Below are 72,089 nucleotides of genomic sequence, written 5' to 3'. Positions count from 1 at the left end.
CAAGTAATTTTATATCTCTTGTCTCCGTCTTTGAATTGGTTATTCCACAGCCTGGAATGCACTCTCATCTCCACCTTAGAGAATACCTTTCTTCTTCAAATTTCACTTCAGATGCTCCCTTCTATTTGAGGCCATTCCTAATCTCTCTCCTTCCCACACTGCTGGCTTTGCCAACAGCTTCCTACAGAAATAACTTGTATTTAACTACTTTTATGTATATGAATTTTTTTTCATATTTACTCTCTATATGTTTTTGTTTTACTGACTGCCTCCTTCCCACACCCCCATCTTTGTAATGAAAATTCCATGAGAGTAAGGATTGTTTCATTCTTTGCATTTGTAATCCTAGTGCTGACCAGAGTCTGGCAGATAGAATGTGGTTAATAAGTGCTTATGTGTTGTTAAAAGCAATATTAAAAAATAATATAGAGATGAAGTAGTAGGCTGCAGAGCCTGTGACTTAAGGATGTACAAGCCGTTTTAAACTTGTCATTTGATTGGTCATAAGGTATTATCACCTTTTCAGCTCCCTCAAGATAAGACGACCCAAAATTTCATCACCATGAAGCTTGAGTCCACTTTTGACACTTAACATGTCTGCAAATCCAACAATTAGATCGCCCATTTGATTGGAGAGCTGGAAAGGGGATCAGTAAACTCTACCAAAAGCCTTTTTTTATAGAGAACTCAAAATTTTCCAAATAACTTTCCACTTTCCTTCAGTAATTATGCTTGGTTTCTGCTCCAAAGAGCCTTATGCCCCCATGCTACGTATCCTACTCCTTCCCTCTGCATCCCATGCTTTATAGAAGACTGCACCCTAGCAGTAAACATTGGCATCTAATAGACTATGTGATTGTAAGGAGAAGAGACAGGTAAGATGTGAGAGTGACAAAGGCAATGTTTGATGCAGAGTGGTGGACTGACCATAGACTTATCCTTCCAAGCTAAAAGTTCACATTCATCAAAAGTACCACCCCCAAGACAAAATGACTACCAGAAGAATTAATGTCAGCAAATTAGAACTCTTCTCTGAGCATGAACAGTTTGTTGCTGACTTGGAGGGAAAGTAGAGCCAACCCACAATTGGCAATAGTGGTGCAGAAAAGTAGTGGGCAGTTTTCAGAGATTTGGTGTACAGCACTGCATTTGTTCATGTGAGTCAGAACACTCACAAACACTGAGACTGGTTTGATGAAAATAATGGGGAAATTCAGAAACTGCTAAATGAAAAGTGAGAACTCCACGGTATTTACCAGCAGGATAGTTCATCCACCTCTAAGAAGGCAGCATTCAATTCCATCAAAATCAAAGTACAAGCAAAGCTGAGAGAGATGTAGCATTCCTGGCTCAGTAGGAAGGCAGATAATTTCAGTTTTATGTTGATAGTAGCAATCCAAAGCTCTTTTATGATTCCGTGAAAGCTATTTATGGACCAAAACCCTATGGGGCATCACTGCTACTCAGTGCTGATGAAGTCACATTGATCAGTGATAAGGACATGATCCTAGAGAGATGGGCTGAACACTTGCATAGCGTTCTCAACAAACCATCATCAATCAATGCTGAGGCCACTGACTTTTTATCACAGGTTGAAGTCTATCCCTCCTTAACTGGACTTTCAACTGAAGAAGAGGTTTTGAGGGCCATTAACCTCCTTTCATGTGCCAAAGCAGCTGGTGCTGATTCTATTTCAGCTGAGATTTACAAGATTGGTGGACCATTGCTCATTCAAAAGCTGACTGAAATTTTCCAGATTATATGGCAAGAGGAGGTTATACCCCAGGAGTTAAAGGATGCCTCCACTGTCCCTCTCTATAAGGATAATTCTGCAACAATCACAGAAGGATCTTTCTCTTAGTCATTGCTGGCAAAATTGTTGCTAGAATCCTCCTTAATATCCTGATCCTTCACCTGGAAGATGGTCATATAACTCAGAGCCAGTGTGACTTCCTACAGGGCTGAGGAACAGTCTATATGGTCTTTGCTGTCCCACAACTCCAGGAGAAATGCCAGGAGCAGAATAGAGATCTGTACACAACGTTTGTGGATCTGACCAAGGCCTACTAGTCCTGAGGGCTTTGGGAAAATTCTGTCAAAATTTTCTTGCCCCGAGAAGTTCATCAATACTATACATCAATTTCATTATGGGATGTTTGCCCAGGTTCTGGATAATGGACAATGCTCTCGTGCCTTAACAGTCACCAGTGAAGTGAAACAGGGCTGTGTGCTTGTTCCCATGCCTTTTAGCATGATATTTTCAGCCATGTTGACAAATGCTTTCAATGAGGATGAACACGGCATTAAGGTCAACTACCATACTTAAATACTTGGCAAGTTCTTCCATTTGAAAAGACTACAAAACAGGACCAAAGTGGAAGGAGTGTTGGTGCATGATTTTCTGTTTGCAGATGATTGTGCACTCACAAGTGCTCCATCAGCCACCACCACAACATCCATACATGGAACCATTGGTTACAGCCAATGGAGAACTTTAGAATGCTGTGGATAAATTCACTTACCTTGGTAGTGTACTTTCCAGGGATGCACACAATGACAATGAGGTTGATGCACACATTGCCAGAGCTAGTGTTTGGGAGCCTCCAAAGAAAACTTGGGAGAGAAGAGGTATGATATTGACTACTAAACTGACAGTCTACAGAGCTGTTGTGCTGAACTCATTGTTATATGCTTGTGAAACATGGACACTCTACCAGCGCCATGCCAGGAAACTGAATCGCTTCCACTGGAACTGTCTTAGTAAGATTCTGAGGATCACCTTGCAGGATAAAGTACCTTGCTGCCAAGTACTCAAACTACACTTCAGAGAGCACAACTCCAATGGGCTGGTCATGTTGTTCGATTGCAAAATGTATACTTGCCAGAAAGACAATTTCATGGAGAACTTGCATGGGGTAAGTGTTCACATGGTGGCCAGAAGAAACGATACAAGCACACTCTCAAAGTCTCTCTCAAGAACTTTGAATTTTACTGTGCAACGTGGGAGACAGTGGCACAGTACCACTCAGCATGGTGTGCTCACATCAGAAAGGGTGCTGTGCTCTTTGAGCAAAGCAAAATTGAGAGAGGAAAAAGTAAATGTAGGATATGCAAATTTGGGATATCCACTCCAAATATTCACAAGGACTATCTTTGCCCAATCTGCGGTAGAGCATTCTGAACTCATATTGGTCTGAGCAGCCACAGTCAGACACACTGAAACTTCACCTTATCATTGTGATGTCATTTTGATCCTCTTTGAAGACGAAGAACTACAACCAACCAGAAGGCTTATAACTTTCCAGGTAACTCTCTGTTTTCTCTGTGACACTTTTTGACTTCTTTTTCATGGGACATCACTGCCCCCTTGCTAGGTACCTTGCCTTGTGTTCCCCTCCCTCCCATACACCTTTTTTTTTTGGCTGCATTACCTTTATTATTATGTTGTAAATACTAAATACTAACTATTTCACTTTTACCCTGGAACCCCGAGGGTCTTCCCTATCAGTTTGATATTTTTTTTTTATTAAAGGGGCCATCCCTTGAGTAATTATTTAATGAAAAAAACTGAGCAACTACTTAAAGAAAACTACCATTCATTGAATAGGTGTATCTTACTCAAAGTAAATATGTCTTAAAATCTTAGCCTAAAGTGGCCAGGGTCTCAAATTGTATCCTGGGCCATTTCCAGTTGTCCCGATGAATATCTGGCCCCTGGACCCAGATGTTTCTGGAGAAGAAAGTGAGGCTGGTGACCTTGCATAGCTCTCCCTCAGCCAAATCAAAGTCAACTGCAAGTCATGTTATCATCTTGATGTCATGGTCATCTTTGAGAATTAAGGACGAACACAACATCAACATAATATTGCAAAATGCTTGGGGGCAAAAACTGTCTTCCTTTTTATAAAAAAAAATGTACCTCTAGCGCTTAAAACGGTATCTGACACAAAGTTGATGATTAATGTTTATTGAATTATCAGCTCTGTGAAAGAAGAATGTATGTATGTGCAAAATTGGAACTTTGAGAGTTCCAAAATGAAACTACGGCTATTATGTGGTAAATTATTTGACTACCTATCATTATGAAATTTATCATTGCTTTCCTCCATTATTATATTGTAGCTTACCTATAAAACTCTACTTCTAAAATTTATTTGCATCAACACCCTTGAATGAGAAAATATATTGCAGACTAACTTATCAGCAAACTTAGTTTATGAGATTATCTTCTGTATTGCATTGCTCAAGTGAGCTTTTTGCAACCTTTCTCAAAATGTCAACAGCAACTACTCTTCAACTACATTTTAGCAGTGAAAAACAAAGGAATGGAATTCTTGCTGCTCATGTGGCCTCCTCTTCCCTATCATAGTTCTTACATCACCATAATCTTTGGTGATCATGTGAGCAATAGCCTTACAGAATGCATACAACACCCACCTCTGTAGAAATTAAGCCTTTGACCAAAACCAAGATACTGAAGATGATACTTTTACGTACACCTAACAATGCCCTATAAAGGTGAACTGTCAAGTTATTGGAAAATCTTAGCGATAAATGTGATCTAATATAAAATAATGTTGATTCCACTTGTAAAGTGGCTCTCCAGAAACATCAATTTTTTCTCTTCACTTTGAAATAAGGAAAATTTGCTTTTTTAATTAGCAACTCATTTTGTACTTATACTAACATCTCTAGCAGATCAAAACAGATTGGACGATATACACTAACAGTTTCAGTGGCTGCTGAGGGCTATCAGTAATCCAAGTGGACTTCACTTAAGTGTCCATTTTCCCTTTTCCATTTTTTTTATCTGTGTAGATTCAAAGTTTACTCCAGTTGATCATAAACACTTGGATCATATTTCATGCTTTATTTATTCTTTTAAAGTTTGTGTAGGTCATGTGCTCTTAATTCTAATGCCCCTTTTTCTGTCCCCCTTCTTAATAGATGATCCTACAGGCAGGATGGGAACCAGATAAAGACCATTGTTTAATAACAGAAGACCTTCTTTCATGGAGAAAGAAGCTTGGAGGAAACTAAAAATAGGATGAGACTGATTCCATCATCTCGGGATAGAAGTATCTGTAGTGAATGAGGAACCTTGACAATTAAGATTATCATAGCAAACACTTATGAAAACACTAGGAAGGTATTGAGGCAAGGTGTTTAAGAATGTAAACATAGACATTGCAGAATGTTAAAATGTGCTTGTCATTTTTCTAGTATTATTTAAAACAATATATGTAGGAACCCATGATCATGTATGATTAAACTCTGTGTAAATGTGACTCAGCTTCCCGTTTTTAACAGCTGTAATTTATATGCTATGTGTCTTTGATACCCTTATAGTCTTGTGTTCTGCTAACCTTCCCTGAATAAAATAGTACGTAAGCCCTATCTCTGATATTTGCCATAGCCAGATAACCATTCCACACATAAATCTATATTTTTATGCACAGATTTACATGTAAATATCTCTCCATAAAGGAGGCAGTTAGTTGGCTCAGTGGATGCAGCACTTGGGATGGAGTAGGAAAGACCTGGATTTAAATCTGGTTTCAGGAATTTACTAGCTGTGTGATCCCAGGCAAGTCGCCTAACTTTGGTTTGCCTCAATCCACTGGAAAAGGAAATGGTAATCCACTGAAGAATTTTTGCCAAGAAAGACCTCTAGATAGTATTAGTGTGGTATGGACCATGAGGTGGTGAAGAGTCAGACAAGACTAAACACTAATCTTTACATGAAACTCAACTAAACTTACATGAGAACCCTAAGAGCAGTTGACCCTCTAGGGTTCCAGACTGTGAATACTAGTCAGGGGAGTAGAAAAACAAAAAATGGATAATAATGCTTGAATTACTTACATCACATAATTTATGGGCAAAGACTGAAAATGCTAGAGAAATGTGGTAATTATACTATTGTTCCGTAAGAAATGATAAATTGCATTTCATAAAAACCTGAAAGGTTTTACATGAACACATGCTGAGTGAAATGAACATACCAGAACATTGTACATAGTAATAGCAACCAACATTGTGCGATAACCAATGCTGAGCGATACCTCTTATCAACAATGCAATGATCTAAGAGAATTCCAAAAGACTTATGATTGAAAATGCAATTCACATCTAGAGCAAATATATGGAGTGAGAATGCAGATTGAAACATACTCTTTTTTGTTTGTTTTTTCTTTCTCTTGCTTTTTTTTCCATTTTCTTTTGATTCTTCTTTCTCAACACGACTAACGTGGTAAAATGTTTGACATGACTGTACATGTATAGTCTATGTCAAATTGCATGCCTTCTTGGGGAGGAGAAAAATTATTAAAATGAATGTTGCCAAGTTAAAAAATATAATTGGGAAATACTTAACACAATACGTAAAAACCCAATAAAATATGTAAAAAAGAAGCGTGGTTATTATTTCTTTTGTGTGGTCATTAAAATTTATTTTCTTTAGCTTTATGCATTGTTCCAGTAAACTTTAACTTTCTTCAAGCCAGGCACACATGCTACTGCTTCCTTTACTTCTTTTCATATTATATCCATTCCATAATAAAGTCATTCAAAGTCACCCAGTCAGTCAGTGAATTTGGGTATGAGGGGTCAAGCTTTCTATGGCTCACTATTTGCCCACCAGCTTCTACTCTGCTTATCACATCATGTTATAGGAATTGCTTTGTTCTAAAGACAGGGAGATTAAGTAATGAAGTACCTAGGGATCCAGGGTCAAAGTTTGCCTAATGTAACTTTTACTTGGTAAATATTCTCGGGACCATTTGTAAACTGAGCATCATTGGGGGTGAGCTGGGGCTATGGAACCACACAAATCAACTGCTCCTACCAACATGATCTTTGCAATGAGATACATTCCATTTTAGTTTCTTACTCTCTTTGTCTTAGGCCCAGTTGGTGTGTTAGGTTCACCTGTGCAGAACTGAAAAGAACAGAAATACCAAGAACATTTTAGGAAAACTTGTCAAGTACCTCAGCTTTCCTAAAGTATTCTTGGTAATTGTGTGGTTCTGTAAAAGTTCCCTTCTGAGAAGATGTGCACCCTTCCCCTTTTCCTGTGCTCCTTTCACTTCACAATTCAGGGCAAATTATACCAGCAAAACCAACCTTAAATCTTGCTAGTCACAAGAAAAGTGACTTTAGCTGTTCCACAGGGGTGGAGGAGCACACAGTACACAGCACAGTGCATCCCTGCTGCAGCAGGGCTGAAGAGGAAGCCCCAGGCAGTCTGAGACAGTGACTGCACTGCTGAATCTTGAACTTATCAGCCCAGGACAGAAGTCAAGCGGAACCAAGCAAGTGAGAGCAGCAGAGCCCCAGGTTTCTGCAGCAGCTGCTCCTGACGCTATCAGCCAGCAGACTGAATGCCTGTAAGTCACCTACTTGAAATTCCGAGAGCCAAAATGGTGGCGTAATCAGTAAATGCTCTCTCCCCATCCCCTTGTTGACCTTGAAAGAACCATAAAATATTTCCCCAGAAAAATCCGGGATCAATGGGATCAGCAGAAGGGGCAAACAGTTTCTTGGCATTTGAGGCTAGGAAAATCACTAAGGAACATCCCTCTTGCTGTGGTGCCAGGGGACCAGTAAAGGACCAGAGATGTCCCAGACAGCCCCAACTCAGTGAACCAGGAGGAGATCCATAGCCCCAGGGGAGTGGAGCCTTGCAACCACCAACACAAGGACCTTAGGCATGCCTCACCACACAAGGGGAAATGAGAAGACACTAGAGCAGCTGGGATCACCAACCAATGATGTTTTCTTTGCTCTAGCTCAGCTGAGGAGACCTTCCGTGGCCAGACCACCACTTCCCCACACTTAACAAGCTAGTTTCAGGGCAAATCCAGGGAAACACCAAAAGACTTTACTTGGCCTCTGCTTTCTCAAGACAGTCAGTTCAGCACCAGGTTCTTTAGCTTGTAGCTGAAAGAATCAGAGGCCACAACACACAAAGCCCCATCATCATGAGTAAGAAGCAAAGCAGGAAAAAAGACCACACAATCTTTCTATGGGAACAAGGACCAAACCACAAATTTCAAAAGATGTAAGGATTCAGACTGTACTACCATCAGTACTGTCATCAGAAGGGAGTATGAACTGGTGGCAAGCACAAAGAGCACTCTTGGAAGCGGTGAAGAAGGATTTTAAAAGTCAGATTAGAGAAATAAAAAAAAAAAAAAAAAAACTGGCCAGTGATTTTAAAAGTCTGAAAAAAGAATTCACTGAAGAGAACAGCTCCTTAAAAAAGGAAAATTGGACAAATGGAAAAGGAAGTACAAAACTTAACTGGGAAAATTGGACAAATAGAAAAGAAAGTAAAAAACTAAATGGAGAAAATAATTCCTTAAAAGGAATAATTGGACAGATGGAAAAGGAGATGCAAAAGTTAAATGAAGAAAACAACAACAAACACGGATCAATTATCCAGCAAAGTTCAGCATAATATTTCAGGTAATGAGATGGACATTTCATGAAATAAAGTGTCAGACCTTCCTAATAAAAAAGCCAAAAATCAATAGATAATTCAGTCTTCAAATGCAGGTCTTAAGAGAGGTACCAAAAGGGAAACAGTTGAAAAAAACCCCAACACTTGTTACTCAATATGAGCAAACTGGTTACATCCCTATAATGGAAGATGACACTTGTTAATTTTGAGGATTGCATATTTATTATGAAATATAAAATGGATGCAGATAGAGGGACAGAGTTTAAAGTAAATGATGTGATAATAAAAATGTGATTTAATGGTGCAAATGGATTCCAACAGGAGGTGTGAAAAGGAGGAGGAAGAAAATGGTAAATTACATCATAGGAAGAACCATAAAATTATATTGAAGTAGAGGGAAAAAGAAGAGGGAGATGAGCATTGTTTGAGAGGTACTCTCATTTGATTGCTTCAAAGAGGGAACAACCAACTTAATTAAGTATATAAATCTAACTACCTCTAAAAGCAGTAGGAGCAGAAAGGGGAAAGAAAATGGAGGGGAGGCTAAAAGGGAGGGAAGGAGTAGTAAGGGGAAAGGGGAAAAGGGAGGGGGGCTGAAAGAAGGAAGGGAAGACTGCGGGAGGTAGTAGTCAAAAATTAAACTCTATTGTGGAGGGGAAGGGAGAAGAGAGAGTTGAAAGTACAAACATGGAAAAGATGATGAAGGGAAAGACACAGATAATAACCATAACTGTGAATGTGAATGGGATGACCTCTCCCACAAAGAGGAGATGGATAGCAGAATGGATTAAAAACTATAATCCAACAATATGTTGTTTACAAGAAACACATTTGAAACTGGTGGCGTGGGGGCAAAAGTTAAAGGTTCTTGGAGCTGTATTTATTGTACTTCATCTGATGTCAAAAAACAGGGTTAGTAATCCTAATTTCAGACAAGGCTAAGCAAAAGAGATAAGGAAGGTAATTACATCTTGCTAAAAGGCATCACAGACAAAAAAGCAATATCATTACTAAACATATATGTTCCAAGTGGTATAGCATCAACATTATTAGAAGACAAGTTAAGGGAGTTATAGGAAGAAATAGACAGCAAAACTATATTAGTGGGGGACCTCAACCTCCCCTTCTCTGAACTTGATAAGCCTAACATCAAAATAAACAAGAAAGAAGCTAAAGAGGTAAATAAAACTCTGGATAAGGTAGATATGTTAGATCTCTAGAGAAAATTGAATGGGCATAGAAAGGAATATACCTCTTTCTCAGTGGCATATGGCACATGTACAAAAATCGTCCATGCAATAGGGCAAAAAACCCTGACAATCCAGTGCAGAAATGCAGAGATATTCAATGCGTCCTTTTGAGATCATAACACAATAAAAATTATATGTAATCAAAAGCCATGGAAAGATAGATCAAAAATTAATTGGAAACTAAATAATCTAATTCTAAAGAATTTGTTAATCAACAAATCATGGAAACCACCACCAACTTCATTCAAGAAAATGGCAATAATCAGACAACCTATCATACCTTATAGGATACTGCAAAAGTAGTTCCTAGGGGAAGCTTTATGTCTCTGAATGCTTACAAGAATAAAATAGAGAGAGATGTGATCAATGAATTGGGCATGCAGCTGCAAAGCTATTGAAAATAACGTAATCAAAGCAACTGAACACCCCCAAGTAAATATCATATAAAAATGATAACCAAAGAAAAGAATAATAAAATTGAAATTAAGAAACTATGGAACTAATAAATAAAACAAAGGGCTGGTTTTATGAAAAAACTAATAAAATTGATTAACCTTTGGTCAATTTGATTTAAAAAAAGAAAACCAAATGACCAATGTCAGAACTGAAAAGAGCGAACTCACCTCCAATGAGGAGGAAAATAAAACAGTAATTAGAAATTACTTTGCCCAATTTTATGTGCAAAAATTCGATTATCTAAATGAGATGGATGATTATTTTTAAAAAAACCATAAATTGCCCATATTAACTGAATAGGAAGTTGAATACTTAAATAACCCCAACTCAGAAAAATTAATTGAAAAAGCCATCAATGAATTCCCTAGGAAAATATATTCCAGGGCCAGATGGATTAAAGATGAATTATATCAAACATTTAAAGAACAGTTAATTAATTATTGAGCATATCAACAACAAACCTGACAGAAATCACATGATTATCTCAATAGATGCAGAAAAAGCTTTTGACAAAGTACAACACCCGTTTCTATTAAGCACACTGAGATCATAGGAATAAATTTCCATAAAATTATAAGCATATCTGGCTAAAGCCTTCAGCAAGCATTATATGCAATGGGGATAAGTAAGAAGTATTTCCAATAAGATTAAAGATGAAACAAGGATGTTCATTATGACTACGATTATTCAGTATAGTACTAGAAATGTTAACTGTAGCAATATGAGAAGAAAAAAATTGAATGAATTAAAATAGGTAAAGAAGAAACTAAGTTAGAAACTAATTAGAAATTAAGTTATCACTAACTTAAGTTATCACTCTTTGTAGATGATATGATGATATACTTGGAGAATCCCAGAGATTCAATAAAAAATTACTGGAAATAATGAAAACTTTGGCAAAGTTGCAGGTTACAAAATATACCCACACAAACCTTCTGCATTTCTATATGTTGCTAACAAGCCCAGCAGCAAGAGATAGAAAGAGAAATTCCTTTTAAAGCTATGGTAGACACTATAAAATATTTAGAAGGCTATGTGCCAAAACACATCCAGGGACTATATGAACACAATTACAAAACACTTTTCTCACAAATAAAGTCAGATTTAAGTAAGTGGAAAAATATCAGTTGATCCTGGATAGGTAGAACCCACGTAATATAAATGACAATTCTACCTAAATTAATTTGGTTATTCAGTGCCACACCAATCTAACTATCAGAAAGTTATTTTCTAGAGCTACAAAATTAATATCTAAATTCATCTGGAATAACAAAAGGTCCAGAAAATTGGAGGAATTAATGAAAAGAAAAGCTAGGGAAGGTACACTAGCTCTACCAGATCTCAAGTTGTATAACAAAGCAGCAATTATCAACAGAACTTTTTACTGGCTAAGAAATGGAAGGTTAGACCATTGAAATATGTCAGGTCCTCAATACACAGGAGTCAGGGTATATAGCAATCTACTGTTTGGTAAACACAAGAAACTCAAGTTCTGGGATAAGAAGTCACTGTTCAACAAAAATTGCTGGGAAAACTGGATAACAGTGTGGCAGAAACTAGGCATAGAGTAATGCCTGACACCACACACAAGAAAGAAGTCTAAATGGGTACATGATATGAGTATATAGGTTGATACTATAAATAAGTTAGTGGAGCAAGGAATAGTGTTTTTATCAGAGTTATGGAGAAGGGAAGTATTTTTGACTAAACAAGAGATAGAAAGCATTACAAAGTGCAAAATGGATAATTTTGATTATGTTAACCTGAAAAGTTTTTGCACAACCAAAACCAGTGCAACCAAGATTACAAGCGAAACAGAAAACTGGGAAAGAATTTTTGCAACTATTGTTTGTGATAAAGGCCTCATTTCTAAAATATATAGAGAATTGTGTCAAATGTACAAGAATACAAGTCATTCCCTAATTGATTAATAGTGTCAGGGTATGAAGAAGCAGTTCTCAGAGCAAGAAATTAAAGCTATCTATAGTCATATGAAAAAATGCTCTAAATCAATGGAGACTGGAGAGATGGAAATCAAAACAACTCTGAGATACCGCATCATACCTATCAGATTGAGTAATGTGACAAAACAGGAAGATGGCAAATGTTAGAGAAGATGTGGGAGACTTGGAACACTAATTCATTGTTAGTGGAGCTGTGAACTCATCCAAATATTCTGGAGAGCAATTTGGATCAAAGCAATACCAAAATGTGCATATCCTTTAACCCAGCATTACTACTTCTCACACTGTATCCTCAAGAGATCATAAAAATGGGAAAAGTTCCCACATGTACAAAAATATTTATAGCAGCTCTCTTTGTGGTGACCAAAACCTGGAAATCAAGGGGATGCCTATCCATTGGGGAATGACTAAATAAATTGTGGTATATGAATGTAATGGTACGCTATTGTGCTGTAAGAAATGATGAATAGGAAGACTTCAGAGAAGCCTGGAAAGACTTATATGAACTGATACTGAGTGAAAGAAGCAGAAGCAGGAGAAATTTGTATTACAGCAACAACCACAGTGTGAGAGGAATTTTTCTCCTAGACTTAATACTTCATTGCAAAGCAAGGACTTAAATAATTCCCAATGGTCCCTTAAGGCAGAATGCCTTCCATATCCAGGGAAATAATTAAGGAATTCAGTCACAGAATAAAACAGTTCACTCTCTTTTGTATTATATTTTTGTTTGTTTTATGATTTCTCCCATTCATTTTAATTCTTCTATGCAACATGACTAAGGGGAAATATATATTTAATAGAAATATATGTGTAAAATGTATATAAAACTCTATGCCATCTCAGGAAGGGAGTGAGGAGGTAAAGTGGAAGGGGAGCAAGGAGGGGAAAAATCAAAGATACATGGAATTTACTGTAGAACATTGAAAATAAAATAGTAAAATAAACAAAAATTTAAAAGACAGTAAGTTTCAAAAAAAGTGACTTTAACAAGGATTATTTGATGCTGTTTGCAGACAACTCAAGGTCTGATTTTTGATGGTTGTCATTGCTTTCTTTCTTTCAAATAAAACAAAGTTTCTTTGGGAAGAAATTTTTTGACCTGTTTATTTCTGGTTTTCCTTGGAAAAAGGCTTTACTAAAGCAAGAACTAACACTAGGGGCCACCTCCTTCAAAGATAATTGCTCATTTATTAGGGCAAATGTAGGTATTTCTCACTTTGGTTTCTAGGAATCTTTGGGAGAAGAATTTGGCCCTATTTAAAATAAAGGCAATGACATGTTGGTGAGTGTATCTATAATGTGAAATGGAAAGCTGAGACAATAATTTAGGTCATGGAAGATAAAAAGTAAATTCTAAGAGTTAATCCCCAGTAGGGATCGAGGAGAAGCTGGGGCAGTATCTCCCTTCTTTTCTATTGAAATTCCCCATGTACTCTGGATTCTGGTATGAGAATAGGACAAGTTCAGTCTTTTGGGAACTTGACCTCTACCGAGAACATTTAGGTTTCCTTTTCTCACATATTTTGTCTTGTATTCCTATCTCTTGACACTGTCGAGAAAAATGTCAAAAGTTTAGATTTTGGCAAGAGGTTAGTAAAAAGGTTCATTGTGTACAATCTACAGTGAGCACAGTATACCTATATACAAAAGAAATACCAAACACACGTTAAAAGAAAGACTTTAAACAATTTAGGGACAACTTTTTATATAACATTATAACCAATTTTACACTCTCTTAGTCAGGATACATGCCTGTTTGACTTATTTGCTTAACTGTAAGCAAATACACCCCTGGGAACAGACTGCTGGGCAATATACTAAATATCTCTCATCCTCTACTTGTTACCTGTGCCAGGACCATGGTGAGTCAAGAGCATTCATTCTCCTGCCAGTGATGATCTTGAGGACTTCAAAGTACATAGTTTTCGGGAATGAGCCCTTTGATGAAAATTTCTATTTTAGCTCAGATTAACTATTCCTAACCTTGTGACCTTAGGCCTGTTTGTACAGTGGGATCAAAGTTTATTTCTCTACTTCCCAAGACCTATAGCAAATAGGATGGGATTCAGGATGGAGAAGTTGTAATCAAATATTAAGGGCCTGGAGCATAGAAAGGCACTCAGAAAATGGGCATGCAGGCCTTTACAATGAGTAGAGGAGCAACTCAGAAGTAGGCATTTGCCTTCTGACTATTTTGGTGTTATCTCATTGTTTTACCTGGAAGCCAGTGAGCTCCATATCCTCTCTATCACTAAGGCTAACTGTAGCAGCAAGTACCCTCGCATAAACAGGAAGGCCTGAAGGACAGGTTCTAAGATTTGTTTTTGTAAAAGGAGGTTGAGGGGTCAAAAATATTCTTTAATTACATGCCAACAGAGAAAATACAAGCAGAGAAATAAAGACCAACAGACATGGCTGCTGTATGACCACATACATCACAGATCAACAGACAGATCCAACTCTCTGACCATTTTATACATACACACTTATCAGAGAGAAGCACCAGTATCTGGATTTTCAAAGCTGGATAGGGAGGTTGAGGGGATGGGAGCTTCTTAATTGTTACATTCTCATCAGACACAGGAAACTTCTTCTACAGAGTAAACTCAAAAGGGAAACCTCACCAAAGAGTATATATATATATACTCTTCAGAACTAGAGGGCCCTCCTGACACAGTGCTTTATTAGAAATTAACAAAAGGTGTGGGCCTTCCTACAAAACAAGGGTCCCCTAATCAAATTTCCCTTCATAAACTCCAACTGAGGTCTATTAATAGGTGGGAAAGATCTTTTAAATTTCATTAACATAAATGCCATTAACATTAAGCTAGCCTTCCCTTTCACACACTGTTGTCCTTAATTCTGGTATTTAGTTTTTATGCATAGAATGTTTCAGTTAGAAGAGCTTTTAGAGGGATGTACTCCAGAATTCTTTGGGCCATTGTTTCCTTCTTTGTAAAATAAGGAAACTTAATTAGATTTCCTCTGAGTTAGGCATATAAATTTTTTAAACATCTGGTATGGCTCAGGTACTGTGCTAAGCAGTAGATATACAAAGAAAGGCAAAAGACAGTCCCAGTTCCCCAGGAGAGAAGCTGACAATCTACTAGGGGAGACAACATGCAAATGATTATGGACTATGATCTATGTAGGGTTTCTCCAAGATACTTCAGAAAATAAATGATTTTTTTCATGTTTAATTGTACATGTGATCCCAGATCTCATTTGGGGAACAAACATTCCATGATCACCTGAATAAAAAGAAAAAATATCTTGAAAATTTCTGAGGACTGTTTTTAAACATTTAAATTCCAGTTGCCATGATAAAGGATACCAAACTATGTGTAAGAAGTGTACGACTGAGACTGACTGATTTTAGAGTCTGTGAGTCATGGAAAATTCTTGAATTCATAGCAAATGATAAAAAAGAAATACAGTTATCTCTTCCACATTGAAAATCTCCCCACCAATGTCTTAATATATAAAAAGTTGGCATAAAAAATCAAATGGGAATTATTTTTGAGTTTAGTGGAAGCTTAACAAAAAATGAGAACGCCAGCAGGTGATACCGAAGAAAGTTTAGAAATTTAGAAATGTTAAAAATATGTGTAGAGCATATACATGTGTGTGTGTGTGTGTATGTGTAGAGTATTATATAATATCAACCCCAATTTTAAAATAAGGTAACATAAATGCCACACAAAAGAAAAAGATCAGTCTTCTTCTCTGGTTCTGAAAGGAGGGCCAAATATTTTTATGCAGATTTTGTATATTACAAAGGTTGCATGCCTCACACCCCACAATACGGAAGGGGTAACTATAGTCCTTGGTATGGATGTGACAATAGTTGGGATTCTTTGCATATCCTCTTTGCACTCTTCTGGTCCTCACTGTTAAGATTATGACTTTTAAAAATGACATTTAGTTTTTCTACATCTATAGACTGGGGCAGAAGTGGGAAGTTCACTTTAAGGAAAAACAATAGCAATACTATAAAATAACAGTATGTTCATTACAATAAAATGAACAGTAGAAATATGGTTAATAATTTTGAAAAAGAGTGTTTGATTTCTATTACCTGCATTTTATTTGAAGAGCATGCCCTTCATTTATCCTTTTTTTGGCTCAAACATTCCTGGGAAAGGGTCCACATTTCCCAAGCACATGGAGAGGATAACTGGCCATAGGAGGCTAAAGGGGGTGTTGGAGAACCTGCCATAAATCTAAAATGTATGGTAGAAGATAGATCACCTGGGCATCTTTGAATAGTCATATTTCCATCCCAATATATTTCATTTAGACAGAATACTCTGCCTCTTCAGTTAAAAGACATGCACCCAAGCTCCCTTGCTTATGTGGGTGCCTAACTCCATATTCCACAATATCATTAGTTTATTATTGGACATCTCTAATTCTTGGAGATCCTTCCTTGAATTGAAACAAAATTTACCTCAATTTGATCTGAATTCTATTCTCTGTGATCAAACAGCTTATACCAACTCTTCAGATATTTGAATACACTGAACAAGTTTGGCCTGAGTCTTTTCCAATTTAAACACCATATTCTTTCAACTAATCATCACAGGAAAAAGTTTCGAGTCTTCTCACCATGCTGGTCACTGTCCTTTACCTTAACTAGTCTCAGAGCTAAAAGAGTCTCTTAAGTTATATCTCTGCAAGTATCCCCTTAAAATATATCCAACAAGGAGCCTCCCAATCAACTCAGAGATCTCTTATGGAAGAGATCTTGTCACCTTCTAAGGCATCATGCCTTGGAACAGCTATAATTGTTAAGACCTTTTTTTTTTTTTTTTTTTTTTTTTACATAGAGTTACAATCTAGCATTCTTTAATTCCCAATCCTGATCTTGTTTTCGATCTCTGGGCCAAACTGAAGAAGTTTAGCTCTTCAGTAATGTTAGTTAATTGATTGTTTGATTGTTGTCCTTCATCCTTGAAGAGGACCAAAATGACATCACCATGATAAAGTGAAGTTTCAGTGTGTCCAACTGCGGCTGATCAGAACTAGAATAGCTCGGAACAGGTTGGGCACAGATAGTCCTTGTGAACTGACCTCAGAGTGGGATTCTCTATCTGCTGTGGTAATTAGGCCAGGTTTGGATAAGCAGGCAGTGCTTAAGGCACCTTTTCTAGGTCCCTTCCTCACACCAGGAAGTGAGCAGTGTCATCCTTAAAACGCTCCTCAGACACCCAGGGGGCTGCTGAGTCCCACTGCTGCTTCCAGTGAAAAACTATGCTATAGCTTGAGCCGCCTATGTGCAGGGTTGTGACTACAGCTCTCAGTGTATCCACACCTGCTGTTTCATCACTTGCCTGTCATCACAGGACTTTGAGGCATAATAGTAAAATACTGTGGCTGATTTCTTTTCATTTTTGCTTAAAGTGAATTAAAGTGAGGCAGAGTTGCATGAAGTTGTCAGCCTCATTCTCTCCTCCAGAATCATCATAGTTCAGTGGCAGGACAGAGTCAAGATGGCTGGTGATGGCTCAGGATGCAGTGGATGACCTTGATGTCTGCACTGTCTAATCAAGCTCTTAGTGCTCCACATTGCCTACTTCAGCTGCCTTTATGGCCGTTGGAACGATTGTTCTCATCCATTCCACCAGAGGAAGTCATCACATGCTTGGGGTAGACACCCCCCTAACTCACCAATGGGTTTGAGACCCCTTAGTTACCCTCAACCTCATCTCACACATCTGCCAAAACAATTTACTGGGGTGTAGCCACTATGTATGCTGCAGCTTCTTGGTGCCACAGGTGAGAGTTGGGTGGAACAGGTGGACACCAAAGGTTGAAAGAGTCCTGCAAGGGGCTCAGCAGCCATCACAACAAAGGTACTGGTCCTCTGTGAACACACCATACACCCCTTGAGTAATATGATAGCCTTTTCAATACCTTAAAGACAGTTTTCATGTGTCCCTTAGGTTATTTTTCCCCTCCTGGCATCAATATTCTCAGTTTCTTTAACGGGTATTAATTTGAGAAGCTCAGGGTTACTTTTTCTTTTCCTCTGTCACTGATAATTTCTTCTTCAAATAAATTGGATGCATACAGTATTAAAATCTGAGTTAGGTTTTTGTTGTTGTTGCTGCTTAACATATTCTTTGACAGTGCCAGTGACAGAAGTCTTTAGGAAGGCACACACTCAGAGAGAAACAACATTGCTTCTTCCCTTCCTACTTTTTTTCCCTCTCTCCTTCTTTCCTCCTTAACTTGGCATCTATGACAGTGCTGTGAAGTGTTGAACAAGCAAAATGAGTGCTTAGGGAAGGTATTTTGAATATAAAAGCTAGTGAAACATAAACTGTTTCAGGTCCCATTAAGCTGAAAAGGTTTCATTCGTGTGCAGACCCAAGAATTTATTTAATTCATGGGCCAGCCTAAATAATTTTTGAAAGGTTCATCTTCAGATCAAGAACTATTTAATGAAAAGAATCTGTTAGAGTGGGAAGGAGTTTACTATGATTTGTGGCAGGGGAGGAACTATCTTCACTAAAGACCATGACTTTTCTGAAGTGCAACTTGTAGTAATGTCACCCAACTTAGAAATGGCTTTCTACACCATTGTTAACCTAGGTTCGCTGCAGTCCATATATCTGCATGAACTCAAAACCACAGTCCATAAGCCCTCACCAATGTCTATCTTCACTGTTCACCTAGAGGACATAATTAATCAAGGGAAAAGGCATTAAATCAAGTAGCATTTTACCAAAAGTAGAAATGAAATAGATTTCTCCCACTTAAAGAAGGACAAAATTTTCAACAGATATCCACAGAATCCATGGGAATACTGAGCAGACATCAAGTACTTGAATTTGAAAGTTCTCATGGAGTGAACATATATATGTGATCAAGAACGATATGTAGAGGCACAACTCACACGTTTTCTTCAAATATCACTATTCAATAAAACTACAGTGGTTTCTTCTCCAGAATCAAATCCAAAAATCTCTATTTAGTGTTCAAAGCCCTTTAGAACTTGCACCGTCCACTAATCTTTCCAATCTCCATTTTTTAAAAAAATATAGTTAGCTAACTTGCTAGTAATGAAGAGTTATTTTATTAGCCCTTTCTACAGTTCACAGGTTTATTTATTAATTCATTTCTAATTTCTTTTTTAGTTTGTTAATCTCATATGTAATTTACAAGATTTTTTTTTTTGGTGTTTAAATTGTGGTTTTTAGTTTGCTGGTTTTCTAGCCTTTTAATATTATGCACCTAATTCACTCATCTGTTGTTTCTCTATTATTTTTATTAGTGAAAAATGTTTATAACAATTCTATGAGATGGCTCTAGCAGAGGGGTAGTTGGAGAGATAATGGGAGAAACTATGTGAGTATAAAAACACATCAGTAAGTGTGTATTAAAAAGAAGAAAGTTTTCAGAAATATGAATTTTCCCTTAAATATTGTTTTGCTGCATCACCATACTTTTAACATCTTGTTTCATCGTTGCTATTAACTTTAATGAAACAATTGATTGTCTCTGTTATCTGCTATTTTATCCATGCAATCTTTAGGATTTTTGTTTTATTTCCAACGAATTTTTAATTCTTTTTTCAAAAGCTCAGTATTGAACATAATTTATTGTATTGTTGTCTGCAAGGCTGATTTGATATTTCTGCCTTTCTGCATTTGTTTGAGACCTTTTAATCACTTATACATTGTCCATTTTTATGAAATACTATACACAACTGAAAAAACAGGTGCTCCTTTACATTCCCATTCAATAATCTCCAGAGCTCTAACTTTTGTAACATTTCTAAAGTTCAATTAATGTCTTGCATATCTTTTTTTTAGATTTATTTAGAGCTGAGAGGGCAAATTGATGTTCCATCCTTCCTTTGCCTCTGTACTTTCCCTGCCTATTCTTCTCCCCCTCCAATTCCATTCTTATTTTAAAATCACCAAAACCTAATAGAATCACTCCCAAGGCTTCTGTCTAATTAGATTCCCTCCAAGATCCCTGATGATGATACAGTTCTGAGGGGATACATGTATTACCTCTCCAAATAGAATTCAAAGAGTCTATTATTATTTAGCCCCTTCACTCATATATGTGCACTTATTATGTTTCAGTTGTCTCCTCTGTTTTTATTTCAAAGTTTCTTTTCAGTTGCCTTTTCATCAAGAATGCTAAGTCCTGTCATTAAAGATCTCTCTCTCTCTCTCTCTCTCTCTCTCTCTCTCTCTCTCTCTCTCTCTCTCTCTCTCTCTCTCTCTCTCTCTCTCTCTCTATATATATATATATATATATATATATATATATATATATATATATATGTATATATATATATACATCTGTATTTTTTAACCTTGAGCAATTATACTCAGCTTTTTGAAGCAATATGTCCTGGGCTGTAAACTTGGAATTGCTGCCTGCTAGAATATCCTTTACCAAACTCTCATCTGTCTATAGTTTGACTTTTAGTCTTTTATGATTTTTTACTATAGTTCATTGTGTGAATTCTTACTTACTCATTGTAGTATTTTTGTTGTTGTTTTGCTTTGTTTTGTTTTCTTACTGAGAAACCCTGACTTTTGGTTTCTATATTCCTAAGAGTTTTAATTTTGATTATTGTTTTTGATATTTTTTAAAGAGGTGGTCAGTGGGTTCTTCCTATTTGTACATTGCCTCTTCTTCTATGACATCTTGGCAATTTTCTTTTATGATTTCTTAAAACATAAGGATTATGTTCATTTTGAATCATGACTTTCAGGTAGTCTGATGATTCTTAAATTTTTCCTCCTTACTTGTTTTTCCAGTCAGTGGTTTTTCATTATGCGACAGCTTATATTTTCTTCTATTTTATCCATCTTTTAAGTTTGTTTTAATATTTTTATTATGTCATGAAACCATTTATTTTCTCTATTCTAGTTTTCAGAAAGAACTTATTTTCTTGAACAATATTTTATATATCTTATGTCAAGCTGTTAATATACTTTCTGTATCTTCATTTGAATGATTTCATTTCTTTTTGCATTTTTCCTCTGATGCTCATATTTTTTTGGAAAGAAAAAAACTTTTAGCTCTTAAAAAGAAAACTATTTATTCATCTCTCTAAGGAATTAAGGTTGGACTTATAACTGAGCTGTTTTTCTTCTTCTAATTTCTTTGTAGATGTTTTAGAGTGATTATCTTTTTCTGAGTATGTGTCTTGGCCATGTCTCTCACCAGTAGACTTATTCATGGTGAGATTCTTTAATGTTTCCTTATTCTTCCATACTGTCTTGAACTGGAACTTTATGTTATTACTAGGGTCTGAGTACTTTTAAGGGGGATTATCTGGGCTTGGCTTTTGTCTTCTTGTGTCCTGCTTCTTTCTTCCGTTAGTGTTATACTCAGCTCTCAGCAGTTTAGGCTTGGGAGCTACAAGTGTTACAGAAATGGTGTAATTTGGGCAAAGTCTACTCACCGTCTTCCTGTTCTTAACTTAGCAAGTTACTGCCTTAAATTTTGATGTGAACAACACTCCTGTGTGCTTGTCCTTGGAATTTCTAGAAGACTGCTACTGTCCTTAATTCTTCTTGGCTAGTAGGTACACAGTAATAGCATTGAAGGCTTCCCTTTGGCATATTATTCCTGCCCTGGTTATTTGTGATAGTTTTCCAACTTGGCTAGAGGCTAAAGTCAAAACCTAGACTCATTCCTGGTTTCAGAACCAAACAGTTACTTTTTGCTTTTGAACTTGTTTTGTTCAGTGTACAGTCTAGAGTTAACTTCGTATGACACCCTTGGATACAGGTCCCCTCCTCAGTCTACTCTGGGTAATATATAACAAAACTTTAAATTGCCACCTTTTCCTATAGTTTGCTTTTCTATAATATTAGCCTGGGACAAGCTTTTGCCATTGAGGACCACTGCAGGCCTCTTTAAGTGTCTAGGCTGAGAATGCTCCACATAGTACACTCCTGGTGATATTCACTCCTAATATTTCCAGACATCTGCATCTGTATCCTTTTGCTGATCCAGACTGAAAAAGTGAATCATTATGATTTTTATTCCTTAAATTTCCCAATCAAGACTTGGTCTAGGGCATTTTTAAAATCTTTGTGGAATGAATATGGGAGAAGTTGGGTTGCTGAATCGGTATAAATAATATTTGTGGACAGAATAGCATATCTAAATACAGAAAAAAATAGTAAGCATACTATTGGGTGCTGTATACAACAAAATTATAACACCTGAAGGCTTCTATATATCTACCTTTTAGACTTAGACTAATCTAACAGAAATTTAGATAATATAAATTAAGAAAAAATTTTAGAAAATTAAGATGCCAATTCTTTCTAGTGATTTCAAAAGGGAAATTAAATGAATATGCATATTTTATCAGTATATCACACCTTTACAAAAGTTAGCAATGAAAACTTCACAAAATGCTGAAAAATCAGATATGTGTGTGTGTGTGTGTGTGTTTCCTTTATGTACCAAAAATGGAATAGGAAGCATATTAAATAAAAATCTGGAAAAAGAAAGGATTAAAAATGATTTGGAGACTAACTAGCTCAATTCTAAAAAAAAAAAAAAAACACGCTTGATATAGAACAGACATATCATTATATAAAAGTAACAACAATGATATCAAAACTTTGAGAATGTGGCCAGTGCTATCTTAGGGGAAAATCTTTAAGCACTTTCATCAACAAAAAACAAAAATAGGAAAAAATATCCGATTAATCAATTGATCCTGTAGTGAAAAAAAATCTATGAAATGAACAAATTCAAAACCTGAGAAAATACAGAATTACAATTCTTAAAATCAATATAATTAACAAAACTGAAATCAAAAAGCAATTCAATTAGTGAACAAATATTAAAGCTATTTTTTTGGAAAAATAAAATAGATGAAACATTCATCTGATTTTTCAAAATCAAAGGAAAATAAAGTGCTATCATGAAATTTCAAAAGAATAAATCACATGAAAAATAAAGTAACTTATAAGAAATTATTTTTCCAAATTATCTACAAAAAACTCTAACAATATAAACAAACTGATGAATATCAGCAAAAATGCAAAATACTCTGGTTATCAAGACAAGAAATAGAAAATTTGAATAACATCATCTCAGAAAAAGAAATTGCACAAACTATAAAGTAAATGGGATTAAAAATATTGAAGACCAGATGAATGTACAAGTCAGTCTTACAAAAAATGACAAAAATAATTCTAATATCACATTAACAATTACAGGAATAGGAAAACAAAGTAACCTACTATAATCCATCCAGGCTCACTAAAATACACAGAAAGAAGTTCAAAAAACAAAATAATGCATTAACATGCCTATCAATATAGATGCAAAAAATTAAATGAATTAGTAAGGAGGCTATAGCAATGTAACAAAAATAAGTAGGTTATGGTCATGTTGAGTTTATACCTAGAATGCAAGATTGGTCTGCCAGAATTTAACATTCCCTTTTAAAGGACAAAATACTTAGAAAACATAGGAACTAATGGACGATTTCTTAGTATGGTTAAAAAAAATAGTTACAAAAAAATCTAAATGAATAATAGCCATAAAAGTAACTGGACCTTTCCTTAGTATGGTTTAAAGAAAAGGAATTATCTAAAATCTAAAAATGTCATTTCATATAATGGGAACAAGCTACTGAACTTTAAAATAAGATTGGAGATAAAGTAAGAATGCCAGTTATTAGCACTATTCTTTAACATGGTTCTAAAAATGTTAGTTATAGCAAAGAAAAAGAAATAAGGGGAATAAGGGTAGGAGAAAAAGATGTAAAATCATCACTTCTTCCCTATTATATAATTGTTCTACTAAAAGATATCTAAAAAGTAAAAATTGAGGCACTTCATAATAATTAGAGTATGATGATTCAGAACAAACCAACATAAATCATCAAACTTGCTGTATATTCTAGAAAGAAGAGAAAAATAAATTTAATTCAAAATAACTGCAAATTGTTAAAATATTCAGAAGTTCACTACAGTGCAATTTCCATCTTTGGAAATTTATGACACCCCTACCTCCTGGTTCTCATTCTTCCTGTCTGATAGCCCTCAGTCTCCTGTGCTTGATTCCATGGGTGTCTCACAGTGATTGTGCTACACTCTCTTTTCTTTTTCCTCACTCTTCTTTCTGTTGGTGATCTTATCAGGTACAATGGGTTCAGTTACCATCTCAAGCAGTTGATTTTATATGTATCTATCAAAGCCAAACTTCTTTTCTTCCTTCTAATCTTGTGTCACTTGTTTTCTTTTGGAAATCTCAATCAGAATGTGTCAGTGCGATCCTAAAACCTGTAAGTACAAAAATGAGCTCCTTATCTTCCTCTCAATCTCTTCCCTCTTTCTTCTTATTGTGAAGTGTGCCAACATGCCTCCAGTTAATTAGTGTCATAATCTAAATGTCATTACCCCTCAATCTTTCTCTCATTCCCCACATCCAATTGGATACAGAATATTGCAATTGTCCCTTTACAACAACTCTCCTATATGGGTATTTGACTCTGCTAACACTGCCAGCACCATGGTGCAGAACTTGGTGTGTGTTTCGGGATATGATGAAATGTGAATTTGTTATGTTTCACTGTGTCTATTTATCATGAGGACCATTTCATAATTTTTTATTGGGACTCAAGGGAGAAAGGGGATGTAGTGATAGATTTACAAAAGAGTAAAGTAGAAAATCCATGAAAGAGAACTGAAAGAAGTTCGGAGAAAATATATGAGCAGGATAGCTTTAAAAAGCAACATATTTCATTTATTACAATTTATCTTAAAAAAGCAAGCTATATGTAATATGTTCACTTGGTTATAAGTAATTCTTTTTTCTGTTCCAATACTTTGTTTACAGAAATGTTATTTGTTGTTGTTGTTTTTGATAAATTTAAATCCTAAGGAGTATAATAAAAGAAAATGAAATGAGAATCTTGTAGCTGCAGAAAGAAAAATGTTGCCTACTTTTCAGTTTCTTTCAACTTATTCTTCCTTTAGTAACAGTGTTGATTTTTCTAAAAAATTTTTTATTGCAAGGTAAATGCTATAATAATCGACATTCAATTTTGGAAAACTGTTTTAATTGAGGGAGGGCTGTGTATGTCACCAGTCTCACTTGTTCTCTAGAGCCACCTGAATCTAGTGACCAGATATTCATCAGGATGACTGGAGATGACCCAGGATGCACTGGAAAACCTTGGTCCCTTTAGGTGTTAGGCCTCACTTAGGTTGAGGCAATGTCCATTTATTGAATAGGACTATTTAAGAAGTAGCCAAGGCATGGCTACGAAGGATGAACACAAGCCTGTGAGTAGACACAGCTGGCTGGGTAACTCATCTCCCCATCTCCCGTCTGCCTCCTTCTCCCATTCCTTCTCCTCTCCAAAGGAAAGTAAACTTGGATGACTAAAAGATACCCAACTGACTGGGTTTAACTGGCTAGTTCCTCTCCTCTCCTCTCTTCTCCTCTCCTGTCCTTTGTTCTGCTCTCCTCTGCTCTCCTAAAACCTTAAACCTATTGCACTTTAAAGCTGGGATGTCAATGGAGCCCTGTCTAAGGGCTCTTCTGGACCCTCCTAGCTTTAGAGTGATTATCAACAGCAACTGTTGCTATTTCCCTCCCAGACTGATGTCTTTCTTTTCTTGGCCTCATTAAAGAGGTGCTTGCATGGAAGACATTGGGGATGTGCTTGCAGGAGACTGGAATACTGAAGTGGATGTGGACATTCTGCATTGACCTACCATTTGGTTAAGAGTGTTTTGTTCTGCTGTCCACATAACTGGAATCATCACTGCAGCAAAAGCAGGTGGCTTTTTCCTGAACTCCCATTTGAAGGGGAAAGACTCCTTCACTCAAATTATAATATGTGGGAAGAAGTCCTATGAACTATTTCCTTCCTAGCTTTCCCATTTAGTACAAGTGGCTAAGAGAAATTAGCTTAGTGTTTCAATTTTTTCTCCATTCTTCTCCTTTCTGTGTATGGGGAGTGGAATCTCCAACCTAGAAGCTAAAGTCATGGGATTATGGGAAAACAGGCTTTTGTTACAACCATCTCAAAAAGGAGTGCCCAGGAAATAAGGGTCCTGAAATGCTAACCCAATGAAACTTTGGACTTGAATTTGATGGAACTAATACTATGAAGGAACTCAGTAAAAGTATAAAACCTCTATCTTTCCCAGAAAGTAAAGAGTAGAAGGAGTTGGAGACATTATGTGCCCAAGGTTTTAAGGGAAATGTTAGTACATTATTGCTATACCTTGAAGTAAATATCCTGTTATAAAAATGAATATAATGTTGAACAGTTAAATAAAACAGAAGTGCTAGTGACTTAACCCCTAAAGTTGGGGAGAGAAAAATACAGTAAATGGAATCAATATAATGGCAGAGAAAAAAGTCTCAGTTTCCATCAGGCTATCAGAAAACATGAGGGAGGGGGTAAAAAATTAAGGTGTGGGTGAAATGTAGAAGGTCAACCCCACAGAAAGTACAGGCAAATAACAATGATTTATAAGGCATAAAAGTCAAAGAAATATAAATTATTCTTTATTTCATGTTGTAAATGTTATGCTTTATTTTACAGATGTGACTACCTTTCCCCTGCAAAGGACAGGTGTATGTCCTTTCTTTTCTTTCCTGTTTCCCCATATTTTATCAAGGTTTTCTTTACAAATAGCAGTCTTTCCCTAAATGACTGATTCTCTGAAGAAGGAAAAGTGAGAAATTAGTGCAGTCCTTGAAGGTCACTTGTCCAGGAAGAATGGGTGGGTTATCTAAGCTTACAGTTTCCACACCAGATTCCAGTGTGAGATTTAGATGGAATTCATGATTAAAGAAGACCTTCTATAACTTTGGCCTTGCCTATTGACATGGGTGTTGACTTTTTAATGTGAGCATTTTGGAGTTAGAGCTATAAAAATTTAGAGGGTGAGTTACAAAGGGGTGTAGGCTTAATATACCATTACTGATACCACCTTTCCAAGACTATTATTGGAAGGAGGAAAATTCCTTTCTTGATTTTATGAGTTTTAATTTTCCACCCCTTAGTCAGTCATTCAGTGAGAGGTCTTGAGCATTATAAAAGCACCAGCAGTTCTGAAGGACAGATCAGATCCTTGAACCAGCCAAGTGAGAAACCCCTGCTCCCAACAAGATGTGGCTGCTTTCACTGGTGTTGAGCTCCATCACTGCTTTCCCAGTTGAAGGTAACATATTTTATTTCCCTTCCAAAAAATAATAGACAGTAGAAGCTCCTTCTTAATATCTTAGGAGTAAACTAGACAGGTACTAGGATTTCATTTTTTGCTATGAACTTAATTTTAAATGAACAAATAATTTCAATGAACAAGTAACAAAGAAAAAAAAATTGTGGGCAACACTGGGAACTCCTGTTTCATGAGTACTCATTTCATGACATTTCCTGTGGCTTTCCATGTGAAGGTGTGTGTGTGTGTGTGTGTGTGTGTGTGTGTGTGTCTGTGTGTCTGTATCTGTGTCTGTGTGTGTCTGTGTTTCTTTGTTTTAATGCAGGATCGGGAGGAAGCTGACACTTCCAGGCTGAGAGATAGCTTACTTAGAAAAATCTTAAGTGATTCTGTTTTATTTTTTTTAAGTGTAGTGAAAAGATTCTTAACCAGATGTCAGTGAACTAAATGTGCTTTTTAATATTTCAATAGTCGTATTTTAATATATTTGATTTTCTTTGCAATTCTGTGCATTTTATTTCTATATTTAAAAATATTGTTCTGAGAAGGGTTTTAGCTTTATCAGATTGCCAAAATGATCCAGAACACAAAACAGGCTATGATCCCATAGCTTATAAAATATCCTAGGGAATGAGTCACTTAATGGAAGATTAAAAAACAAAAACAAAACTATAATTCACTTAAATTGCACAGTTCAGGTCCTGAAATGTCACAGTTATATGGAATCTTATAGATGATCTTTTTCAGCACTCTCAGTCTGCAGTGGAAATTGAGGCCAGTAGAGAATAGAGAGAAGAATAATTCACTTGCATAGACTAGACTAGAAACAAGGTGGCTTGTGTTGTAGCCTTTTCACTATTCTTCCATGCTACCTCTCTGTTTGCCATACAAAGACTGGACCCACCCTCATGTCTGGCATTAAAATAGACACATTTAAGATTCAAGTCAAATTGGCCATCTTGTTCTTGATAGTCCTTCTCCAGGCCTTTGCATTAGCTGCTCCCTTCATGACTGCAATGAATTCCTTCCTAAACTCTGCTCTAAGAAATCTTAGTTACTTTTAATTCAGGTGCCACATCCTACAAGAAGACGTCCTCAGCCCATCCCAGTTATGAATGTTGTTCATTCACTTCAATCATGTCCCGACACTTCATGACCCAATTTGGACTTTTTTCATAGATAATAAAGCTGTTTGCCATTGCCTTCTCCAGCTCATTTTATAGATGAGGAAATTGAGGAAAACAGGATTAAGTGTCTTGCCCAGCATCACACACCTAGTAGATGTCTAAGGTCAGATTTTTACTCAGGATGATGAGTCTTCCTGTCTCCTATACATATACACATAGAGATTCCTGTGTATATTTGCCTACATATATTTATCTTCCCAGGCTAGACTGAAAGATATTTGAGGGCAGGAACTCTTTCACCTTTCTCTTTATTTCCAGTGGTTAGTAAAGCACTTGACTCATAGTAGGACAATAAAGAAATGGTTGGCTGAGTGAATTAATGAATAGATGAATAAATGAATGAATGAATGAGAAAGAGGATGGTCAACTTTAGCCAACTATGACATTCTATATACAGATTTTAAAGATTGTATTTTTATCATTATCTCTTTCATATATCTTCTTTCCTCTCTCTTCTTTTTCCTTCCATATTTATAACAGACACTAAGAAATACTAGAATCATATTAATTCAGTGTTTGAAGGGAATTCAGTAATTATACACTCAAATTTATATTCATGAAAGCAACCCCCGCTATAAATTAGTTGCCAAGTATTTACTCAACTTCAATGGAATGGAATCCACTCCATCCTAATCTAATTCTCTTTTGGAAAATTCTTGACGTAAAACCTAAACTTGTCATTCTGTATTTTCATCTATTTGATTAAATAAGCAAAAATAGTGATCTAGTAAGGTTTAAGAAAATATTCATGCAGTGAGCTACTAGATGAGTTTGCATTCTCGCTTTACTAATATTAAGGGAGCACTGCTTCTCTTTCTGTCTTTCTGTCTCTCTCCCTCAACTTCTCCCTCCATCTTGATCTCTCCCTCTTTCTCACTGCCCCCTCTTTCTTCTTTCTCTCCTTCTCTCTTCCTGTCTTCTTGCTTCTTTTCTGTCCTTCCCTTCATTTTTCTCCTCCTTTTTTTTTCTTCTTCATCTTCTTCACCTTTTTGTTGCAAAGGGACAGAGCTACCCAGGGCTCCTGGCTCCTAGTGATTCTACTCAGTTCTGTTGCCTCCCTAGTGACACTAACTTTTCCTCTCTCATTGTGGCACAGAACAGAAGCAAACTTCAATGCCCATAGTGGACACTGAATATGGGAAAGTCCAAGGCAAACAAGAAACATTGCAAGGATTTGACATACCTGTCCAGGTTTTCCTGGGTGTTCCTTTTGCCAAACCTCCTCTTGGACCCCTGAGATTCAGACCACCCCAGCCTCCTGAGCCCTGGAACTATGTGAAGAATACTACTACATACCCACCTGCGTAAGCATCAATCTTCAACCTCTTTTTGGGAAGGGTGGGATAAATATGGAGAAAAACATTATGTCTTCTTATTCTTAGATTAGTTTCTAGTCAAATCATTTGAGAATCTTCCATTTTTCCCTCCTCCTGGGGAAATACTACTGTGTTTTTTTTCCCTTTTCTATCCCCTACCTTAATCCTTATCAGAGGCTGGAGGGTTTGTTAAAGAGGTTCTCAATTTTCACATAATGCTGCTCCTGAGGTAAGACATGATTCGTCTACTCTGGGAATTTCAGTGATAATGGATAAATAATGGATCTACAGCTGTAGGCAAACCAAAATAGATGATGTAAGTATTGGTTTATTTGCTCATTTAAACTCAAATAATGTCCTGATCAGAATGGCAAATGCCCTTTTCTTCCAAGTTTTAGTCACCTCAGGACCATCCTTAGTTATAAAACAACCTCTCCATTGCTCTCAGGACTTCAGTGGGTATGAAAAAATTGGTTTGGGACAAAAAAGGACTCAAATAAATATGAGGATTCTAGCCCTGACTATGCTCCTTTGTAGCTGTGACCCAGGACCAATGGTTGAACCTCTCTGAGTTTTTTTTTTTTTTAATTTCCACATTAGATATGAGAGGACTACAGCACATCCTACAAGTTCACTGTTTATATAAGATGAGGGACTGTCTTTTTAAAATTATAGTATAGCAAATAGTTACAATAAAGTGTATAAATTGAAGGAAAATATGTTTTGGTACAGTAGGGAGAGTACAGAGAGTAAGGGGCAGTCCACCTTCATTATGGTTAGGTACAACTCTGGATCCCTGATTTTGCATCTCGCTGCCCCTGGAGTTACCCCAATGTTTCAAAGGACAGAATAATATCTGCAGTATCTCTGTTTTCATATAAACCTCCTCCCCCTTTTCCACTCTTGCCTTCAACACAAGTAAACATTTCATCCTTAGATAATAATAATTAAGGAGAGTAGAACCAAAATGGCAAAGCAGAAACAGACATCCACCTGAGCTATCCCCCAAGTGCCTCAAAATAGCTCTAAATATACTCTTAGCAAATTCTAGAGCAGAATCCACAAAATGACAGAGTGAGAGATATTTCTAGACCAAGACAATCTGGAAAACTGGCTGGCAGAGTCTATTGGACCAGGTCACAGTGGAGTACAGCCCAGTGTGGACTGTGCTGGCCAGGAATGGACTGGAGCTGGCCTCAGGGCACTGAATTAACAGCAACTGCAGCAGTTTCCTTACTTCTCAACCCCCAAATACAAAGACAGATTCAAAGGTCAATGGGAAAGCTTTCACCTTGGTGAGAGAGGAACATGCTCTCTCCTCAGTCCTAGGGTGGAAGCAGGTACTGCTACAGCAACAGCTTCCTTTGGGGCTCATGGACCACATATGGTGGGGAATTCAAGCAGCTGATCTGGGTTGCAGTCCTGAATGGTGGTCCTGGGTCAAAGAGGAGTACTGGTGTGGCAGAGCTGGTAGCATCTGTGGAGAGCAAATTCTACTCGCAGCTCCAGGTCAGAGGAGAGTGCTAGTGGTTGCTCACCAACCAGAGTGCAGGCCAGGAGAGGAGTGAACATATCTCCTTTGATCATAGCACTGTTGTGGAACTGAGAATTTACAGTTCCCCAAAGATATGTCTGGAAACACCTGTACTGAACCCCTGAAATTTGGGGTGGTATACTCTCCACTTAACAAAGAGCTCAGAGGAGGAGAAGAGGGGAGAAATGAGAGGGAATAAGTGAACCTTACTCTCATTATCTTTGGCTTAAGGAGGGAATATCACATACTCCATTGGGTATGAAAATATATCTTACCCTACAGAAAGGTAGGGGGAAGGGGATAGGTGAGGGAGGATGATGGAGAGGATGGTAGATTGGAGGAATAGGTAATCACATGCAAACACTATTGTTGGGGGACAGGTCAAGGGAAAGAATAGAATAAATGGAGGACTGGACAGGATAGAGGGAAATGTGGTTAGTCTTTTGAAAGGTGACTGCTTTGAAAGTGTTTTGCATGGCTACACATGTATGACCTATATAAAAAGCTTGCTTTCTCAAAGAAGGTGGGTGAGGAGGGAGGAAGGGAGAGAATGTGGAACGTAAAACTTTAAAAATGAATGTTCAAAATTGTATCCTCTGACAAGTGATTATGTGACCCAAATGTGTTTTACTGAGATGCTGCTTAAAAGAAATGATTTTCTCTTGTTTCATTGAACAGATGCACCCAGAACCCTGAAGTATCAAAGTACTTGATGGCACTTTTTGCCTTTCGGAATGAAAGCATTTCATTGAGATATTCTGAAGATTGTTTGTACCTAAATATTTACACACCAGCTATTCTGACAAAGAAATCTAACTTACCGGTAAGAAGCCTCATGCAAGAGTTGACTATGATATGGAATCAATATATGAGTCATGGTTATCTCTTGTTTCTACAGCACAGGACAACAAGGAAGCAGCCCTTGTTTTGGAGGGATTTAAAAGAGATTAACATCTCCCTTTGGTCAGATCTCCAATAGTTAGACTTTATGATCTTAAAAAGGTCATTTCATTTTATCTGCTTCAACTCAATTTTCCTCAACCATAGCCTAGGACAGGGGTGCAAAGTACACAACTGTACCTAGGAGCAAAAAATAAATAGTAAAATAATAAGATAACAAATTAGAAAGATTTTTTTAATTTAAAATTAGAAGTCTTTTTAGTGGTCTCTCTAGATCTCTCCCTTGTCCTATCTTTCCACCATATACTGCTAAAATTATCCTATTCCTAGAATTCAGATAAGACCCTGTCACTTTGCTATTATAATTATTAGTACTAGTAATAAAAATACCTACCTCACAGAATCATGAGGATCAGATGAAATACTATTTGTAAACCTATCTTTCCAGCCTTCATCTGAACCCATTCAGGTTCTCTTCACAACAGTCAAATTAGTCTTTGAACTTTCCCTTACATATGACTTTCTATCTTCCATCTCAGTGCCTTTGCACAGGCTATCCCTGATTCATGGAATGCATTCTTACCCTATCTCTACCTCTCAGAATCCCTAACTCCCTTCTGAGCTCCATTCAAATGTCATCTCCTCCTAACTGAGGTCATTCGCGATCTCCCAGTTTCCAGTTCTCCTCCAAAACAATTGCCTTTAGTATTTTTATACATATTTGTATATATCTCTACTTAGACATATATGTGTGATCTTGCCTTTCAGAATGTGAATCTCTTAAGTATGGAAACTGGCTTTGTTCTTGTTTCCCCATCATATATGTGTGTGTGTGTGTGTGTGTGTGTGTGTGTGTGTAGGCAATTAGACCTACAAAATCAGGTGTATTGTATACAATATATGTTTAATAAATGTTGGTTTATTGGTTGATTGCCTCATATTTGCAAAATATTTTCATGCATGTTCTTCCATTTATTAAATGAATGAATGCCTGAATGCAAGAAAAAGTATTTCCATGCAGTAACATGGGATCACAATTTCAGAGGATCACAATCATCATACCAGAGATAATTTAGGATTTAGAAAAGGGAACTAATTGTCTTGTGGTCACTGCGTAAGTTGGTGGTTAAGTTAGACCTAGAAAATAGGTCTCTTGATTCCTATTCCAGGGACTTTTCTATTATATTATACCTCTTCACTAAAAACAAAGTACTATACAGATCATATGGCCTGCAAAGTTTAAACATTCACTTTCTGATGTTCCTTTCAGTTCCAGTCTCTTTGATCAAAACAATTTTCCTCCTTATTTCCCAGGTGATGGTGTGGATCCATGGAGGGGTTTTGTTTATGGGTGAGGCTTCAACCTATAATGGACTGGCCCTCTCAGCCCTTGAGAATGTGGTGGTAGTATCCATTCAGTACCGTATAGGAATCTTTGGGTTCTTTAGGTAAGATCTGGAGTCTAGGAATTCAAATGGCACCAAACAAGAATTGTGAGCCTTCTGCTGATGCTACTACCCTATGCTTGATAGTCTGCATCTATGAAATTTTCAGACTGATTCTTATGGAAACATCTTTGAAAAGCATATATATGTACTATATCACCTCATCCCAACAGAGAATATTTCTATTTGCTGCATTTACTTTCTTAGAAATCAGTATACATGTGGACCTATTGTCCACGCTTCTATAATATAATCTTCTTGAGGTCACAGGGCCTGTGTTAAGTCCCATACTTGTAGCAGTGTGGGCATATAATCAGTATCAATGCTGCTGCTATCCTGTAGTTGTCCATATTTAGCTGGGGGTAGCAATTGATATGTGTCCAATTCATCAATGAGGGTTTAAAGACCCTTTATGTATTCATTCATTCTTTTTGTACCCATTGAGTATTTTCTACATAGGAATCATAGAATTCAAACTAAGAAACGTTTATTAAAAATACCTAGTATAACCATAATTCAGGTTGGGGTGAGGGAGTTGGACAGTGGTAGGAAGATCAGTAATCTTGGATTATTTGGATGAGAGAGATCATGGAGTTAACAGAAGAAATTAGAATACCTGATTGTTGCTGTCATAATACTTACATCTAGAGAAGAAAGGAGGATCTATTTACAAAATTATAGCACCCATATGATATTCACAGTGCCTATGACAGCCATGAATATCCTGGTACAATTTTAAATCACAAAATACAACAGACTTTCCACATGGAAGGAAGAACCATAACATTTATTCAGACAACAGAAAGCCAAATCCATCATAATCTAGACACAATAGCAAGAGGGAACTACACCATCCCCAAGGATTCCCCCTGCTAGGCTTCCCACAAACCAGCTCCATTAAAAAAATCAAAGGCAGGCTCTCTTAAACAAAATCACAAACAAACTCTTACTCATGCTAGCCAACTGCCTGCTTGCCTGCATCCTTCCTAGCTCTGATGGTTCTTATGACTAAATTTCATCTCAGCTCTTCTCTAACTGCCTCTTCCTTTTCCACTCCTCTTGTTCCACCCTTTCAGCAAGCTCCTCCCACCACAAACTCCACATGACTCAGACTTCCATGTGACCCACTCAGGTCTCAGAGGTCTATTAATTAATGGGGAAGATCTTTCATTTAAATTAGTATTACAAAGTTATAAAAATAACAATGTTGAAAGTTAAACTAGATTTCCTGGAGGTATGGAAGCTCACCATTACCCCCAATTTTCCATGTAACTAGTTATTCCTAATAATAATGCCATTTTGTAAAAATGTAAAAATCTCCATTTTGTAAAATATTTGCTGTCAAATTTGCCTCTCATCCATATTTTAGGTAAGTTTTATTGTTATCAATTTTATATATGAAGAAAATGAAGCTTAAATTACTTGCCCATGAACGTATAGCTAATTGTCAAATATAGCAAAGGCCATATTTGAAACAAGATTTCTACTGTCAGTCAATATTCTTTCTTCTATACTGCCTCTCATTTCTTGACATTAACTTCTTTCAGAAGGCCTAGTCTTTGACAATCATTCCCCTTTCTCCATCCATCCATCTATCCATCTATTCATCTATCCATCTCCTCTTCTCTCCCTTGCAGCACTGGAGATGAACATGCTTCAGGAAATTGGGGTTGCTTAGACCAAGTGGCAGCACTCCATTGGATCCAGAGGAATATTGCCAACTTTGGAGGAGACCCAAGTTCTGTGACCATCTTTGGTGAAGATTCAGGAGGTTTTAGTGTTTCAGCACTGGTGAGATTTCAGAGCACTATGCTTTGATTCAGAGACTTCTCTCAGTGTTTCTGAGCTCAGGGTGGGAACCCAAGCAACACAGAAATTTCTGGTATAAAAGGAAACTTTGGCTCTTGCAACAGTAAGCAATGACTATATGTTTCAAGACAGTGGATTTCTTCACCAACCAGATAGTAGAATGTCACTGACTCAAATACAAAACTGGCCATGCCTCAGGACTGATTTAAGACAGCTACTAATAATGATCTATGGGCTATAGCACTTACTCATTTTTCAAATTTATGTTCTTTTTTTAATAGCACTAGCAACAATTATTTTATATAGTACTTTTAAATCATTTTCCTCAAAAATGCAATATAAAGTAGGTAATACACACATTATTGCTTGTATTTCAAAGATGAGAAAACTGAGTCTCAGACAGATTTAGTGGCTGTAGTTTCACTGTCATGAAGTGTTTGACCTGTTGCTCAAATCCATGTCTCTAGATTCCAAATCTAATATTCTTTCCAAGTACACTAAATAGTTAAGAGTACTATGAAAATCTCCATAATTCTTCTTAAGGTAGTCCAAACAAACTTTATGAAACTGGCACACTCTTGACGATATTGTACTTGACACCACTTAAATATAGAATTTGGGCTACTCTTGACCTACAGACAGACAGACAACACATTCACAGTGATTTCCAGGCCAGTAAGTGACCCATCCCACAGAAATTCTAGTGTTCCAATCTCAGAATTTCATTATCTTATAGGTTGTTCCCCACTCCTAATGCAAATTTCCCTTGGAAGGGTTGCATATTAACTCTAATTGGCCATTGACACCTCCATGTGAATATATTCATCATGAATTTTCCTAAAAACAAATTTTGATAGGGAGAAGAGGAGAAGTCCTGAGAAAGCTGAATTTTAGAAGAAAATGCATGGAAGTCAATGAGTATGGGAAAAGGGAAAAAGTGGGGTGTCCAAGTGGAAAAAAAATCACCTTTTTGGTTTTGCCCAACATTTTTTATAAACCAGGCTGATACACATTTTTGATTCAAGCAACTCATGCCTTTGTTAATTGCTGTATCTTTTAGAAATTTTCATTGAGAAACTAAATTCTCAGATTTATGCCTAATCAACACTGGAAACATGGCCTAAGAAGAAAAAAAAACCTTTAATTCATTAATTATACTCTTAGTCCAGTAAGATGATTATATCAGGGCTCTTGAACCATTCTGTGAAGAGACATTTTGGCATCTGGGACAAGTAACATGAAACATGTCTTTAAATCAGTATTTTAAGACAAAGAGGAGGGAAGAGAAGAAGACCCTGGGGATAAAAAATATCTATGAAGAGAAAGATCTGAGTATACTTATGTATTTATGCTATAAGCATTTATTAAATTCATACTGTGATAAACTGTGATACAAAAAATAAAAAGACAGACCCTTCCTTCAAAAAGTTTCTATTTTACTGGATGGAAACAAATTGAATACAGATGAGACAGAGGCTATGACTAGGAAGGCCCTCACTCAATTCAGTAGGAAAACATGGCATAGCTAAAATGGAGTGTGAGTACCAAGGGGGGAAGTGTGCACTCTACTAGTATCTTATTTTGGCTGATTTCTAGGTAGATTCTAGGCAGAATTCAGACCTATGATTTTATTAGTAATGGAAACTCCTGATAAGGAAAAAAATGTAAATCCTTAATTTCCCTGCAAATTGTTATCTCAGAGAACTCCCTGAGCATAATGATAAGTTAAGTTGCTTGTACAGGGTCACATAGCCAGTGGGTGTCAAGGAAAGAACATTAATCCTGATTTCTCAACTCCAAATCTAGCCCCTCATACACTATAGCATGGCCTCTGATTCTATTTTACCTAATTATTTTAGTAACTGATTGCTAAGGTCATAGTTTTTTTTTTTAATCCTAAAGATGGAAGAGAGGGTATATCAGCATCATCTAAATTTCATGCCCTAGAGGAAAGTCATGGTTTTTCTACTCTAGTTACAGTTTTGCTCCTGAATTGTATTTTAATTTCTGTCATTGTTCTCTCAGGTTCTGTCTCCTTTGACCAAGAATCTCTTCCACCGAGCCATTTTTCAGAGTGGAGTTGTGCTTGTAAAATATCTGTTCAGTCACAATGTCAAACCAATTGCTGAGGTAGGCCCTTGCATTATGTGCTGTTCCAAACACTTGACTGCATTTAAATACTTAAAATGATTAAATTTGGAGTGAGATATACATAATTAGAGAATCCACTCCAAATCTTCACATGTACTACTTGTGCCCAACCTGTGGTAGAGCATTCTGAGACTGTACTGGTCTGATCAGCCACATCTATTGTCTGATTGGGCACACTGTAACTTGACTCTAATATAGTGGTGTCACTTTGGTTCTCTCTGAGAACAAAGGACAACAAAAGAAAAGGAAAGCTGGAAGGGATGGGAAAAGTCATGTATTTTAACCACTTCATTTTCCTTCATAACAATGACTTTGAATGAGGAAATGACATCCCCATGTCACATAGGAAGCAAAGGGTAGAGCCAGGATTTGAATCCAAGTCCTCTGACTTTAGATTCTATACAATTTTGCTGCACATCCAGGCATATAATGCTTTGGCTATAACTCTTCTACCCCATGGGCTCATAGGAAAAATTGTTCCCTTTTATATTTTGTTACAGAAAATTGCAGCTATTGCTGGATGTAAAACAACCACGTCAGCCATCCTGGTTCAGTGTCTGAGACAGAAGACAGAAGACGAGATTTTGAATATAACTGAGGAGTTGGTAAGTGATGTTAGAATCCTTACCTCTTGACCCTCAGACAACTTTCATTGTGTATGGTCACTTCAGTCACTCAAGTAGTTTGTTGGTCCTAGAATAACTTGTATATTTGCTACAATACTCTCCTGCACATGTGGTGCCAGTTTATCAAAAATAATTGAAGAATCTTGGGAGAATCCAGAGATTGCAGAGATATGGAGAACAAGGGTCAAACATGTTCAAAATGCAATTATGGGACTCTTACTGCATGAGTTTCAGAGACATTGACATAATTTACACCAAATGCAATCTTTATTTTAGGCTCATCAAGTAGATAATGTTGTCTCCTTTTCTTCACTTTGTCTCTTAGAATGGAGACCAGGTATTGTATGGGGTAGTGATGAGCTATGAAAAATTAGATTTATTCAACAAGTTGAGAAAAGAATGTCACCATTCATTTCTAGAAGAGTTGATCTCACCTGTATTTTCTCCCAAATGCCTATGATGTGTTAAGTGAAAGTAGGAGGGTAGTGGTTCTAAGCATGAATCCCTAGAGGCCTTGTTACTCTCTTTGTGGTTCTCAAAGCTTGACTTTGCCAGGAGCTAAGAGAGACCAGGAGTCCTGTGCATTTCTTCCATAAGCACCTTCTTGAGAATACTGTGAGAAATAAAGTGTTATCAAGGAAATTTGGAAGATCAGCTCTATGTGGGAAATTTTTTTCATTCAATCTTCTTTTTTATGACTTGACAGAAATTGTTCCGGTTGGATTTCACAGGAAATCCCACAGAGGTAAGTTATTTTTATTATTTTAATGATAACTCTTGATTCCTTAAAGTTAGTCAATCAGTCAGTTAGTAAACATGAGAAGCATTATGATAAGTGGTAGAATTTTAGGGTCTAAGTTCTACTTAAGTACAGAAAAGTACAGAAAAGGCAGTCATCTCAGAATGGAATAATTCAATGTCATATTTTATAATAGGACCTCATTATAATCTCGGGACACAATTACACATAGCTGAAAATTCCTCTTCAGGAATTTGGGACTGACCTTTTCAGTTTCAGAGTAGCTTCTATATCAAGGACTCTTTTTTTAATTGCTTTTTTAAAATTAATTTACTTATTTAAGTTTTCAACATTAATTTCCACAAAATTTTCAGTTCCAAATTTTCTCCCCATTTCTCCCCTCCCCCCACCCTAAAACTCCAAGCATTCTAATTACCCTTATCACCAATCTGCCTTTCCTCCTAACATCCCTCCATTCCCTTATCCCCATCTTCTCTTTTGTCCTGTAGGACAAGATAAATTTCTATACACCATTACCTGTATTTCTTATTTCCTCGTTGTGTGCGAGAACAATACTCAACAGTTGTTTCTAAAACTTTGAGTTCCAACTTCTCTTCCTCCCTTCCTTTCTACCTATCCCCATTGGGAAGGCAAGCAATTCAATATAGGCCATATTTGTGTAGTTTTGCAAATGACTTCCATAATAGCCATGTTGTGAAAGACTAACTATATTTTCCTCCATCCTATATTGCCCCCCCATTTCTTCTATTCTCTCTTTTGACCTTGTCCCTCCCCAAGAGTGTTGACTTCTAATTGCTCCCTCCTCCCATTGCCCTCCCTTCCATCATGATCCCCACCCTGTTTATCCTCTTCTCTCCCACTTTCCTGCATTGTAAGGTAGGTTTTCATACCAAAATGAGTGTGGATTTCATTCCTTCCTTGAGTCGAATGTGATGAGAGTAAGCTTCATGTTTTTTCTCTCACCTCCTCCCTTTTTCCCTCCACTTGCGTCTTTTATGAGAAATAATTTACCCCATTCCATTTCTTCCTTTCTCCTCCCAACATATTCCTCTATCACCCCTTAATTTCATTTCTTTAAGATATGATCCCATCATATTCACCTCACCCTGTGCTCTCTGTCTCTGTGTGTGTGGGTGTGCCCATGTGTATGTAAGTATACCAACTACCCAGATACTAAAAAAAAGTTTCAAGAGTTACAAATATTGTCTTTGCATGTAGGAACATAAACAGTTCAATTTTAGTAAGTCCCTTATGATTTCTCTTTCCTGTTTACCTTTTCATGCTTCTCTTGGTTCTTGTGGTTGAAAATCAAATTTTCTTTTCAGCTCTGGTCTTTTCATGAAGAATTCTTGAAAGTCCTCTGTTTCACTGAAAGACCATTTTTTCCCCTGAAATACTCAGTTTTGCTGGGTAGGTAGTTCTTGGTTTTAGTCCTAGTTCCTTTGACTTCTGGAATATCCTATTACATGCCCTTTGATCTCTTAATGTAGAAGCTGCTGGATCTTGTGTTATCCTGATTGTATTTCCACAGTACTCAAATTGTTTCTTTGTAGCTGCTTGCAATATTTTCTCCTTGACCTGGGAACTCTGAAATTGGGCTATAATGTTCTTAGGAGTTTCTCTTTTTGGGTCTCTTTCAGGAGGTGATGGGTGGATTTTGTCAATATTTATTTTGCCCCTGGTTCTAGAATATCAGGGCAATTTTCCTTGATAATTTCATGAAAGATGACATCTAGGCTCTTTTTCTGATCATGGTGTTCAGTCCCATAATTTTTAAATTGTCTCTCCTGAATCTGTTTTCCAGGTCAGTTGTTTTTCCAATGAGATATTTCATGTTATCTTCCATTTTTTCATTCTTTTGGTTTTGTTTTCTGATTTCTTGGTTTCTCCTAACGTCATTAGCCTCCATCTGTTCCATTCTAATTTTTAAAGAACTATTTTCTTCAGTGAGCTTTTGAACTTCCTTTTCCATTTGACTAATTCTGCTTTTTAAAGCATTCTTCTTCTCATTGGCTTTTTGAACCTCTTTTGCCAATTGAGTTAGCCTATTTTTAAAGATGTTATTTTCTTCAGCATTTTTGGTGGGTCTCCTTTAGCAAGTTGTTGACTGGCTTTTCATGAATTTTTTGCATCTCTCTCGTTTCTCTTCCCAATTTTTCCTCCACTTCTTTTATTTGATTGTCAAAATCCTTTTTGAGCTCTTCCGTGGCCTGAGACCATTGAGTATTTATTTTGGATTTGGGGGGTACAGCAGCATTGACTTTTATGTCTTTCCCTGATGGTAAGCATTGTTCTTCCTCATCTGGAAGAATGGGAGAAGATATCTGTTCACCAAGAACGTAACCTTCTGTAGTCTTATTTCCCCCTTCTGCCTTTTGTGGGCATTTTCCCAAACTGTTGCTTGACTTTTGTGTCCTTTGTCAAGAGTAGGGAATACTCTGGAGGTCTGTAAGATCTCAGTTCCTCCAGGGTGGTACAATCAAGCCTATACACTGGTCTGGGACCAAGTAGAAATTTTTGTGCCCAGAATCTTAGCAGAGTTTCCTCTTTACAACCATCTCACCTCCTGTTCTGCCAAGACAGCACTGGGAGCTGAGATTCAAATAAGTTGCAGGGGAAGGGCTGCCATTCAGTGTGTGTTAAAGATCAGCTGCTCAAATCCCCCTGGAGTATTAGATGGGGGCAGGGCCTCTACACAGGGCTGAGGTAAGAGTCAGCCGCTCAGTGCCTCAGGGGTTTTAGGATCAAATAGTGGATGTGGGCTGCTGTAGGGGCTGCTGTGGAAGCTGCTGTAGCCTGTCTGATATGGCCTGAGCCCAGAACTATGGGAAGGCCCTTCCCAGCTGAAAAAATCCTGTCAGTGACCTTTGGCACCTGTGGGTTGATGGATCTGTGAACCGCTGCTATTTGGGCTGGGGATTCCGTCCCTGAAGGTCTGCTCATGACCTCTTCCCAGAGCCATGCCACGTGGCCAAGGCTGGGCTGGGTTCCACTTCATACCCTGTGAGACGGACCTTTCTCGCCAGCCTTCCAGGTCACCCTGGGCTGGAAATCTCCTCTACTCTGTTGTTCTGTAGCTTCTGTTGCTCTAGAATTTGTCAAGAGTCTTTCTTTACAGGCATTTTATGGGTTGTGGGGTAAGAACTAGTATATGTGTATCTTTCTACTCCACCATCTTGGCTCTGACCCCTATCCCAAGGATTCTTGATGTGATATGATGTGATGCATGCATGTGTGTGTGTGAGTGTGTGTGTGTGTGTGTGTGTGTGTGTGTGTGATTGACTCCTTTGGCTATTAGAAGGGGTTTTAATGTTTTAAAAGTATAAAATACACAAAATTATAAGTAAAATCAATTGTGTTGAAAAACAGTTATCAAAACATATTTTTAAAAAACAGCCAAAGTTCACAGATTCCAGGTTAAAGAACCTTGTTAAGACTTTATATAACTTTTCCCCTACCATGCTAAAATCTATGTCAACATAGTTCTGTAGATGAAGATGCTAGAAGTAAACTTTTATTTATGTCAGAGTATTTGAAGTAAAAAAATAAAAACAGTATTTTAGGCTAGACAAATGTTTTGGGCATGTAAATGATGCCCTAAATGCTCCCAGAGATGAGACTATGGTTCTAGGCAATTATGGCTATTCTTACCAATCTTTACCACCTGTTGCCTAACATATGACAGTAACTGTAATTGCACTAGAAGGCTTTTGCTGTGGGCTAATTATTAGGTGGAAAACTACCTGGGGTTGGCCGGTCATTTGAAATTCCAACCCTCGTGGCTTCATTTCAGTAGTAATCAGTCATTCCTTAGTTCTACCTCTATCTGTCATCTTTACTACAAAGTTATTTGTCTTCTTAGGTAGGTTAGTGTATGTGCAAGACACTAAGACTTCATCTTTTCTTCAATATTTTCATAAAATTTCACTTAGTCCAAGAAGTCCTCTAGAATGAAAAAGAAGAGACATTATGATAAATTTCCTTTAACTCAATGATCTATATGTATGGCCTTCTGAATGTTTCCAGCTCTTTGCCCCATGAATATAACCAAGCCTGGTTTGTACCCAATGTAAATATTTCCTTTCTTCTTGCTTCAGGTACCATATTCCATTGATAGTCTACTCCTGTAATCTGGTTTGCATCTGTGGCAGTGTGCTATAAAGGGAAGTGTTCTGTATTAGAAATTAGGAAAACTGGACTTTGCCACTCTCTCCTTAGAGCCTCAATTTCCTCAACTATAAAAGAATGTGATGGAGAATTCCTTACTCTATAGAGGAACATGAAAGCTTCTTAAGGACAGGACAGTTTGGGTTCCAAATTTGGAATCCAACTATTACTAGCATTTAGCTGTAGAAATGTCTGTAAATTAGAATGTTTATTGATTGTGGTGGTTGGACTAAGCTATTCCAAAAGTCCCTTCTAACTCTAACTTCAGTGCTCTTATCTGTGTGAAAATCCAATATAATAGTCCTTTCACTGCCTACCTCATGAGATTGTCAGAACCAAAAGTAGTAATAGATGTCTATGTGAGTTATAAATGAGAAAGTGCTATACTTATACCATGGACAATTTTATTTATAGTTTCAAAGAATCATAGAATATAAGCATTGGAAGGACTCTTATTAGCACTCAGCTAGTTCAACTCATAACTGAAAGGATTCACCATACCAACATACCTGACAAGTGACCATCTAAGATCTTCTTGAGGACTTCTGGTAAGAGGGAAATCACTACCACCCAAGGAAGTCCAGTTCAATTTTTGTTGTTGCTGTTGTTGCTGTTTAGTTGTTTCAGTTGAGCTCGACTCTTTGTGCCCTGGTCTGGAGCTCTATCTACTGTGCCACCTAGATGCGTATATTCCAATTTTGGACAATTCTAATTAAAAAGATTTTTTTCCTGGTATGATGACTAAATGATTTATTTGGAACTTCCACTAATTGTTCTTGGTTTTATCTTCTGAAATAAGTCCTAAAGGTCTACCTTAGAGTCATTCAAATTCTTGAACTTGACTGGCATGAGTTTATCCCTTCCCCCCAAGTCTTATGTTTTGCAATACCTTCAACAAATCTTTGTATGTCATGGATTTCAGTCCCTTTACCATTTGTACATTCTTGGCGCCCTCCAACTTCTCAATGTTCTTTGTAAAGTAAGGTATTCATAGCTGAACAAAATACTTGGGATGATGTATGATGAGGACAAAGTACAGTGGAAATACCATCTTCTAATTCCTGTGAGTTATGGCTCTCATAATACAACCTGAGACAACATTAGCTTTTTGTCTTCTACATCTTACTGCTGACTAGTATTGCCTTTCTTAAAAATCTTCAGATCTTTTTCAGACAAATTGATATCTAATCATATCTTCCTCATACTTAATGAAATTAATTTTGAAGTTCAAGTGTAAGAATTACCACTTATTCCCATAAATCTTATTTTGTCAGATTCAACCCAATGCTCTTTCAAGACATTTTTGAATCCTGACTCCTTCAGTGTGCTAGTTTGTCCTTCTTTCTTTGGGTCATGTGCAAATTTGATATTCATGTAATGTGTGCTTTTCTCAAAATCAGTGATAAAGAGCTTCAATAACACACAACTAGGCTTGGGTGCCTGGAAGACTTCAACAGAGGTCTCTTGCCTATGTGATACTGAACCACCGAGGGTGAAGGCCCTCTCAATTATGCCAAAGGAGACTAAGGAATGAAGCATGTTTAGCCTAGAGAAGGGAAAACAAAGGAAGGACATAGTAGCTGTGTTGAGGTAGTTGATGAGTTGTCACATAGGTAAGCAATTTGATTTTTTTTTTTAGTTTGATTCTATAGACCATCTCCAGGAGCAATAAATAGAAGCAGTAAAGGCTTGGTCTAAAGAGAAAACTCTGTAACAATTAGAACTTTAAACACACTGTAAGTTGCCTGAGAAGGTACATTATAGAGGGAATTCTACTTCAGGTTTAGGTTGGAATAGACAACCTCTGAACTTTCATAATTCTGACTAAGATTTTGAAATTCTGTTATGGGATGAAAAAGCCAGACAAGCAAAATACTATGAGTGCTAACAAGTCAATTGAATTTAAGGTGATAGGTGTGTATATGTGTGTGTGTATGTGCATGTGCATTAATGCCCACTAATCCATACATACACACATTTGTATAACATACATATACACGTAGAAAACATTGTATCTATATGTGGATCTATAATATGTGTGTACATATGCATATATATGTATATATACATATATATACACACACATAAACAAATACCCATAAATATATATATGTATACATCTATATATCCTATCTGAGTGTGTATGTTTATATGTGTTTATATTGATACATGTATAATTTATATATTTCTATGTGCATGTCTTATGGTACAAACTCGCAGTTCTGTTTTGATTACTTCATAATTCTGTGAGGTACATACTAGAAGGTGATATGTGTGTAAATGTGTGTGGGGTTATGTGCATATGTGTGCTTATACACGTATATGTATGCATGTATATATGCAAATGCAAACACACACCATCCATAAATACACACTTTGTATATTACACACATACATGTGTAAAACAACACATTTCTCTATGTGTATCTACCATATGTATATATTTACCTATATGTATTTATGTCTACATATATGACTATGTAGCTCTATATGGACTTCTACACATATGTGTGTAATTAATATACTTCTATGTGTATGTGTTATGATAGTGGCTCACAATTTTTTTTATTACTTCATAATTCTGAGACATACATATTAAAAGTACCTTCCCATCTTACAGATAAAGAAATTGAGATTTAGAGATGGTAAGGTATTTGTCCAATCATTCAGTTATAAATATTAGAGCCATGGATTAAACTTTGGATTTCTGGTTCCTTGTTCAGCTGTTTTTCATAATTAAATAAATGCAAAGTGATTTTCCAAAAGGAAGACATCTGTATGAGGTAGAATAATCTAGGGAAGATTACTCGAGAAAGTGGCACTTAAACTTGGCCTCAAAAAGATGACAAAACAGCATATTCCTATTCAATAATTTTTCCCCAAGATAATCCTTTTCAATGTGTTTGTTTTTATACAGTAAAGCTTTCCTAGATTTTTGACCATACAATGATTATCTTTTTCTGATGTTCTCCTTCATTGTACTGAAATCAATTGTAAGAAAGTCAGATGTAATTGATTTAAAAGTACCAAATCAGTGCTGATGTATAGACAATGACCAAAGCTATCCTTGCAGTTCAGACAACCAGAGCAAATTTTCAGGTCCTTTACCCTGATGATCTTATGAAAGGATAAGGAGATGATCTCCCTAGATAAGATATATAGAATTGACATAAAAATGATTTCATTCTGGGTTGAGGAAAAATATCCTAGCTATATTACTATTCTTTTTCTTCCAGAAATATGTGTCTGTACCTACAGTTGTGGATGGAGTATTTTTCCCCAAAAGTCCTAAAGAGCTCCTGGATGAAAAGCAATCTGGTGGCATTTCCCTCATTATGGGAATCACCCAAGAAGAATTTGGCTGGTTTTATCCAATGGTAAGGGCATTGTGTTTCTTCCAGAATCTTGTATTCTTCTCTTTTTCTCTCCAGGACCAGATATTTCCCATTGGTTAAGCTGAGAAATGGTTTCATTCAGAGTGCTGGGCATCCTCTGAGGTTGATTCTGAGTTAACAACCCTACACTTCTCTCTCTCAGGACAGGACTCCAGTTCTAAAGAATTGCATTACACAGTTAAATTGTTACAGGGCTGAAACCGACGTTTAGCACTCTCCTATTCAAAGAATCTGAGAACATTAGAGCTGGAAGGCACAGAGTCCAAATCTCTCATTTCCCAGATGACAAAACTAAGGCCCATGAAAGGGAAGAGATTGCCTCAGGTTGATGCATTGTGTTAATTTCAGGACAGGGATTAGAGTCCAGATCTCCCATTTTGTATTCCACCCCATGACCCATAAAGCGTATTATGTCCTTGTTCTCCCTAGAGATTCCTTCATATTAAAACTGGAAATGTTTTGCATGAAATCGTGGATTTGGCCCTTCTGATTTCCCTCAATGTGGAGGCAATGCAATACTATGGGAACAGTATGAGAGTTCAGATCTGCACACACGGGTTTGAATGTTGGTTCTGTCACTAGTTTTTATGTGACCATTTGTATATCTCTTAATGCTCTTTGGTGAACTTCAATTTCCATATCTGTAAAATGAATTGGTTGGACTACTTTATGGAGCTATTCAGCCCTAAATCTTGTGATAAATTGACTCACTGGGATATAAATGTTGCTATTCATGTGTTAATGGTTCAAGGTTTCTTCTAATAATTGGATCTACCTTCCAAAAGGTGACATCCAGGAAAACTGATGGAATGTGGCTCTAGTATCAGTTAGCTGCCCTTCAAGCTTATTGTTGTGTTAGAAAGCTAGATGCTGCCCACTGACCAACCCTCTGGGCACCATGGGAATCTCAGTTCTGTCTTCCTGGAAGAAATGGTGCAAATGATGCTTTTAAGAGTTGAAAAAAAATGGTATTTTCCCCATCTTTTTAACTGTGTGGTTTCCTACTCTATTTAGTGAACCATGTTAATCCATTGAACTAACTCTACTCATTAGAGAACTTTACTTCAAGTTTGAAGATAAAATAAAATCATTTTGCTCATTTCTACAACATAGACAGTTCTAATTTCTCTCATTAACCATTAATATTTTATAAGAATCTTGTTTCTTTTCTCTTTTCAGTCAATGAGATATCCTCTGTCAGAGGATGGATTGGACCAAGAGACAGCAACAACACTATTATGGGATTCCTATCCACTTATTGTAAGGAATTTAGAGACATAGAATAATATCTTGGAGGAATTTAAAACATAGATGACCAAAGTTAAAAAAAATCTAGCCATAATTTTTTTTTTTTTTTACTAAGATATGTTTTGTTGCTTTGGAGGGAGGAAGGTGAGGCAATTGTGGTTAAATGATTTGATTAAGGTCACAAAACTTGCAAGTGTCAAGTGTCTGAGACTGAATTTAGACTCATTTCCTCCTGATTCCAGAGCCAGGGCTCTATTGACTGCACAGTCTAGCTGCCCCACAAAAGGCTCCATTTTATGGATGGGGAAACTGAGGCAAAGAGGAGGGAATCAGTTTCCCAAAGGTCACACATTTAGCCAGGGACAGATCTGGGACATATATCCAAGTGTCTTTATGCCCGTTCCAGTGTGATTCCTACAGCACTATTATTCTTTCCATCTCAAGGTAGACACCAAGTACTCAAAGTAGTTTAACTGACAGATATATGCTTTTGGTTAGAAAACTGAAATCTTTGTCTGTTCTTTTGTATTTGTTTTCCTTCTTTTTTTAATTTAAGTTTTAAACATTCATTTCCACAAAATGTTGAGTTTCAAATTTTCTCTCCATCTCTCCCCTTCCCCTCCACCCCAAAACTCTGAGCATTCTAATAATTCCTATAAGCAATCAGCCCTCCCTTCTAACATTTCTCCCTTCCCTTATCCCCATCTTCTCTTTTGTCCTGTAGAGCAAGATCAATTTCTATATTCCATTACCTATATTTCTAGTTTCCCTGTTTTTCGCAAGAACAATACTCAACAGTTGTTCCTAAAACTTTGAGTTCCAACCTCTCTTCCTCCCTTCCTTTCTACCCATCCCCACTGAGAAGGCAAGCAATTCAATATAGGCCATATTCGTGTAGTTTTGCAAATTACTTCCATAATAGTCATGTTGTGTAAGACTAACTATATTTCCCTCCATCCTGTCCTGTCCCCCATTTCTTCTTTTCTCTCTTTTGATCCTGTCCCTCCCCAAGAGTGCTGACTTCTAATTGCTCCCTTTTCCCATTGCCCTCCCATCCATTATCCCCCCCACCCAACTTCTCCCCTTCTCCCCTTCTTTATTGTGTTGTAAGATAGCTTATCATGCCAAAACGAGTGTGGATTTTATTCCTTCCTTGAGTTGAATGTAATGAGAGTAAGCTTCATGCTTTCTCTCATCTCCCCCCCTTTTCCTCCACTGAGAAGTCTTTCACTTGCCTCTTTTATTAGTGATAATTTGACCTATTCCATTTCTCCCTTTCTCCTTGCAAAATATTCCTCTCTCACCCCTTAATTTCATTTTTTTAGATATCATCCCATCCTATTCAACTCACCCTGTGCTCTCTCTCTCTCTCTCTCTCTCTCTCTCTCTCTCTGTGTGTGTGTGTGTGTGTGTGTGTGTGTGTGTAAGTAAACCCATCAACTACTCAGATACTGAAAAAAGTTTCAAGAGTTACAAATATTGTCTTTCCATGTAGGAATGTAAACAGTTCAACTTTAGTAAGTCCTTTATGATTTCTCTTTCCTGTTTACCTTTTCATGCTTCTCTTCATTCTTGTGTTTGAAACTCAAATTTTCTTTTCAGCTCTGGTCTTTTCATCAAGAATGCTTGAAAGTCCTCTATTTCATTGAAAGACCATTTTTCCCTCTGAAGTATTATATTCAGTTTTGCTTGGTAGGTGATCCTTTGTTTTGGTCCTAGTTCCTTTGACTTCTAGAATATCATATTCCATGGCCTTTGATCCCTTAATACTGAAGTTGCTAGATCTTGTGTTATCCTATTTGTATTTCCACAATACTCAAATTGTTTCTTTCTAGCTGCTTGCAATATTTTCTCCTTGACTTGGGAACTCTGGAATTTGACTATAATGTTTCTAGGAGTTAATCTTTTTGGATCTTTTTCAGGAGGTGATGGGTGGATTCTTTCAATATTTATTTTGCCCTCTAGTTCTAGAATATCAGGGCAATTTTCCTTGATAATTTCATGAAAGATGATGTCAAGGCTCTTTCTTTGGTCATGGCTTTCAGGTAGTCCCATAATTTTTAAATTGTTTCTCCTGAATCTGTTCTCCAGGTCAGTTGTTTTTCCAATGAGATATTTCACATTATCTTCCATTTTTCCATTCTTTTGGTTTTGTTTTATGATTTCTTGGTTTCTCATGAAGTCATTAGCCTCCATCTCTTCAATTCTAATTTTTAAAGAACTATTTTCTTCAGTGAGCTTTTTAACGTCCTTTTCCATTTTGCTAATTCTGCTTTTTAAAGTATTCTTCTCCTTATTGGCTTTTTGATTCTCTTTTGCCAGTTGAATTAGCCTGTTTTTAAAGGTGTTATTATCTTCAATTTTTTGGGGGGTCTCCTTTATCAAGTTGTTGACCCGCTTTTCATGATTTTTTTTGCATCTCTCTCATTTATCTTCCCAGCTTTTCCTCTACCTCTCTTACTTGATTTTCAAAATCCTTTTTGAGCTCTTCCATGGCCTGAGCCCATTGAATATTTATTTTGGATATTTAGGATACTGAAGGCTTGACTTTTATGTCTTTCCCTGATGGTAAGCATTGTTCTTCCTCATCCAAAAGGATGGGAGAGCATATCTGTTCACCAAGAAAGCAACCTTCTATTGCCTTATTTTTTTCCCCGTTTTTGGGCATTTTCCCAACCAGTTACTTGACTTTCGGGTCCTTTGTGAAGAGTAGGGTATACTCGGGATCTGTAAGATTTCAGTTCCTCCAAGGTGACGCAATCAAGTGTGTACACTGGTCTGGGAGCAGAGAGAGATTTTTGTGCCCAGAATCTTAGTAGAGCTTCCTCTTCACAACCACCTCACCTCCAGTTCTTCCAAGACAACACTGGGGGCTGAGATTCAGATAAGCTGGTGGGGCAGGGCTGCCATTCAGTGTGAGAGAAAGATCAGGTGCTGCAGGGCCTCTGCACAGGGTGAGGTAAAAATCAGATGCTCAGTGCCCCTAGGGGTTTTACGATCCAACAATGGATGCTGGCTGCTGTAGGGGCTGCTGTGGGAACTGCTGCCCCCTGCCAGATGTGGCCTGTGTGGCGGCTGCCTGAAGCCAGAGCTATGGAGAGGCCCTTCTCCCTTCTTGACCAGCTGAAAAAGCCCTGTAACTGACCTTTGGTGCCTGTAGTTTGAGGGATCTGTGAACCACTGCTACTGTTACTAAGAATTCCACCCCCAAGGCCTGCTTGCATCCTCCTCCCAGAGCCGTGCTGTGCGGCCAAGGCTGGGCTGGGCTCTGCTCTGTGTCCAGTGCAGCAGACATTTTCTGTCAGCCTTTCAGGTCACCCTGGGCTGGAAATCTCCTCTACTCTGTTGTACTCCATTTCTGCTGTAGTAGAATTTGTTGAGAGTCTTTCTTTACAGGTATTTTATGGGCTGTGTGGGAAGAGCTAGTACATACACATCTTTCTACTCCACCATCTTGACTCTGCCTGCTTTTTTCCTTCTTTCCTTTTGTGTTTTAAAAGAAAATTTTTACAGGTCAACAGTCTAGCATCACAAGTGTCAGATGGTAAAATATTTTGAGACATAACATTCAAAAACTACATTTATTGCCTGTATAGAAAAAAATAAAACAAAACAAAACAGGCATTGCCCTCTCACCTCTAAGGGAAAGTGAGTGAAAGAATGCATGTAGTGAATTCATCATATCTTCTCTAACCAACACCTCCACTCAGTCTGGAAGTATTCTTGCTGTCTTGGAAGAGTGCAATAGCATATTGTCTATATTTTTAGCCAAATGGTTGCTGTTCTAATTCCTTCTTAGAATATGAGTTCTAGGAGGAGAAGATAAGGGTAGGACTTGACCTGTGATTTCTATGGAAATTCCTGATGAAAAAATTCTTCTACTAGTTGAAGTTGGCAACTTCTCAGCAACTTATAGCTTCAGAGGAGAGCCTTCAGCAGGAAGATATTAAGAGACTTGTACAGAGTAACAAAGCCAATGTGTTTCCAGAGGCAGGATTTGAATCCAAGTCCAGTTCTCTGTCTACCATATCATGCAATAGGAAACTTGTCTTCTTTGACTTGATGTTCTGAAAAATATCTAGAACAGGGACCCAGCACAAAGTAATAATCCTTAAAAGGGGCATCTTCCTCCAAATGTCAATCATGTATTCCAAAACCAAAATTTGAGATGAGACATTTCAAGTTAAGTTGACATAATAAACAATTGTATAAATAAGTTATCGGATTGAACAATATATGGCAGGATTTCATACATTATGTATGGATTTATTTATAATGCATTCACAATGTTGTGAAAGATGTCAGTTGGAGCAACTTTTAGTAAGACATCAACTTAATGGAGAGATGAAATGATGGATAAATGGTAGAAATGAATGATAGAAATGAATGAATATGTTCTTAATCATATTTCACTCTTTGTTTCATTGACCATTTCAGGAAATCCCCAAAAACCTTACTTCTGTGGTAACACAGGAGTATCTTGGAGTTACAGATGATCCTGTCAAAAAGAAAGAACTTTTTCTGGACATGCTAGGAGACTTGATGCTTGGAATCCCAACTGTGATTTTGGCTAGGCATTACAGGGGTAAGTTTCTTAGGAATATGAAGGAGGAGGAGAAAGATGCAGTATAGTATATCCCTTCCAATTTTTAATCAGATACGTTAGCTGACTCCATATCTACTTGAGAAAGATCCTTGTAGACAATTATCTGTATAACAAAAGGAGTTTTGGAGTTTGAAGACTTGAATTCAGATCCTTGATCGAATATTTCCTCAAAGAAAATGCATAATAAAAGGACATGAATTTTATCATAGCAGAGACATGAACAGATTGTGGGAATGGGGCATTGCTTAAGGATTAGGGAAATTGGTAAGCTGGGGATTAGGAGCCCTCTGGACAGCATCCCAAATTCAATCATGGTTCATAAATGTTGACTATATGGTATACAGTTATCTCTTCCATGAAACAATTTTTCCCACCATGATTTTGATAAATATCATGGGTTGGCAGGAAAAATTCAACAGGAAGTTTTTAGGAGTTTTGCAGAAGCTGAAGATGACAAAGGATAAAGTTGGAGACTCAGAAATGTATATGTATGTATACATATACATGTATATAATACATATGTGTGATATATACACATATATACATTTTTGTATCTACATGTATACATATATGTATATGTATGTATAATGTTGCAAAATATCAATTCAATTTTTACAGTAGATACTATAAACACAACATAAAAGTAAAAGAAAAAAAGCCAAACTTCTTCTCTGGTATGAAGGGAGGGCCAAAAATTTTTGTACTGATTTTCTAGATTATGGGGAAGCCATACCTATAACCACCACGATGAAGAAGGGATAACTGTATAGGATTTTATAACTGATAGAGTTCATCTACTTGAACACCTTCCCTTTACAATTTGGGAAGCAGAGAGTCTTCCCCAAATTACACCTGTTGTGTGAAAAACTAGATCAGGCTTCCTATATCAAGCAATGACTAAATAACTATGTTGGGATGATACCAAGGGGATTTCTACAGGATGTAGAAGTATGAAAAAGATGGCCTCAATGCTCATAGCTAAGTCTTATATTCTGTATCATTAAGCCAGGGCTCACGTTTTTAATGAATTACTCTGGGATAAATAACAACTTTAGAAATAACATACTTCATTGAATTTGGGCCATTATTCTGCATGTCTCTATTGAGATTTCCAGTTATATTAGGTACTCTGGTCCTAGGCTTTCCAATTACTTAGAATGAGTTAATGTCCCAGAGCATAATCCTATCATTTTTTTAATTTCCAAAGGCAGTTTCAGGAGTTCCAACTATTTTAAATTACTTTAGAAATTCTTGCCACTTTCTTTCCTTTCAGATTCAGGCATACCCACCTACCTCTACGAATTTCAGCATTCAGCTAGTGTTTGGGGAAATGTGAAACCAGCATCAGTGAATGCAGACCATGGGGATGATCTGTACTTTATGTTTGGGATTCCATTTTTAAGAGGTAATAAATTCTTGTTTGCTACATAAGCTTTATAAAAATACAAGTACTGAATGTTTCTGAAAAATAACCTTTAGTCCTTATATGTGTTCAATCCCTTTTGGTTACCAAAGTACCTTCCTATCCTTTTTCTCCTTTGGTCCTTACAACGCCCCTGTTAGGTAGAAAGGATTACTTATCGTCCCAAAATTATAGACGAGAAAACTGGAGGGCAGAAAGGAATTAACTTGAGTAAATTCAGTGTTAGAACTGGAACTAGAACGAACATCTGGCTCTTCATTATAAAATCTGTAAGTAGAGGCTACATGGCTACTTGTCAGGAAGGTAGATGGTATTCTTGTAAGGGGTAGGTTAGATTAGAGGACATCTGAGTTCCCTTGTGACTGAGATTCGCTGATTTTGAACAGAATGCCATAAGATTTCAAGGCAACTCTGCTCCAGTGTCTGATTTCCTTTAATGGGTGCCTGGTTTTAGGAGTTAAGGGTAGTAGAGCAAAGAGTTTCTTTCCTTTAAAATCAAAGAACCCATTAGTCCTCTTGAAGTTGATTCTGTGGCCATGTAGTTTTACCTCCTTTCATTTTAGGTCTTTGGCCTCTAAACTTTTCTCCAGTTTTTTCATTAAGTAAGGCAGAATATAATTGGAATCATGGGGCTACCTAAGCATTCCAAAAAAAATTCCCATTCAGAAAAAAATACTTCGGCCCATTTTTCTTTCGATTTTACTTTTCCATTGTGATACCATGAATAAACTTCAAGAAGAGTATTAATGCTATCAATTGTCAGGTTTTAGATACCTAGCTGGGACGTGTTATAGTGGAAAGAACAATGGAGTTGAAATCTTAGAATTTGGGTTCAAACCCTAGCACTATTACTTTTATGATCTTGGGAAGTTTATGTAGCATCTTTCTTGGCTCTCAGTTTCCCAAACAGTAAATGGTAAGAAGTTCAACTCTATGAATCCTACCAGTTTTAAAATCTTACATACTGTAAATTGATATTTGTCCATTATGGTTAAGGTTAAGGTGATGTCCAGGAAAAGCACACAGAAAGGCGGCACCGGGTAAAAGAGAGATGTAGTAGTTTGGGAAGAGGAGACAGATCCCAAGAGGGAATAAGAAAGAAAGAAGAGAGTAGAAAATAGAAGATAAATAGAAGATTAACTTTGCAGTTCTCACTGACAACTTCTAGTCCCATTCTAACACCTATAATTCTCATTTTCAGATGGTTTTTCAGAAAAAGAGAAGCAACTTAGCAGGAGGATGATGAAATATTGGGGCAACTTTGCTTGGAATGGGTGAGATTCAGAACATAGAAAACGAAAACATTTAAAATTTTTTTTTGATAACTTTTGTTTTCATGTCAACTATTCTTCCCAATACCTCCCTCCTTCCTACTTCTCCCAAAGAGCTTCCTCTGATAATAAAGAAAACAGAAAGGAAAGAATAGTTCAGCAAAGTAAACCAACTCATGAACCTTATCTAACATTAAATGATGCAATGCCTATCCATGGTTCACCACCTCTGCAAAATATGAAATGGGGAGGGGGAGTAATTTCTTACAACTTTTCTTTGAGAACACTCTTGGCCGTTACAATGTCACATTATTTATCTTTCATCACTCATTTTTATTCTTTTTTTGAAAATTATTTTATGTTTGCTGTTCTCAACAATCACTTTCATATGTCTTAGATATTTTTCCCTCCCTACCCCTCCTTTCCCTATCCATCCCCATTCTCTCCCTGAGAGGATGTGTAATCTTATATAGGTTCTACATACACATTCTTATAAAATACATTTTTATCTTAGTCATGTTGCATAAAAGAATTAAAATTAATGGGAGAAACCAAAAATCAAAACAAAACATAACACAAGAGAAAACGGTCTGTTTCATTTTATGATCCAATTCCATAATTCTTTCTCTGAATGTGGAAGGAGTTTTGACTCAAGAGTCTTTTAGGTACTTGCATTGTTGTGAAGGACCAAGTCTACCAGAAAAATTCTTTGCACACTGTGGTTGATGGTTTGTACAAAGTTCTGCTGCTTCTGCTCCTTTCACTCAGCATCAGTTCATATGAGTCCTTCCAGGCCTATCTGAAAACTTCCTGCTCTTCATATCTTACAGCACAGTAGTATTTCATTACATATATATACCACAACTTGTTCAACCATTCTCCAATTGATGGGCAACTCTTTGATTTCCAGTTTTTAGCCACCACTGAGAGAGCTGGTGTTAATGTTTCTGTACATGTGGGACCCTTTCCCATTTTATGATCTCTTTGGGATACAGTCCTAGAAGCAATATTGCTGGCTCAAACGGTGTGCACATTGCTGTAACCCTTTGGGTGTAGTTCCAAATTGCTATCCAGAGTGGATGGATCAGCTCACAGCTTCAGCAACAATGAATTAGTATTCCAACTATCCAATATCTTCTCCAACACTTATCATCTTCCTGTTTGGTCACGGTTTTCATAAGACTACAGATAGCTTTAATTACTTTCTCTGAAAACTCCCTGTTGCTATCCTTTGACCATTTATTAATTGGGAAATGACTTGTATTCTTGTAAATTTGACTCACTTCTCTATATATTTTAGAAATGATGCCTTTATCACAGATACTAGTTGCAAAAAGTCTTTCCAGGTTTTCTGCTTCCCTCTTAATCATGGTTGCATTGCTTTTGTTTGTTCAAAAACTTTTCAATTTAATGTAATCAAATTATCCATTTTGCACTTCATAATGTTCTCTATCTCTTATTTGGTCAAAAATTTCTCCATTCTCCCTAAATCTGGTAAGTACACTATTCCTTGATCAACTAATTTGTTTATAGTATCAGTCTTGATACTTTGTTCATGTATCCATTTGGACTTTATTCTTGTGAATGGTGTCAGGCATTGGTCTATGCCCAGTTTCCACCATGCTGTTATTCAATTATCCCAGCAACTTTTTTCAAAGAGTGAGTTCTTAGCCCAAAAGCTGGACTCCTTGAGTGCATCAAACAGCGAATTGGTATATTCTTTGACTACTGTGTCTTGAGGACCTAACTTATTCCAGTGGTCTAACCCTCTATTTCTTAGCCAGTATCAAGTGGTTTTGATGATTGCTTCTTTATAATGCAATTTGAGACATTTTAGGGCTTAATCAGCTTCGCTAGCATTTCTTTTCATCAGTTCCCTTGATATTCTGGACCTTTTGTTCTTCCAGATGAATTTTATTTTTCTATTTAAATTTATTTTTTTAAGTTTTCAACATTCATTTCCACAAAGTTTTGGGTTCTAAATTTTCTCCCCGTTTCTCCTCTCTCCCCACCCCACAACACCAAGCATTCTAATTACCCCTATCACCAATCTGTCCTCCCTTCTAACCTCTCTCTCCTCCCTTATCCCCATTTTCTCTTTTGTCCTGTATGGCAAGATAAGTTTCTATACCCCATTACTTGTATTTCTTATTTCCTAGTTGTATGCAAGAACAATACTGAACAGTTTTTCCTAAAACTTTGAGTTCCAACTTCTCTTTCTCCCTCCCTCCTCTCCCATCCCCATTGGGAAAGCAAGCAATTCAATACAGGTCATATCTGTATAGTTTTCCAAATGACTTCCATAATAGTCATTTTGTATAAGACTAACTATATTTCCCTTCATCCTATCCTACCCTCGCTTTCTTTCTCTTCTCTCTTTTGACCTTGTCCCTCCCCAAGAGTGTTGACTTCTAATTGCTCCCTCCTCCCATTCCCCTCCCTTCCATGATCCCCCCACCCTGCTTATCCCGTTCTCCCCCTCTTTCCTGTAGTGTAAAATAGGTATTCATACCAAAATGAGTGTGGATTTTATTCCTTCTTTTAGTCGAATATGATGAGAGTAAGCTTCATGTTTTTTCTCTCACTTCCCCCCTTTTTCCCTCCACTGAAAAGCCTTTTACTTGCCTCTTTTATGAGAGATAACTTGCCCCATTCCAATTCTCCCTTTCTCCTTCCAATACATTTCTCTCTCACCCCTTAATTTCATTTTTTTAAAGATATGATCACATCCTATTCAATTCACCCTGTGCTCTCTGTCTCTCTGTCTCTGTCTCTCTGTCTCTGTCTCTCTCTGCCTGTGTGTGTGTGTGTGTGTATGTGTAATTCCACGAACAGCCCACATATTGAAAAAAGGTTCAAGAGTTACAAATATTGTCTTTCCATGTAGGAATTTAAACAGTTCAGCTTTAGTACGTCCCTTACGATTTCTCTTTGCTGTTTACTTTTTCATACTTCTCTTGATTCCTGTGTTTGAAAGTCAAATTTTCTTTTCAGCTCTGGTTTTTTCATCAAGAATGCTTGAAAGTCCTCTGTTTCATTGATAGACCATTTTTCCCCCTGAAGTATTATATTCAGTTTTGCTGGGTAGGTGATTCTTGGTTTTAGTCCTAGTTCCTTTGACTTCTGGAATATCATATTACAAGCCCTTCGATCCTTTAATGAAGAAGCTGCTGGATCTTGTGTTACCCTGATTGTATTTCCACAATATTTGAGTTGTTTCTTTCTAGCTGCTTGCAATATTTTCTCCTTGACCTGGGAACTCTGGAATTTGGCCACAATGTTCCTAGGAGTTTCTCTTTTTGGATGTCTTTCAGGCTTCTCAGAACAGTTTTCCTTGATAATTTCATGAAAGATGATGTCTAGGCTCTTTTTTTGATCATGGCTTTCAGGTAGTCCCATAATTTTTAAATTGTCTCTCCTGGGTCTATTTTCCAGGTCCGTTGTTTTTCCAATGAGATATTTCACATTCTCTTCCATTTTTTCATTCTTTTGGTTTTGTTTTGTGATTTCTTGGTTTCTCCTAAAGTCGTTAGCCTCCATCTGTTCCATTCTAATTTTGAAAGAACTATTTTCTTCAGTGAGCTTTTGAACCTCCTTTTCCATTTGGCTAACTCTGCTTTTGAAAGCATTCTTCTCCTCATTGGCTTTTTGAACCTCTTTTGCCAATTGAGTTAGTCTATTTTTAAATGTTATTTTTTTCAGCATTTTTTTTGGGTCACCTTTAGCAGGGTGTTGACCTGCTTTTCATCATTTTTTTGCATATCTCTCAGTGCTCTTCCCAGCTTTTCCTCCACCTCTCTTACTTGATTTTCAAAATCCTTTTTGAGCTCTTCCATGGCCTGAGCCCATTGAATATTTATTTTGGACATTTAAGATACTGAAGCCTTAACTTTTATGTCTTTCCCTGATGGTAAACATTGTTGTTCCTCATCTGAAATGATGGGAGAACATATCTGTTCACCAAGAAAATAACCTTCTATAGTCTTACATTTTTCCCCTTTTTGGGTCATTTTCCTAAACACTTTTTTGACTTTTGGGTCCTTTGTCAAGAGGAGGGTATACTCTGGGAATCTGTAAGATTTCAATTCCTCCAAGGTGACACAGTCAAGCATGTCCCCTTGTCTGGGAGGAGGCAGAGATTTTTGTGCCCAGAATCTTAGTAGAGTTTCCTCTTCACAGTCACCTGGCCCCCAATTCCAATGCCATTCTGTGTGAGATGAAGAGCAGCTTCCTAAGGACCTCGACACAGGGCTGAGATAATAATCAGCTCCTCAGTGCCCCCAGGGTTTTTACCATCCAAAAATGGATGCTGTAGGGGCTGCTGTGGGAACTGCTGCCACCTACCTAATGTGGCCTCTGTGGCCACTGTCTAAATCTGGAGCTATGGGAAGTCCCTTCTTCCTTCCTGGCCAGCTGAAAAAGCCCTGTCACTGACCTTTGGCACCTCTGGGTTGAGGGATCTGGGTCTTGCTGCTGCTGCAACTGGAGATTCCTCCCCAGAGGGCTGTTTGCCAGCCCCTTGCTGCGCGGCCAAGGCTGGGCTGTGATGTGCTACACGTCTGGTGCAACAGACATTTCCAGTGGGCCTTTCAGGTTACCCTGGGCTGGAAATCTCCTGCACTCTGTTGTTCTCCACTTCTACTGCTTCAAAATTTGTTGAGAGTCCCTTTCTACAGGTAGTTTATGAGCTGTTTGGGGAGAGCTGGCATATATATGTCTTTCTACTCCATCATCTTGGCCCCCCTCCCCTCCAGACGAATTTTAATACTATTTTTTCCAGCTCTAGAACATAATTTTCCACTAATCTTATTGGTATGGCAATGAATAAGTAAATTAATTTAGGTAGAATTGTCATTTTTATTATATTAGCTCAGCCTATCCATGATCAACTGATATTTTTCCACTTATTTATATCTGACTTTATTTGTGTGAAAAATGTTTTTTGTAATTGTGTTCATGTAGTCCCCGGGTTTGTTTTGACAGGTACAGCCTCAGATATTTTATAGTATCTACAGTAACTTTAAATGGCATTTCTCTTTCTATATATTGCTGTTGGGCTTTTTAGTAACATATAGAAATACTGATGATTTAGGTGGGTTTATTTTGTAACCTGCAACTTTTCCAAAGCTGTTTATTATTTCCAGTTTTTCACTTGATTGTCTGGGATTCTCTAAGTATATCATCATATTTGCAAAGAGTGACAACTTAGTTTCTTATTTGCCTATTCAAATTCCTTCAATTTCTTTTGCTTCTCTTGTTGCTAAAGCTAACACTTCTAGTACCATATTGAATAACAGTGGTGATAATGAAGATCCTTGTTTCACCCATGATCTTATTGAAAGCGAATCTAGCTTATCCCCATTGCATGTAATGCTTCCTTATGGTTTAGCTAGATTCTGCTTATTATTTCATGGAAAGTTCCATTTGTTCTTATGCTCCCAGTATATTCAATAGGAATGGGTGTTGTGTTTCGTCAAAAGCTTTTTCTGCATCTATTGAGATAATCGTGTGATTTCTGTTAGTTTTGTTGTTCATATGATAGAACGCAGTCATATGATCAATAATGCTTATAGTTTTCCTAATATTCCTGGTATCACCAGCCCTGCATTCCTAGCATAGAGCCTACCTGATCATAACATATTATTCTTGGGATAAGTTGCTATATTCTTTTTGCTAATATCTTCTTTAAAATTTTTGCATCTATGTTCATTAGGGAAATTGGTCTATAATTTTCTTTCTCTGTTTTGGCTCTTCCTGGTTGAAGTTTGAGAACCATATTTGTATCATAAAAAGAATTTTGTAGGACGCTTTCTTCACCAGTTTTCCCAAATAGTCTTCATAGTATTGGATTTAACTGTTCTTTAATGTTTGATAGAATTCACTTGTAAAATCAACTGACTCTGGAGATTTTTTTCCTAGGGAGTTCAATGATCACTTTTTCAATTTCTTTTTATCAGTTGGGATTATTTAAGTATTCAGTTTCCTCTTCAGTAAATCTGAACAACTTAGTCTTTTTAAAAGAATGATTCATCTCATTTAGATTGTAGAATTTATGGATGTACAGTTGAGCAAAATACCTTCTAATTATTCTTTTAATTTCCTTCCTTGGAGGTCAGTGCATTCTTTTCATTTTTAATATTGATAATTGGATTTTCTTCTTTTTGTAATAAAATTGACCAATGGTTTATCAGTTTTATTGTTTTTGTTTTGCGTAAAACCAACTCTCACTTTAATTTATCGGTTCAAGAAGTTTTTTATTTCAATTTTATGAACTTGTTCTTTGCTTTTAAGTATTTCTAATTTGGTATATACTTTAGGATTTTCAGTTTGTTTTTTGTCTAGCTTGTCAGCTGCATGCTCAATTAATTGATTTCCTCTTTCTCCATTTTATTCATATTGTCATTTAAACATCTAACACTTCCCTTAAGAACTGCTTTTGCCTCGAAGTGTGCAGCGCTGGACACTAGGGAGTAGGCACTGATGCTGGTGTGCAGAGCACTTCCTAACTCCGGCAAGTTGAGCTCTAGCTGCCACCGCCACCCCACCACCCCACCACCTCCCCACCAAACCTGTGGTAAACCACCTAAAGGTTTTATCATTTTGCCGAAGAAGAAGGAAAAAAAGCAAAGACTTCCTTCAAGAGAATAACAATAATGAAACCATCCACCATAACTTATGAGATACTGCAAAAGCAGTTCTTTTCTTTTTTGAGCTGGCTTTTTTATGAAATGTTTATTTAACAGGTCAACCTTCTCCCCCACCCCAAAGTGGAGATTCTTCTTGTTTCCACACTGTGTGTGGGTAATGACCAAAACAGCTGCTAAGAAAGCTGAACAGAACAGACTATTTCAAAGGAGTATGGCTAACAAAGACTTTAGCTTTGATTTTTCTTTCTAAAGGCAAAATATACATATATATATACACACATGTATATGTACATATATACACACATATACATATATACATGTACATATATGCACATGCATATATATATATACATACATATATATAGGCATATATACTTTACAGATCACAACAATGGTTTAGACACACTAAGGAAGTTCAAGTAAGATCTGACAACAGGCACACCCAGGAACCCACAAGGTGAGCTGAGCTACTTCTGGAGTTCTTATTGCCCCATCATCTGGTCCACTGGTTGAGTCTTGAGGGAGAAACTTAACTAATGCCAAGGAAAGGGACTGGAGGCATTACAGGGTCATGTTGGAAGGGCTATACACAAGAACCAGCAGGCAGGAAAGTGGCATCCATTAGACATTGCTCAAGGCAGCCACCCCAGGAAGGACTTTGCCCTCCAGAAGTTCCAGACTGCCACCACTCCTGGTGCTCACATGGTTGACTTTGTCCTCAGTGTTCCATTTGGCACAGCAAGTGGCAGTATCCCCACCACCTATCATAGTGACGCAGCCCCTCTTGATGGCCTCCACCACATTATTGATTAGCTCTTTTGTTCCTCGAGCAAAGGTTTCCTACTCAAATACTCCAACAGGTCCATTCCACACAATATGTTTGGCCCGGGCCGTGGCTTCCACATACTTCTTGCTGCTCTTGGGGCATTTGAAAGTTCTGGAACTTGGCATCAATATTCCTTGGTGTTTTTAATTTAGGATCCTTTTCAGGAGCTGTTTGGTGGATTATTTCTACGAATATCTTGATCTAGGACTTCTGGGCTGTTTTCCTTGATGATTTCTTGGAAGATATTGTCCAGTCTCTTTTTTTCATCATGGCTTTCTGGTAGAGTGATAACTCTCAGATTTTCTCTCCTGCATGTTTCTTCCAGGTCAGTTGTTCTTCCAATTAGATATTTTACACTGTCTTCTGTCTTTTCATTCTTTAGATTCTTTTTGAGTAATTCTTGATATCTCATAGAGTCATTAGGTTCTACTTGCCCAATTCTAGTTTTTATCAAATTGTTTTCTTCAGTTAACTTTTGCATCACCTTTTCCATCTGTCCAATTTTTTCTTTGAAAGAGTTATTTTATGCAGTTACTTTTTGTACTTCCTTTTCCATTAGTTCACTTTTTCCAGTTGGGTTTTGTGCTTCCTTTTCCATTATTTTTCTTTCCACAATTTTTCTTTTAAATTCTTCTGTGATTTCTTTTTCATATTTTTAAAATCGTTTACCAGTTTTTCTTCTACTCCTGTAACTTGGCTTTTAAAATCCTTCTTGAGTTCTTCCAAGAATGCTGTTTGGGCTTGAGAACAGTTCATATTCCCTTATGAAATTTCACATTTGAGTACAGTCTCAATGTTGTCCTCTTTGTTATTCGTGTTTTGGTCCCTGTCCCCATAGAAAGATCCTATGGTTTTATCTTTCCTGGTTAGCTTCTTACTTATGATGATTGCCCTCTTCCTGGCTTTTAAAATGGTTCTCTGCTTCTGGGGAGAGGGCACTCTGTCCCACAGTTCTTATACTTAGAACTTCAGGCTTTGTGTATTGTGTCCTCTGGTTCTTTCAACCAGAAGCTAGAATGCTATAGCTTACCTGGTGCTGAGCTGGCTAATGTGCTAAAGCAAAGGCCAGGTGAATCTTTATGAGTTTCCATGGAGTTTCCCTGGAGCTATCTGTGTTAAGTGTGTGGCAGGGATGGTCTGCCCACAATAGGTCTCCTCTCCTTAGCACATGAAGGTTTATTGTTTTATGAACCCTGTTTTCTTCAGTGTCCTCCATAATCTCCTGGCTGTGCTGAGGCATGCCTCAGGTTCTAATGTTGATGATTGTGTGCTCCACCCCTCTGGGTTTCAGGGTCTCCTCCTGTTTCACTGAGGTGGTGCTTTCTGGGACAGCTTGCCCCCTTCAGGCACAGCATGAAGAACCCACTTTTGTGATTTTCCTAGTCTGTAGGGCTGAGACTTCTTACCCCTTTGGCTGAATCCACTCTTCCAAGATTTTTCCTTGAGAAATATTCTCTGAGTTTTCAAGGTCAACAAGGGGAAGGGGTAGAGCATTTGCAGATTACTCTGCCATATTTGGTCTTGGAAGTTCAAGTAGGTGACTTGCAGATGTTTAAGCTGTGCGGTGATAGTCTCCAGAGCAGCTGCAGCAGTTACCTGAGGTTTTGCAGTTCTCTCCCACGCATTTCCATTGGACTCTCATCCTGGGCTGATATGTTTGAGATTCTGCATTGCTGCTGCTGCTTCAGAGTCATTATTATTCTTTCCATTTAAATTTTTATAGTCATTGTATTTTTTTATGTTTCCCCTTTCTATATTTACATCAATTTATGTCTTCTAATGCTTCTGTACATTCATCAAATTCATTATTTCTTACAGGTCAAAACTCTTCCATTACATTCATGTACCACAGCATTTTTAGCTATTTTTCAACCCATGTTGGAACATGGACTTTCCTCACCACTTCTTTGCTACTATAAAACATCTTACTATAAATATTTTTATGTATTTTGTATCTTTATTTTTTGCCATTAACCTACTTGAAGCAAATGACTAGCAATGAGTTCTTTAGGTGACAGTGTATCAACATTTTTCTCACTTTATTTGCACAATTCCAAATTGCTGAAATACTTGTAGCAAGCCATAGTTCCTCCAATAATGAAGTAGTTTGCCTGCCCTTCTGCAACCTCTCTATCATTGGCTAGTATCTCCTTTTCATATTTGTCGATGGTGGTATGAAATGAAACACAGGAATTATTTTTATTTGAATTTCTCTTATTATAAATGATTTACAGTCCCTTCATCTGACTGTTTATAATTTGCTCTGTCCTATTTTTGAACACTATTCATATTTTTTGACTGCTTATCTATTAGATAACAACTTTTAGTTTTGGACATTTGTGTTAGATTTTAATGTATCAGATTTATATCTGAGATATTTGAGAAAAATATCATTTCCATAAGCCTGTGATACAGTCACTCGTAAGTACATATGGCATTTATACGTAGGATCAGCAGAAATTTAGAGTATGATGGTGGAAAATTAGGGAAAGATATTGTCAGTGCCAATCACTGTGCTAGTACTGTTAGGCCTCAATGTCATTTTTCTCATTTGGAGTCCTCATAAGTCTCTCACACTATGTACTGTATCTCTGCTGGATACATTGCTGAACTGGGGTCCTTGTTGGACACTTCATTCATGAAAGACTCTTTATTGCCAGAGCTAGTTCTTTGTTTGATAATTAGATAACTCTTATGTTTTCCTCTCAGAAGTACTACCTCATGAGTCACTGTTGCTCTGGATCTGCTACATCTGGAGATTATATGCACTTGCTTCCTTCAGTGAGCCTCAGACTCTCTTCAAGTAACTCCACAACTGCTGCACTCATTTCTACTTCTGGGCAAGGAGCCCTCTTGTTACATACCATGTCCCAAAGGGGAAGCAAGGAGAAATCTATTCCTGTCACCAGGCAATACCTCCTAATGGCTAGGTTCTTCCTTAAAGGACTGCAGAGATAGCCCCTTAACTTTAAGAACCCTAATAATATTTGCCCAGCAAATTATTGCTTCTTTCCATTTAATCAAAGATTAATGTTCACAATTTGTCAAGAGATCACCCAGTTGATACCATTTTATTAATGTATTAACAAGTTGTCATCTGTGATTACATTGTCTTTTTCTTGAGTTATCTGAAGTGAAGATGGAAGAAAGTGCCAACCCACTCCTCCCCTCTGCCCATGTATAATATTCTTACCCAAGTATTTCATGTTCTTAACTGTATCAAAGACTGGATTACTGTGTTGATTTGCTTGTCAATATTCCTTATGTAGTCTGTTCCCCTAGCTTGTAATTCTGTTGTTTAACCAATGCAAAATGGTTTTTAATAATTATTGCTTTATTATAATAAATGAAGCCTTGAAGTGCTATTGAAAGGAGGAAATTTAATAATGCCCAAATGTTAGACAATTTGTGTGTTTAGTGGATTCCCTACTACTTCCTCTCTTTTATCATAACTTTCACAGGTAATTAAATGGTGATCATTAAAAAAAAAACCACTTTCTTACAATTACAGAAACCCCAATGGTGAAGGGTTGCTGATGTGGCCTCAGTATGATCAGAATGAAGAGTACCTCCAAATTAACATCACCTCCAAAATAGGCAAGAAACTGAAGGATAATGAAGTGGCATTTCTCTCTGAGCTCTTGGCAAAGAAACCAGATGAAGAGTAGCGATCTCATATTTAGACAACCTCAGGAAAGGTGTACTGCCTGGCCTTCAAAAGAAGTCTCAGTGGACCTGAACAAGAAGAAATTTTTTCCTTGGCATTAGTGTCTAGCTTTGGTGGCAGGGGAGTTCTCATTATGAAAATGTAAGAGGCACCATGGTGTTAGGGAGAAATGCAAAAAGCCATACATCAACACCATAGGTGGGAGGGTGAGGGGCCTCACAGCTTTGATACCCTGACCCATGAAGAGTCCAGAGTCTGTAATATTTTTTTCTCTCATGATTCTCCAAAGAATCAACTTTCAATGGATGTAGTTGCCTTCGGTTGCATTAAATAAAATCTTTCTTTTGTGATTCTTGCTACTTATACCAGTTTTAGTCTTTGTTATGGGGATAAAAGACCCTTTGGAATAACCATTCTTAGTTCTTGCATTTGAATTATGTCACAGTTTTTCTCTGTAATATTATCCAGAAGATTGGAGTTACAGTACAAAATGAAATATTTACTTTGAAGAAGCTGTATTTTACCATGTTACTTTGCTTGCCAAAAAGAACAGATAATCCCATTTGCTCTCAATCTAAGCAAAGTCTGTGGAGGGCATGTAGTAACTCTGATACCTTCCTTGTGCCATATGTCTATCCTACTCTCTGAAACCTCTTTCCTACAGAGTCAGATTCACTATATCACAATCTATATCAATTCCTACAGTAGCTATAGCATGATTTTTACTCAGGATTTTTATCTTCCTTTCTTCCTCTTTTTCTTCTTTTCTTCTTCTTGTTCTTCTTTTACTTCTTGTACTGTTTATTCTCCTTCTTGTTCTTGTTCTAATTCATGTTCTTCTTTTCTTTTTTGTCATATTTTCTTCTATTCTTTTTCCTCTTCTTCTTTTCTTCCTCCTTTTCCTTTTAAAATTCTTCCTGCTTCTTTACTTTCACTTTTTTTCATTTAATCAACATTTATTAAGTATTGGCTGTTTGTAAGTGCCTACTCTGTTAGGTGCTCATCATACAAACACACAAGAGAGACAACCCTGCCCACAAGAAGCTTTTATTTGAATATCATATACAACAATTCCAGGAAGAAGTGTTTTGATCAAAGTACTGCAAGAAGAAATATAAGACAGGTGACTGTCATGTCCCTTTCCAGTAGCAATAGTGTTAATGATTTAGTCCTCTTTCAGTGCATGAAGGAGAGAGAGAGAGAAACTGGGAGGAGGGACTGTGGATATCCACTTAATTGAAGGAACCTAGACTCTGGTGTCATGGTAGATAACTGATTGGAATGTGAAGCATGATCTGAAGCCAGATAAATACATTGGGTTGAAGTGAAACAATAAACTTGTTTTTTAATTCTTTTCTTCTTTACTCACCTTCTTCTTTATCTAGTCTTCTTTCCCTTCCCTTCCCTTTCCTTCCTTCCCCTCTTTTTCCTGATCTTTTCTCCTTTAGCTCCCCTTCCCTTCCCTTCTCTTCCCTTCCCTTGCCTTCTTTTGCCTTCCCTTCCCTTCCTTTTCCTTCCCTTCCCTTCCCTTCACTGTTCTTCCCTTTTCTGCCCTTTCCTTCCTTCTTGTCTCCCCTAAAGCTTTGGACCGTATATTCTGAAGCCCATGGATTGAACACTGTAGGGTTCCTGCCCAACCTCCACTTAATGCCTGGTTTTGGACCCTCCTGGCTTACAGTGAATGTCAATAGTAACAGTTTCTCTTCCAAAAAACAACCCTGAAACTCCTGCCCCTCCCAGAGTGGTTTTCTTTTATAAAGAAAAGAATTATAATGAATGGGAGAAACTTTGAAAAAGAGAATGAACAAACAGAAAAGAAAATAGTCTGCTCTGTTCTGCCTTCTGTCTCCATTTTTTTTTACTCTGGATGTGGATGGTATTTTCCATCATGAGTCCTTTAGAATTATTTTAGGTCCTTGCATTGATCAGAAGGGTTAAGTCTACCAAAATCAGTCATTGCACACTGTGGCTGTTACTGTATACAATGTTCTCCTGATTCTGCTCACTTCACTCAGCATCAGTTCAAATAAGTCTTTACAGGTTTTTGTGAAGTCCACCTGTTCATCATTTCTCATAGCACAGTAATGTTCTATCACATTCATATAATACAACACGTTAAGCCATTCCCCAATCGATGTACATCCCCTCAATTTCCAGTTCTTGGGCACCAGAAAAGACCGACTATAAATATTTTTATACACGTAGGTAATTTTCCCATTTTTATTATCTCTTTGGGACATAGCACTAGAAGTGGTAATGCAGGGTCAAAAGGTATACACATTTTTCTAACTCTTTGACCATAGTTCCAAATTGCTCTCCAGAATGGCTGGGTCAGCTCACAGTTCCACCAACAATGAATTAATCTTTCAATTTTCTCACACTTTCTCCAACATTTATAATTTTCCTGTTTGGTTGCATAAGCCAGTCTTACAGGTATGATATGGTACCTCAGTGTTCTTTTGGCTTGCATCTCTATTCAATAGTGATTTAGAGAATTTTATCATATGACTACGGATGGCTTTAATTTCTTCCACTGAAAATTATCTGTTCATATCATTTGACCACTTGTATTCTTGTAAATTTGACACAGTTCTCTATATATTTTAGAAATAAGGCCTTTACCAGGGACACTATTTGTAAAAATTCTTTCCCAGTTTTCTGATTCCCTCCTAATCTTGGTTGCAATTGGCTTTTCTTGTGAAAAAAAAATTTCAATTTAATGTAATCAAAATTATCCATTTTGCCTTTTATAGTGTTCTTTCTCTTGTTTGGTCATATATTCCTCTGTTCTCCAACAATCTTACAGAAAAATTGGTCCTTGTTCATCTAATTTGTTTATAGTGTTGGCCTTCATATGTAAATTTTGCACCCATTTAAATTTTATTTTGGTATGCCAATGAGATGTTGGTCTATGCACATTTTTTGTCATGGTACTTTTCAGTGCTCCCAACAGTTTTTGCTGAAAAGTGAATTTTTATGCCAGAAGCTGGGGTCATTTAATTAATCAAATAGTAGATTGTTAAAGTCATTGGCTAACATATCTTGTGTACCTAACCTATTCCAATGATCTATCCCTCAATTTCTTAGCAGTATCAAGTAGTTTTGATGATTGATGCTTTATAACACAATTTAAGATCTGGTATGGCTAGACCACCTTCCCTAGCATTTATCTTCATTTATTTCCTTGATATTATGAAACTTTTGCTTTTCCAGATGAATTTCGATATTTTTTTCAGCTCCATAATATAGTTTTTGGTAGTTTGGTTGGTATGGAACTGAATAAGTAAATTAATTTCAGTAGAATTGTCCTTTTTTTATATTAGCTCAGTCTATCCATCAGCATAACTGTACCTTTTTAAAGGTCCTTTCCATCTCAACAATATATGTTTTCCAGTTTTACCCTTGACTCTATATGTTCATTCCCAGTGCCTTTTGGGTCACCCCATACTCAACTGTAAACCCTCTAGAATTAGAAATGATATTGTATGTAATTGATAGGAGGCCTAATGTTCTGACTTTGCTCATTATTGAGCCTTCGATAAATCATTGAACTATTTTGTACCTCAATTTTCTTACATATAAAATAGGAAATAAAGTAGACTAGATGACTTCTAAAGCCCTTTGTAGCTGTTAAATTTTATGATCCTAACTCACTAAACCCATTAGCTTTTTATGCACAAAAATAAAGATTGTCTGATGCCCTTTAATGAAAAGATATGACTTCCTTCAATCATGCTGTGAACTCTATGGATTGTCTGGGTCAAACACAATAAAAGGCTTCCTGAAGAAGCAGGAAATGAACTATATTCATGCCCGGAAAGGTGTGACTGACTACCTGATCCCTGAATGACATCAGCTCCACCAAAAACATTCCTAGATTCTGGGAGAACAGATTCCATCTCTGTTGAATTGGTGAATCTTATACAAGCAGTCAGAAATGTGGTCACATTGACAAACATTGCTACTGGTGAAAGGGAAGGAAGTACAAGATGAATAGGAACTGGCAGTCTAATTATGGGTATTTGGATTGGTCCAAAATAACTTCCCCAATGCTACGGATGTTGTAATGCATTGCACCCTTGTGTTTTCAGCCTTGAGTAGTGTTTGGAGATATCAGAATGGGAAAACGTTAGGTGAACTCATGTAAAACAAAGAAGAACTAGAAAAAATTTGGATGCAAAAACTGAAACAATTGAAGCACTTCTCTGAAATTATAATGACCAAGTCTGACCTTAGAAAGAGATCTTCTTTGTAGAGGTCAAGGACTACAAGTATGGAACATATACTTGCTTTAAAATGTAGATTGATTTTGTGTAACTGTTTTCTTTTTTGTATCCTTTTAAATATCTTTCCCTCTTGGAGAGGAACGGTAATTTATGCTGTGAAATCTGGTTGATGCAAAAATAAAATGTATTCATATGTGTGCATGTATTCATGTATACACACACTTTTTTTTTAGTGTCTGAATGGTATGGTGGTATGTTTGCCAATCACTGATAGAGACTGAAAACATCACTGAATTTTAAGTAGAAGATGTGGGTTCAAATGGTCAGCTCTGCCACTGACACTCTTTGTGACCTTGGGGAAGTCACTTAATTTTTCTTGACCTTTGTTTCTTCATATGTAAAATGAAGAGAATGAACCAAGTGACCTTAAGACACTTCCCAGTTTCAATTCTCTAAACCTATGGTGACACTATAATAAAAATAAATGAGGACCCAGAGGCTTATTATTGTTTAGAAACTGTCATGTCCAATACTTTGTAACCCCATTTAGGATTTTGTTGGTAAAGATACTGGAATGATTTGCCATTTCCTTCTCCAGCTCATTTTACAGATGAAGAAAACAAGGCAAGCAAGGTAAAGTGATTTGCACAGGGTCACACAGCTAGTGAGTATCAAAGTTCATTTGAACTCAGGTCCTCCACACTTCAGGGCCAGTTGTCTACACATTGCATCATCTACCTGCCTCTCATATTTTCTTTTAACATCATTTGTCCTGTTTCTTTTGTTCTATATTGTCCTTCCTTTCTGTTTACTTACATTCCAAAACTCTTGATCTTTCTTCTATTTATTTAGTGAGGATTGCCATCATAAATTGCCATCACAAACTGCCTCTATTCCCCTGTCCCCAAAAAGAAAATATGCTCTCTATATAAATAAATCATATTGATCTTTAAGATGAGTAGAGTAAATTTAAGGATTATTGGTATTGAGAAAAAACACAGAAAGTTGAAAAAAAAACCCTGAATATCATCATTTAAGAAACAATACAAGAACTTCTCAGAACTTCTGAATACATATAACAAAGTATCAATAAAAATAATCCAGAGTTCCTCCAAAAAACAAAAACAAAAAAACTCTGTTGCAAACTCCAGACACATGGTTAAACTTAAGAATTCCACTTAGAACAAATTCTGCAAGCAACTTGGAGAAATAATTTCCATTATAAAGGAAAGGAAAGGAAACGAAATTCAAATAACACCACACTCTTCTTTATCCACAAGGAACTACATTTTGAAGAGTAAAAGAGCTCAAACCATTGTGACATACCCAACAAATCTAAGCTTAACCATTAGCATAAAAAGATTGATTCTCAATGGCAAAGAGACATTGAAAGCATTCTTACAAAGCAAACAAGATCTGAACAAATGTTGGTTGGCAAACACCCCAGAAACACAAACATAAGAAATGTATACAAATATAAGACCCAAGGGAGGAACAGATAATGAATTGAATTGCCACAGAAAGAAGTGGGGGTGGGGGGATGACAAAAGGAAAAAAAAA

General features: G+C 37.0%; 1 protein-coding gene across 1 annotated transcript; it reads left to right on the top strand.

Annotated features, from left to right (window-relative positions):
- The first annotated feature begins 27,216 nt into the window (after nt 1-27,216).
- LOC140519358 (liver carboxylesterase 1-like) lies at nt 27,217-66,666 on the top strand. Its single transcript, XM_072632268.1, has 14 exons — nt 27,217-27,325; nt 29,609-29,816; nt 32,041-32,185; nt 33,577-33,710; nt 35,345-35,498; nt 37,542-37,646; nt 38,168-38,272; nt 39,000-39,038; nt 46,457-46,597; nt 47,795-47,875; nt 52,301-52,448; nt 53,743-53,874; nt 55,094-55,166; nt 66,148-66,666. The coding sequence occupies exons 1-14, from the start codon at nt 27,274-27,276 to the stop codon at nt 66,302-66,304; spliced, it is 1,674 nt and encodes a 557-aa protein (XP_072488369.1). The 5' UTR covers nt 27,217-27,273; the 3' UTR covers nt 66,305-66,666.
- Nucleotides 66,667-72,089: the final 5,423 nt, after the last annotated feature.

Source organism: Notamacropus eugenii, chromosome 1 (genome assembly GCF_028372415.1).
Source record: "Notamacropus eugenii isolate mMacEug1 chromosome 1, mMacEug1.pri_v2, whole genome shotgun sequence".
Taxonomy (NCBI): Eukaryota; Metazoa; Chordata; class Mammalia; order Diprotodontia; family Macropodidae; genus Notamacropus; species Notamacropus eugenii.
Note: the sequence above shows the minus strand (reverse complement) of the source record. Positions and strands in the feature narration are given on the sequence as shown.

Bases quoted from the DNA above. Each gene is read 5' to 3' on its own strand.
- LOC140519358 (XM_072632268.1), top strand. From the start codon at position 27,274: ATGTGGCTGCTTTCACTGGTGTTGAGCTCCATCACTGCTTTCCCAGTT. The intron at 27,326-29,608 runs GTAACATATTTT...ATTGTGGCACAG, and splicing joins CACTGCTTTCCCAGTTGAAG to AACAGAAGCAAACTTCAATG. The intron at 55,167-66,147 runs GTGAGATTCAGA...TTACAATTACAG, and splicing joins GGCAACTTTGCTTGGAATGG to AAACCCCAATGGTGAAGGGT.